Source organism: Nuphar pumila, chromosome 12 (assembly GCF_984573655.1).
Source record: "Nuphar pumila chromosome 12, dmNupPumi1.hap1.1, whole genome shotgun sequence".
NCBI lineage: Eukaryota > Viridiplantae > Streptophyta > Magnoliopsida > Nymphaeales > Nymphaeaceae > Nuphar > Nuphar pumila.
The window spans coordinates 98,708,183-98,780,271 of NC_143260.1; the positions used below are offsets into that span (position 1 = coordinate 98,708,183).

Consider the following 72,089-nt stretch of genomic DNA (forward strand, 5'->3'; position numbering starts at 1 on the left):
GGAGAGCTATGAAAAAGTGATCTTGAAGAAGTTCAAGATGGAGAATGCTATCTAGTTTCGACTCCATGCATTTCAGGTTTGAAGCTATCTAAAGAAGGTGAAGGAAAACTTGTCAATTTCACTATGTTCAGAAGTTTGGTTGGAAATCTAATGTATCTCACATCCACAAGGCCTGACATTATGTATGTTGTCAGTTTGGTGAGTAGATTTATGGAGAAGCCATATTCAAATCATTGAGAAGCTGCAAAAAAGAATTCTAAGATATGTGAAAGGAATTATCGATTATGGAATTCATTATGAAACTAATATTGCAGTCAACCTTATTGGTTATACTGATAGTGACTTAGCAGGGAGTGTTGATGATAGCAGAAGTACTTCAGGTTATGTATTTAATCTTGGAAGTGAAGCAATTTTGTGGAGCTCAAAGAAACAACAAATCGTTGTGCTTTGATGCATCTTTTGCGGGTTGTCAGTTAATCTGGTTGTTTAGACTTTTAGAGAGTTTGAAGCATAAGCAAAATAAGCCAACAGCTCTTTTCTGTGACAACAACTCAACTATCTCAGTTGTGAAAGATCCAGTTCTTCATGGAAGGATGAAACACATTCGGATTCAGTATCATTTTCTAAGGGAACTTGTGAATGAAGGTAATGTTCATGTGGAGTACTACAGAACGGAAGATCAGATGGCAGATATTTTCACGAAGTCACTAAGTGGACAAGTCTTTAAGAGAAATGCAGAAAGATTGAGCATAAGGAGCAAGTTTAATTTAAAAGAGGCATTGTTGGGAATAAATTAAACTTGAACAAATGTTTCTAGAATTATTGAGTATGTACAAGTTTCTAAGAGTCTTCTAGAATTATTGAGTATGTATAAGTTTCTAAAAGTTTTCTAGAATTATTGAGTATTTACAAGTTTCTAAGAGTCTTCTAGAATTATTAAATAGGTACAAGTTTCTAAGAATCTTTTGGAGTCTCAATACATCTAGAAAGGTCTTATTAGTGCTATAAAAGCCTAGTCTAAGAGTCATTGTAGGTATCAAAGTGTGAAGAGCCTTTTTGAGTAAAAGTATTAGAAGTCATTCTCCATCATCGTTCTCCACTTTTCGCTCCATTCTATATTTTATTCTCTTCACCTACCATCTCCTTTTATTGTTCTCAAGACCTCCATAATTTTAATTTCTTTGCTCTTTATTCCCATAATTCATTTTTTTTCTCTGTTTCAACTACAATCACACATTACATGGCAAATTAGAATTTCATGAGAATCAATTTAAACCCAATAAAATAATAGAATCAACCCATAACACAATATTTTAGTTTAAAGATTAAACACCAAATCAAACAATCCCTAAGGCTGATGAAACATACCAAGTCACAATATTGTATCATCAAAGGCTTGATTCAAGTTAACAATAGACATCATAGATTCTAAATAATGGCTACCCCATCCATGCTCAGTTCTCCAACACTCTCAAAGCTTCATTTTATAACAAACTATTAGTTAACAATAATGCACGATGAGTGAACAGTGACTTGGTAATATTGAAAAAAAAAATCAAGCAAATAGAGTAACCATTTCTATGAAAACCATTTTTGAGACAACTCTTTTGAAACTTTACATAAACTATATGCATGTCTACTAGTTATCTCATTTTGTTGAATATGCTTAATGGAATGGGGTGGATAGTGTAATCTTAAAGTTGTCATAGGCTTATGGTTGGTCGAAGATTTAGAACCTTGATCCGAACTCAAAAGCGACCAAAATTTATATTGAATTATTCAAGCTACAAAGTGAAAGAACTGAGACATCAATAACTATTTTCTATGCACACATCAACACAATCTTTCTAAAAAGAGAAAAAACCTGAAAGCTCGAAGTGAGCAGACCCCACAACTGGACTGAAATACATGTTGGATCATTCAAAATAAAAAATAAGATCAACAGATTAATCTTTAAAACAACAATTACCAACTTAATCACAATAAACAAATGTATTTTACATTTGGGCAATATACAATATAAAGAAAAATAAACAATATAAGAAAACCTCAACAAGATCGAGAGATAAGCACAAAGCCGACGCTTGGGCAATAGACACCATATTTTACGATTAAAATTTGAACAAAAAATAACCAAGTTGTCCCCCTTATAGAAATAAAGAAAACAGAGGAAAGAGGACAAGTCACACTAAAGCAAATAATATGAAAATTGATATTGTTAAAAATTATGAATCCCTTGCAAATGAAGCCCAAAACCCTAAATTGACAGGTGCACGTGATCATTCTTTTTTGGCTTCTATTCCTCGGGAGCTCTCTGGCTTGATGATGATTGGCATCAACTGCTTCTGTTATAGTCTCTTTCTGGCGGTCAAGGGCGTCAGAGTTTTGGTGCTCTCTCATCATGGTGATGAATGCAAATTAGGGTCAATCTTGGTGCACAAGGGTGAATGGATCAATCACTCCACCATCCAAATGAGGATGCAAGTGTTGCACAATACAAAAAGGAAAAAAGAAACCCCCTTAGGTTCAGTACCCATGTTGTTTCCTCCACAGTAAGAGAGAGAGAGAGAGAGAGAAAGAGCTTCGGCTGAAAAGTCACTAGATCACTGGAATCATATGGCGTTGAGAGAGAGGGGGGGAGGTTGATCGAGTTTCCTTTCTTCTTCTTTTTGTTGTTTTCTGAAATTCAAACCTAATGGTGTAACGCCGTTAGCGTTTTGAGTGGAAAACTTGATCTTTTTCAATGGTCAAGCCTCTCTTGGCTCCCCGTCTGCATGTCACAGAAAAGGAACGGGATCAGGTCATTTGACAAATGACCTCGTCTATCATCTGAAGACCTTGGCTGTTCATACTGCCACCGAGATTGCAACGCATGGCAGCCTCAACAGCCCGCCCAAACACTTAACGGTCTTAACTCCATTTCATTTTGAATTTTAATCATTAAAAAATATAAAAAAAGATAAAAGGCAAAAAGTCAGACCAACACATTTTTATCATGTGAGTATTCTGGCAAGACCAATGTTATCAGTATTGGTGATTATCGGTTTGTATCGGCAAATAAGCATCGTGCAGAATTTTGATACGTTGTAGGGTGGATTCGGCTAATTTTTAACAAATGTAAAAAAAAAAAAGATTTAATATTATTTTAATGGTTTTAACATGTAATAGTTTTTTATTATTTTTGGGCCAATACAGAATGATTCAAATGAGTATCAGTATCGACCCATATAGCTGAATCAGCAGCCCAACGATAGATACTCACAACATTGGGCAAGATAGCCCCCTAGATCTACCGTTACCCTTTTTTTTGTTTCTCCTCTCATTTTCCCTCTCTAATCATAACCTACGTCTTAGATGGGCGGGATTCCTGGATTTTCTTGCGAAGATATCAGTCGGTATGTTTGTCATCGGCTCAAATATCCCTCTAGTGATAAGGCTCGTATGATTCCCTTTTTATATTTCAAATTTCATGTATTTTTTGCAATTAATGAGTTTCACACCTTCAGGTAATGGAACAAGATCTCACACGTCATTGTCCTTCATAGATTCAATCTCTTCATGCATGACATCTATCCACTTTTGAGAGTCAGAACTCTATACAGCTTGACGAAAGTTAATTAGATCATCTTTCCTTAAGCCTATATCACCCTCATGTTCTTGTAGATAGACAATATAATCATTTGAAATTGCCCTTCTCATTTCTTTAGTGGATTTTCTTAATAGCACTTGTTCTTGAATTACTTAAGGTGTTTCTTTAGGTTGTTGAGTTTGTACTCTAGAAGTAAAAGCTTGATTTTGGATAAGGAGATCTAAAGTATTACCTTGTTATATATTTGTAGAAACAATATCAAGAAAAGAAATCTGATCATTGTCAACCACAAACTATAGGAAGAGAAATAGATTCTTCCTCAAAAGCAATGCCTTTTGCCTTATCACTCCTTTCAAACTCAGTACCCTCATAGAAACAAGCATTTTTCGTCTTAAAAAAATGATTTATTCATAGGGTCATAAAACTTATAGCCCCTTGATCTTTCAGAATAGCCAACAAAATAGCAGTTAATCGTTCTTGAATCCAGATTCTTTTTATGTGACCTGTAAGGCCTAGCCTCAGCTGGACATCTCCAAATATGAAAATGTTTCATACTACGCTTTTTGTCTGTCCATATTTTATATAGTGTCTTAGTTACTGCTTTAGATGGTACATTATTCAATACATAAGTTGCAGTCTTTAATGCATCTCCCCATAGGGACTCTGGTAAGGTAGAATGAGAAATCATACTCCTTACCATATCTTTTATGGTCCTATTTTGTCTCTCAGCAATATTATTCGTGCTAGAAGTGCCTGACATGGTATACTGAGGGATGATCCCACATTCTTATATGAATTTAGCAAAGAACCCTAGACGTTGTTCACCTGATCCATCATATCTACTATAGTACTCATCACAATGATCAGATCTAACGGCCTTAATCATTTTTGCCAAGTTGGTTTTCAACTTCAGTCTTAAATTATTTGAATACATCCAGGGACTGAGACTTTTTATGAATTAAATATAGGTACTCATAACGAGAATAGTCATCTATGAATATAATAAAATATTATTGACCATTCAAAGAACCCGTAGAGAATGGCCCACAAATATCTGTATAAATTAATTCTAAAATGTTTATTCTCCTTTTAGCACATAATTTTCTTATGTTGATTTGTTTCTCTTTTATATATTTAACACAAACCTGAAAGTCAGTGAAATCAAGATAATCAAGAATTTCACTCATCACAAGCCTTTCAATTCTTTGTTTAAAAATTTGACCTAAACATTTGTGTTATAATAAAATAGAATTCTCATTTGTTAATTTTCGTTTTGTATTACGAGAACTTAAATGCAAGGTTTCATTATATGAGACAACAATATTAAGCAAATATAGGTTATCAATCATAAATAAAGAACCTGTTTCAATAAGCTTTGAATTAAGAAACAATTTAAATTCACTATTTCCAAATAAACAAGAATAACTAGATTTGTCTAAAGTAGAAATAAAAACTAAATTTCGTCTAAAAGACGGTACAATATATGTTTCTTTCAAATCTAAATAATTTTGAGTCTTTAATAATAACCTAAAGGTCTTTATTACTTCAACTTAAATTGATTGGTTATTTCCCATATAAATGAATCTTTCACCATCAATTGGTATTCGGCAACTTAGGCAACCCTACATAGACATACTTATGTAAGTGGTAGCACCAGAATCCATCCACCAAGTGTGTTTCGGTACAGAAGTTAAATTAACCTCAGAACAAAATAAAGTAAGGAGTGTACATTTCTTTCATGCCAAGCGTAATATTTGGTACAGTTCTTTATCATGTGATCCTCCTCTTTGCAAAAAAAAACAACTGGACTTTAGATCTTGATGTCTCTTCTGTTTCTTCTGCGATTAAGGATCCACTATAACTTCTTTATTATTTTTTTCTTAAACTTGTTCTTAGAGGCTACTGCCAAGTGAACACTTTCTATCTTTTCTTGCTTTATCCTTTTCTCTTCTTGCACACAATATTAAATGAGTTCATTAAGAGTCCATTTGTCATTCTAGCAGTTATAACTGACCTTAAACTGGCTGTATTGTTTAAGAAGAGATATCAAAACTAAGTGCACAAGTAAGTCCTCAAACAACTCTAACTTTAGTGCCTTTAGTTTTGAAGCAAGATATGACATTTCCATAATGTACTCCTTAATGTTCTCTTTTTCTTTATACCTCATTGAAACAAGACTCGAAAGAAGAGTGCTTGTCTCAGCCTTTTCGTTTTTAGCAAAACGCTTTTCAAATTCTTTAAAGAACCCTTTGGCATTAACATCTTCGAATATAGTGTTCCTAAAAGATTCAGGAATTGCATGTTTCATGATCATAAGACTCATACGATTGGATCGATCCTACAGCTCAGAGTTCTTTTTATTCTCAGTGAAACTTCTATCCGTAAGAATAGGTGATTAATCCTCTCGAAGGGCAAGATCTAAATCCTTGCATCCCAAAACAATCATAACATTCTTTTTCCAATTTTTTAAATTAGAACCACTCAAAATAGGGATCGAATTTATATTTATAGATATCGTAGAAACGAAAATATTAACTAAATAAAAAACAAAACAAACTCACAATTAACATACATATTCACATGCATTAACATAAACAAATATATTTAAACTATGGTGAACCTCATTACAAGATACTCAGTACAACATTGACATTTAGTCGTTGGACAGAAATATCAACTTGTAAGTGGTACTCTCATTACAGTAATCAAACATAGACAATTAATCTTGTCAAACAACGAGTCTTTCTTTAGACTGACTCATTGTTCACATAAAAAACCATACAATTGTCCCATATTTATTACTAAAAAGAATATATTTGAGCTCGGCCAAATAGTAATCTTCTTTTGGGTCGATCACTATTCGTATGAGCCCCAAATATACAAATATCTTAATATTCAAAACTAGTCAATCTACGCAAGAAAAGTTACTTTGGTAGCATGTTTCAATTAACTCACTTCAGAATATTAGACCGTTATACTGAAAAGAATATAATACTTTAAATATGTCAATACATGCATATAAATAAAAAGAAAACATGATCACAATGCGTATAGGGACAAAAAAGTAACTGAAGTCAACCCTCTAAAGTGACCCAAAAAAATGGGTATTGAACGACCCTGAATTTAATAATAAAATTTCTTATAAAAAAATCTATTATAACCTTCAAGGCACATGCGATGGTCTGGCTTACAGAGTCGGGCTGAACCCAACTAGTAGGTCAAAACTGGCTTGACCCAACATGGTTCAGACCCAACTATACCGTAGTCGGGTACAGCTCTGAGACATCAGGTCAGAACTGAACAGGTCTGGCCCGTGCAGTGATACCACATGACTCGGTTTAGTCCCCAAAATCAAAGGCACACCAAACCGGGTCAGCTGCATCCTGATCTGAATAAAAAACTAAGTCGACCCGGCCTTTGCTGAAGGCCGAACCGGCCTGGAACCGATAGCTGAACCGCCTGGCCCGACTGAGTCGGCTAATGGGCGCTAAACCGGTCTGGAAACGACAATCGAACCTCCTGGCTTGACTGAGTCGGCTAATGGGCACTGAACCGGCTTGAAAAGTTGTATGGCTTGAAGGTCGACCTGTCCCAAGTCGAGGGCCGAATCGGTCGATCACTCCAGCAAACCAAATGAAGTGCCTTGGGTCGTCGGATCGGTTGTATGTCGAACCAACCCTGACAGTCAGTAGCCTGATACGAAGAGGCTACCAGCTGTCGACTGCCTGGATACGTCTGATGACAGTGACTGGGGCGAGTCAGACCCCTTTCCTGCACCATTGCCAGACACGATCGGCCCCGTATGGTCATCAACGGTGGGTTGGGGTGAGTCATATGCATCAGGCCACCGTCAGTTTCCAACTTTTGGCAAGGCACAGGCGGAGGAGGGTCGAATGGCCCTTATCACGCCGTTCGGTAGTGCCTGAATGCAAGAGAGGGTCGTTCGGCCCTCTCCTTAGACTTATCGAACAGCCGAGAGATCACAGAGTGTTTCTCCTCTTTCTGAATACTAGATCGCCGACAACAATTGTTGGATTTTGAATCCACCGAAAAAACTAAATAGATCGTTAATCTTGTTTACGCTAAATTGTTGAAAAAAAAATAAAAACCAAATCTTGATGTGAAAGTGTACCTAAATTTATTGGTAATCTGGTAGATCTGTGATGGGTATGATCTTCTAGAACCTTTATACGTAACATTGCCTTTCTCTAAACCTTATGAGAGACAAAAAAAATTTATGTTAGCGAGAAGACTCAAAAAATAGTCACTATATATGGTTTGAGGATCATAACCTAATTGTAACCACCTTATAATTTATTTCTAATTTAACCCATCATAAAATTGAAAGTTGACAGATAAAGGCACATAAGGTCTCTACGCATAATAAGATCATACCATATGAGTGACCCCCAACCGTATGAGATTACATAATAGGGGTCTTAACCTTAGACCTATAACGTGTAATTGAACATATATATATATATATATATATATATATATATATATATATATATATATATATATATATATACCCACATAATTTTTTCCAACAACTTCTCCTTAGCTAGATTGAAAAAAAAAATGGTTAAAAAAGAACTAAATGAAACGAAGTATGACATGACTATATTCGTTTTAATCTATACAAATAATCTATCATTAAGCAACCTATATATCTTCATTACAAAATCATCTTAGATTAACCTACATGCAACCTAATTATACATGGTCGGCAGAGGCGTAGCTAGGGGAGGGCAAGACTGGGCTGTAGCCCAGTCCTGCCTCCCGAAACAGTTAATTTTTTTTTTTTAAAGCCCAGTCCTAGCCCAGCCCTGATTCCATATGAAATAGATTTTTATCCATTTTTTAACCCAGTCCTGACTGTAGCAAATAGTTTGATTTGTCCATATGAAATAGATTTTTATTAATAATTGTAGCCATTTTTTATTTTATCTCAAACTATCACACATTTTTTTTTCTACACCCTTGTTTGCCCCCCCCCCCCCCCCCCCCCTCGCATGAATCCTAGCTACGCCCCTGATGGTCGGTGGTGTTGGACTGTTAGTTAAATCCGACAAGAGGTGTTGACAAAACTATTTATTGGACATGGGCGGTGTTTGTTTTCTGTCCCTTGGACAAAACTTGTTCAGGCTGCTTAACACGGTAATATGAAAACGACGGTATAGAAAAAAAAAACACGTATGCACCATCTATCATATTCTCCAACACCATAGTTACTTGTTCCTGGAAATAAGCATCAATATGGAGGCAGAAGAGGAGACGGTTCTTACAGAGCTGGAGCCCGAGTTATGTGTGAGTTGGAGTTTCTCCACCAAACCATGATGGTGGTGGCCCTTCTTTTCCTCCTCCACAGCCGTTACACTAACTTGGCTGAACTCCGAAACAAGGACCACCTGTGACTCAACAGCCGGGGCATCACCATGATGGTGATGATGATGCTCCCCTTCTTCCTTCTTTCCAAACACATCAAGCAACCCTCTCTCCGAGACAACATTCTCATCACCAGTATGGGGATGATCCTCAGCCATTTTGGTGATCAAAGAAACCGGTTCCTAAGATACCAAGCAGAGACTGCGATGCAGAAAGAGAAACAACAAACACTCGTAGATTAGTGAGAAAAAGATGGTGCACTCGTCCATGCTTTTATAGGGGAAAGATGAGTAAAGGGACGCGTTCCCGACGCGATGAAGGAGAAAAGAGACGCCAATCTTGATCGATCGTCCTGCTGTGCAGGTGACGGAGGCATGTCAAATTGGGCAGAGATCACTGGGGCCCACTCGTCGTTCAGCAAATAAGCGTATGACACGTTGTCCAACAGTGCGTGGGCGGGCCTAAAGCTTTAAAATCCAGGTGGCGTGGGAACCATGTCGTGTGGGCGACGTGGACTCTCTCTCTCTCTCTCTCTCTCTCCTATATATATATATATATATAATGAAGGATGACTCATATGATTGAGTTTTAACTCCCCATGCAATTAGGGGTGTCAACGGGTGGGATCTGGTTCGGTCCCAGGTAATTTCAATCCAAAATCTAATTTTATGATGCGGGTATGGGTCTGGACTCGGACTTAATAGGGTGTGTCACAAGAAAAACCATACCCAGGTCCAATAAGGATTACATGAACCAGACCCAGACCATACCTGGTAAAAATAATATATTTTTATTTTTTTTATTGAAAAATCATGAGTCTTAATCAAAACTGGGGTCAGATTCGGGTCTGGTATAAAATTTCACAAACCATACCCGTCCCCATATAATAATCGGACCCTTTGGGTCCGACCCGGTTTCTAATCAGACCTCTTTCTTCGTCACCAAATCCTCACCCTATAAGGTCCATTGACATCCCTACTAGCAGTGTCCTTGGAGCCCACATTTGGCTCGTGTACTACTCCAACCTAACAGCCTGTTTGGTACGTGAGAGGAAAAAATAGATTCCTCACCACATTCCACAGAAAAAGAAGAATCACAAGGTATTGCAAACATGAAAAAGTCCAGTCCTGTGAAAAATGAATCTCTTTGTGAACATTAAAGCCTTGTAAATTATGAAAGTTTTTTTATGACCCGTGTCCGCCTCCCTGTGAAGTAAAACTCAGAGTTGAGGACACGACCACCCAGCCTTATATGACCCAACCATGTTAAAGCAATGGCAGCAATCTCTTTGTGACCTTGTAATTTGTGAAAGTTGCTTATGGGTGTGACCCTATTACCAACTTTCACAAGCATTAGATGTTTGACATGATACATTCTCTCGCAACATAAAATTACAACCTAAAAGCAAAACATGAGAAACTCGTACTTCAAAATGTTGATCATGTGATACCACTGTCACGAGTGTTGTTCTCCAGATTTTTCTCAACGAGGAAACTCTCAAGAAATTTTAAAGTTTTTTTTTTTGGAGAATTATCTAGAAATCTCAGCAAATTTACCGATAAGAAATGAATTAAATTTTATAAAAAATAAAAGCTGCTTTAAAATTGAATTAAAGAGTGCTTGTATCTAGTTGGAAAACAAGGAAATAATGGCCATTTCTGTTGGCTCCACATGGGAGCGACCTTTCATGAGGAAAGTTGCTACCAACAAACACGAATGCTGATCTCCAAGCAGGCCGGGTGTTTGAACTTGCTTTTCGTAGAGAAAACTCCGTGGCAAAACCCACTTGATCGGATGGAAACACCCCTTAAAAGCCCCAGGAAATTGCAATACATTAAAAATATGATAAATTCAATTTAACTAAATTATTATATTTTATCGTGATTTTTACATTTTGCAAATTCGAATTGTCACTGATATCCATGACATGGTTTTGACAAATAACTCTGTCTGCGCTCTCCAATTCTTTTGGAACATGTATCACATGGTTAAGTTAATTTTCATAAATTGACTCTTTTTCCAGGGAATTGGTCACCACGAATCAAACATGCTTCGTGATAGTCTGCACACTACAAGAAAATACGTTGTTAGCGACGGACTTTAGCGACGAAATTAATCTGTCGCTAGTTAGCGACGGATTAACGAGCGACGAACATCCATCGCTATAATTAATGAAGCTTACGAAAATAGCGACTGAAAATAGTCCGTCGCCTAGTCCGTCGTTACTTAGCGACGGATTTTGCGACATACTGTTTTGTCGTTACGGCCGCACCATTTGCCGACGCAGTTTGCGACCGAACCTAGTCCGTCGCTAATTAGTGCCGGACTTGGTGACGGAATATAGTCTGTCGCTCGTTTCGTAAATTTGATTTACGTTGGCTTAGCGGCGGAATTAATCTGTCGCTAAGCCGTCGCTAATTTTTGAATTAACCCTAATCCCAGACAGCTTTTCTTTTTCTTTTTTCGCTGCTCCCGTCGTTCGCAGGTCTCACTCCCGCCGTTCGCCGGTCCCACCGCCCGGAGACACGTAAAGGACGCCCCCCCCCCCCCCCCTGCTGTTTTGGCAGGGGGTTAACCCCCTGCCGGAAAGGCAGGAGTTAAAACCCCCTGCCGGAACAGCAGGGGGTTAACCCCCTGCCTGTTCCGACACGGGATCGACCCCACCAGGGGGTTAACTCTCTGCCTGTTCCGGCAGGGGGTCGACCCTCTGCCTGATCAGGCAGGGGGCGACCCCCTGCTGTTCCGGCAGGGGGTCGACTCACTGGCAGAAAGGCTGGGGGTCGACCCCCTGCCCGAACAGGGGGTCAGTTAACCCCCTATGTTCCGTAAGGGGGTCGACCTCCTGCCGGAACAACAGGGGAGTCGACCCCTTGCCGGAACAACCTTTTTTTTCGTGGTGACTTCATTTTAAAACAGTGTTTTTTTGTGCAGATTTTTCAACGGAACCAGTTCGTGCTCAGCCACCTGTGGTAAGTAAGTGACAAAAATAATGCAAATCGGGTAAATACCTGTGGTAAGTAAGTGATGCAAGCGTATCACATGTTATTTAATTTATTAGATATAACACTTTATTGTTCACACACTCACTTAGTTGTTGATATTTAGGGTTGCTTTATTGAAGTTCGGAGATCATGCTGAGCATGATTTTAATGTATGAATATTGAAGTATTCTTATTTTTGGAGTACGGAGTCCATGTTAGGCATGGTAGTAGTTAGTGAGATATTGAAGTGTGTTTGTTGAAGGTACATGTTTGCCATTTGTTTGATATGAATGATTATGATGTATTGCAATACTTGAAGTGAATGATTTGAATTATTGTAATACTTGATGTGAATTATTTGAATGTATTGTATGACATATGTTATTTGTTAGAATATGGTTCATGGAGGTTACAGTGGTCGCTCATCCAGTAGTAGCCAAGCCCAGCCTTCATCTTCACGGGCTCTTGTGATAGGTATATCATTTAACTAATTGAATGCTTGATTAATTCAAATGCGTATTATGAGAAAGTCTAACGTATTTTTTTACAGATGATGTTTCGCCAGTACACGACCCACCTACACCAGTTGATCACACAAGTCATGAGCCACCACAGGAAGCAGGGTCTTCTCAGTCTGGCACAAGAAGACTTATTTGAATAGTGTATATCAATAATCGACTGTAAGTATTTCGTTTTCAATTATTGCATATCTTATAAATATTTTATATTGATATTTACTATGTACCAATTCATGTGCAGCACGAGGTTTGAGCCACAAGAAGTAGTATGGGAGATTAGGAATTCACTTCTTCAACATCTACCAGGACCGGTGGCTCAATGGAAAGATTACCCAAAGGAGGTGTTAGACAGATTGTGGTCCTCATTCATGGTATACAGTTGTTTCTCATAGTTAATGTGTTTCATAATTAATTTATTTAAGTAATGTCTACTAACTTTCTGAAAATATTTGTAGGCTTTGAATCGCTTCGCAACTACGGTGGAAGAAAATGATGCAAGGAAGGTGTGGCAGAAGGTGGCTGTCAATCGATTTGCAAACATACTGCACAATATGAAGACTGCAGCAAAAAAAGCATCTGGCGTAATAGATGATCCACTACAGTGGAAGGGCCATGGCCCTATTACTATCAGGAGAGATTATTGGGATGAAATGTGCGATAAGTGGGCGGGAGATGCATTTCGAAATCGCTCTGCGAAGGCTGCACAAAATCGAGCAAAAATGCCCGAAGCCCATCTACAAACAGGTGGATCTAAGACATTTGGGAGCCACTTGAAGAAAATGGTAACTCATCAATATATAATATTAATTTAATTGTTGCGAACTTGTGAACTAAATCTTTTGTCCTTTAACTTCGCAGGAAGCAGAAAAAGAAGGCAATGTACCATATAAGGATGTGTTTGTTGAAACACATAAACGGATGACCACGAGAGTCTTCGTATCAGAGAAGGCAAGAACGACAACGGTATGTATTTATTCTATTAATATTCATTGCAATATGCAAGTTATCATAATGTTATCATTAATTATTAATGCATACTTTAAACATTATTTTGTAGGAGGCATATGAGCAACAGATGGTAGAGCGATATGGCGATGACGCTACTCACCATCCATCATTTGATCCTGCATCATGGGTGACTGCAGCAGGTGAACCCAAAAAAGGTTGCGTGTTCGGGTTTTGGAGTAATCTGAACACTTCACCAGTTATTGCTTCTTCCAGTTACGGCTCACAGACTTCTTACGCCGACATAAGCTCCAAGCAACAGCCTATTCTTTCTGGTGATGATGTACGCCAGATTATTAAGGACACAATGAATGACTACTTCCATGACATCGTCGCCCCCTTTCTCCGAGATGAGATCAACAATCTTGTGTTGAACAGAGGATCTTCGATTGCAGGTCCATCTCAGGTATAATCACATATTCAGTTTTTTGTCTGCCTTAGAACACATATGAGCATAATCGAATCACATATATAACTTTTTGCATGCCTTAGAGCACTTATGAGCATGATAGAATCACATATAGAGTTTTTTGCCTACCTTAGAGCACATATGAGCATGCTATAATCACATATAAAGTTTTTTGCCTGCCTTAGAGCACATATGAGCATGATAGAATCACATATAAAGTTTATTTGACTGCCTTAGAACACATATGAGCAAGCTATAATCACATATTTAGTTTTTTGACTGCCTGAGAACACATATGAGCATGTTATAATCACATATTCAGTTTTTTGACTGCCTGAGAACACATATGAGCATGCCAAAATCACATATAGAATTTTTTTACTGCCTTAGAACATATATCATTCATGATATATTCACATATAAAGTTTTTTGCTTTGCCTGCCTTAGAGCACATATGAGCATGATATAATCACATATAGAGTTTTTTTGTCTGCCTTAGAACACATATGAGCATGCTATAATCACATATTCAATTTTTTGATTGCCTTAGCACACATATGAGCATGATTGAATCACATATATAGCTTTTTGCCTGCCTTAGAGTACATATAAGCATGATAGAATCACATATAAAGTTTTTTTATTGCCTTAGAACACATATGAGCACATGATAGAATCACATATAGTGTGTAATTTATTTCATTATATTTTGTTTATCAATATTGACTGTTATTTTCTTGTGTAGGCTGCTAGCAATAATCAGCGTAGCGGAGCTAAAGGGACAGATAAAGGTAATGAAGAAGAAGACGCACAAAATCTTGGCGATGATTAGAGAACTGTGTTGAAGAAGTTCTATTTTTTTTTTTGTTTCTTAAATGTAATTATTGAATTGTAGTTAATTGAACTTGTTAATTTTAAGGTGGAACGATTAATTGTTGTAGATTCCTTTTATATGAAATTTTTTGTGTGGTTTGTTTTTTATTTACAGGAAATATAAATTGTACAAGAAATATAAATTGTACCGTTCTCGGTATTTAATTTTCAAATAAATTTTTTTATTTTTTTTCGTGTTTGCGATGGATTAGCGATGGAAACATCTGTCGCTATGCATATAAATCTAGCGACGGCTTAACGACGGACATAAATCCGTCCCCAAGCCGTGGCCGCCGTTTAGTATCGGCAGATTGGCGACGGAATATATCGCTCGTTATTCCGTCGCAATTAGCGACGGACCTGGCGACGAATTTATTCTGTCGTCAGTTAGCGTCGAAAAATTCGCGATGTAAGCATACCATCGTCTCGTCGTCGCTAATCCTGTTAGCGACGGAATGTGGTCGTCGCTAATCCCCTGCTTTGTTGTGGTGGCACCAAGTTGGTTCTATCCATATATTTTACTTGACAAATGTGAGACACATGTCAAGGGACTTAAAGGATTAAGGAAGCCTAGTTGGTATGAACCAATGTTGTCAGTATCGGTGTGTATTGATCTGTATTTGTGTATCAGCCGATACATATCGATCTGCAGAAAATCGATACGCTTCACTCCTGGATAGGCTATTTTTTAATAAATATAAAAAAACTACTTAAAATTATTTTTTAATATTTTTTTAATGGATTTAACATGTGTTACGTTCTGATTGACAAGTAATATTTTTTTAATTATTTTTTGGCCGGAACGATTCACTGACCTGAATCGTTGGCCAAACGATACAGGGCCGATTCGGTTACTGACAACATTGATACGAACTCAGCCAGTTGAGGCTAGACTTGGCCAAATTGGTTCGTGCAACATCTAAGGCTGAGGAATTGTCCGGGTTTAGTGGGCTCGAATGCATGTACCTCTAAAATCTGACTGGGTCCGGATCAGTAATTGAGCAGCGTTGAAATCTGGCTCAGTGAAAGGGAAGGCTTTAAATATCGGAACCAAATAGTCAAAGCCCCTGATCAATCTGCGTGCGTAAGACGAACCCACAGGCAACGTGGATCTCCATCATTTAAATAGAAAATTATGTAAAGGGGTGCTTCTACACAATATTTTATTTTTAGCACAATGGAGATGATTGGTAACCATGTATTAATTTGATTTTTGTATTTTTTTTCTCTAAAAAATTTTATTTTTTATTTGGAGAAGAAAACTTAAACAATTGTTTCATGCATGACGTAGGTTATAAAGTAGCTGGATGGCATGTCAGTAGAGATATTCAACCAACCTACCGATGCGTACCATTAATTTCGGACCCTGAATAACCATGGGCTAGAGCCGTAGACTGTCGCAATATATATATATATAACCCGCTCTTGAATCATCCGATTTTAATGCATAAATGAGATTTTTTCAAAGCTTTAAAATCAATGGCTCATTATCTTTATAAATATTCAAGTATTCAAAAATCACATTTTTTCATGAAAATACACAATCCAATGGTTGATTCCTAACAAATTCAACATGCCGAGCACATCAACATGGTCAGATTTGCAAAAACAGTGTTGAAAATGCCCATATTTCTAGATTTCATATATATATATATATATATATTATCACTTTCGAACATGACGACAACAAACTCGTGTTGAGCATCCATCACGGTGCGATGGACGCCCAGTAACACCTTTAACGGCGACAAAAAGTCAGCGCTAAAGGTCCCATACCTCTAGCGTTTAACTGTTTGACGCCGCTAAAAGTATTTATGCGAAAATAATGGCAGTGAGCATCTCTCTCCCTATATATATATATATATATATATATATATATATATATATATATATATATATATATATATATATATATATATATATATAATGTTTGAAGCACATAGGGAAGAAGAGCTTAATCCTTAGCTTGTCATGGAGTAATTTGAAAAACACAAGAAATTCTACTCTCAAACAAAAAAAGAAAAACATAAAATTCAAAGCAAGAGAATATACTCCTAGACGTTCTGTACATTAAACAGCTTACTTCCATAATCAGCATTACAAGTCTAGCATTTTCTTGCTGTTTCGTTTCCTCTGTAAGGCTCTAAAACTAGCCCAAAAAACAATTAAGTCATTGAAGACCATTACAAACATTTGAATATCAGGAGCTACTGAAGCTTTCTCAAACAAAATTGCTAATCAGCAGCTAATATGGAATAAAAATATTAGGCAGGGCATTGAAGAGAATCTTATTCAGGCCTTGTTGAAGTGATGGTTTTTAGCTGCGACCCACATCAACAAATACAATATGTTTGAATGAGCACCTTTTGACTGTGAAAATGAGAGAACTTGCTAGCCCCACCACAACAAGCCAAGCAATTGAAAACATGCAGCTACTCTCTCACTTTGCTAGTATGCTTCTTTGCTTTGGTTGAATCCAGTGATGCTGACTTGTTTTCTTTTGTTTCTGCTGATTCTTTCAATTTCTCCAAAGCTGCTAACAGACAAAGATGAGAATAAGAAATTACAACTTCAAGGGATTTCAAAGACATACAGATCGCGTACCAGAGGAATAAACAGGCTGAAGACGTTCAATAGAAGCGGCTGGTAATTGATATTCACTGCATTTGTTGATACCAGCTTTTTGTAACATCATCTTGAAGCGTTTAACCTGAAGGGAGATAAAACCGTTGCATTCTTCCACATAGCACAACAGAATAGCCGTTGCAGAGAAAAAAGTATGTTCTAACTTCTATATCGACCATAGTAACCTTGCTACTTAAATAACAAACTTCAGAAATGTGATGCATGCAAATAACCATGTCAAGCTTTGATCTCTTTGAGAAAAAACTTTCAAGTGACATCCTTCGTGATAAAGATTATCCGTAACACTTTTTATGTCGATGAAATTATGTGATGATTGAGTGAAACTGAGGCGATTTTTGCTTTTCCAAGTTCGTGATAAAACAGGAGCAAAATGGCCCAAACAATGAGCTAAAACCAGTAATACTTATTTGTAGAGAATTCCCATCTCTTTAAATGAGAGAGCTCTTCCAAATTCTTATTGCTTTTTCTCCCGAAACCCAAGTACTTGAATCAATAGACCAACCAAACACAAGATATTATTCATGCATTGATGTTGCATACGCACATCTCAATGCAATGTTCATGAATAACTGAGTTAAAACAATGACAGATCATTTCTATATTATCACTTTCATGATCATTGTTCCTAGTTTTGGGCATGGTCCTAGGACAGGAAAAACTGTGTGATGTGTGTATATGTGAGTCCTAGGAAAGGGAAATATTTATTTTTCTTATGAGAAAAAATGAGTTCCACAGAAATACTCTTCCCCCTCCCATTGAGGACCAAACCGAACAGAAAATCATGGCAATAGACAATTTGTGGTACAGTTTGTAATGAAACGAAGAATACATGTGCAAACACACAAGTCCACTAAGGGACATACACATAAGCGATTAAGAGCTAGAGAGCAACACTAAGAGCACACACAAATATAGTCAGGTCCCCACACCTAGATTTTTTGGAATGGTTGTGTCGTACCCTCCTTACCTGTACATGCACCCGCACCTAGGTGACATAGCCCAATGGCTAGCAATAAAGACAAAAAAATTATCCTTGTAAAAGGAGCAAAATACAAAAATAAAAATAAACAAAAATGAAATTACATAATATCCTAAAATACATTCTAATATTTATAACTATAATCACTTGAATATATATGTATATATATAACACCACCACCCCCTCAAACTGACAATAAAATCACCAAAAGTTGGCCAAGGAAAAAGAAAAATAATGTGTCAGCAATGCTTTGGTGAAGAAGCCTGCAAGTTGGTATTTGCTTGTTACATAGGGAAGCTAAATAGTGCCGCTGAGAAACTCTTTGTGAATGTAGTGACAATCCATTTTTATGTGCTTTGTGCACTCATGAAAGGTGTGATTGCTGGCAATGTAGATGGCACTATTGTTGTTGCAATACATTTTCGATGAAGTAGAAATGATGACGCTCATGTCCTTCAAAAGATTTCTCAGCTAAACATCTCTCTAGTAGTAGTTGTCATTGCACGGTACTTGACTTCGATAGAAAAACACATTTTCGATGAAGTAGAAATGATGACGCTCATGTCCTTCAAAAGATTTCTCAGCCAAACATCTCTCTAGTAGTAGTTGTCATTGCATGGTACTTGACTTTGATAGAAAAGAACGACACATTTTTTTGTTTTTTGCACCTCCAAGAGATAAAAGAGTCATCAAAAAAAATATATAATAACAAGTTGTAGAAATGTGATCATTAGAATTGCCTCCCCAATTTGAATCAATGTAAGCAATTAAATTTAGATAATAATAAGAGAGAAATAATCCTTTAGTTAAAGTACCCTTGATGTATCGGATTATCCACATGACTGCACATATGAACTGAAGTGAGTGCATGATGAAACTAACTGGTGTTGTGTACTGCATGTGCTATGTCAGGTCGAGTAATAAACAAGGGATCCAATCGATTGTTCATACAGCATTAGATTGTCCAAAGGAATCCAAACGTTAACTCTTGGTTTAGCATTGATGACTTCAGGTGTGTCTACAATCTTTTCATCTGACAATTCTGACCTAGCAACAATTTCATTTGAGATCAAACATACCCACGAGGAAAATATGCAACTTTAATACCAAGGAAATACCTCAAAATACCAAGATCACACGTATCAAAATTATTTTCAAGAATAATTTTTATATCTTCAACTCATTTTCTATCACTACTAGTAATAATCATATCATCTACATATAATAGTAAAATAATGATGTTTGTCCCTGTAGTCTTGACAAAAAGAGCAGTGACAGTGTGACAAAAATAGCAGTGACAGTGTGACAAAAATAGCTTTAGGAGCCTGCTTGAAACCTTCTTCATTAAAGTCCTCATTAAGAAATGCACTCTTAACATCTAATTGATAAAGTGGTCATTTCTTAATTGAGGCTACTGCTATGAGAGTCATACCACTTGTCATTTTAGATACAGGTGCAAAGGTTTCCTCATAGTCAATTCAATATCCTTAAGTATACCTCTTAACCACTAACCTAGTTGTGTACCTTTATAACGTTTCATCACTCTTAGTTTTAACTTTGAACACCCATCAACATCTTATCATTTTCTTTCCTAAGAGAAGACTTACTATTTCTCAAGTTTTGGCCCTATGGAGAGCATCCAATTCAACTTTCATAGCCTCTACCCTGTAAAGATGATCCTTGGCCTCTTTGTATGTGAATGGTTCATAAAAGGCATGAACAGCTAATAGACAAACTTTATATTTAGGAGAGGACTCATAGGATGTGAATCTATTAGGAGATTTGGATATTTGATCAGACCCCCTAAGATATGACTCATCCATGGATTGATTTTGCATATACTTATCAAGTGCACATGGGTGTTCCTTATTGATTCTCCGAGAATCTTAAGCTCTTGAACATCATTGGTCTTGTTAACATTATCACCACTACCAACAATGTCCGCAGAGACAAAAATATAATTAAGATTATTATTAGAACTAACAAAAATATAATTAAAATCATCATTATTAGAACTAGGTTCATTAGAGATGCAATCAATATCAGTCTCATATACTTCATCAATGTTTGATGATTCATTTACTTAGGCAATGAATCAAATAAGAAAGAGTAATCATTATCTTAATCATTTCTTTCTCAAAACCATTCTCATCTTCAAGGAAAGTCACCTTTCTCGAAATATATAATTTCGCATTTTTTAAATCATAACATCTATAGCCTTTTTTATGTTTCCCATAACTAAGAAAGACACATTCAATGGCCTTAGGAAACAACTTGTCATTTCTTTCACAAAGCACAAAATATTTACAACCAAAACCTATAGTCTTTTAAAAATTGGTTCAATATCAAGGAGTTTTTCCAAGGGAGAGATGCTTTTCAAAGCGGAAGATGGCATTTTATTTATTAAATAGGCCGCGGTGAGAGCGGCATTGACCCAAAAGTTTTTAGGAACATTTTTTGAAATGAGTAAGGTTCTAGTGGTTTCTGTTATTTGCCTATGTTTTCATTCGTCAAGGCCATTTTGTTGATCAGTTCTTGGACAAAAAAATTTATGTGAAATTTTATTTTCTTTCAAATAGTACGTGAACTCATTTGATATAAATTCACCAGTTGAATCTGAGTGAAAGGTATGAATGTTGGATTGAAATTGATTTTTAACAAGGTTATGAAATTCCTTGAAGAGAGAAAGTTTTGGATTTTTGCCTAAGAAAATAAATCCAAGTATATCCAGTATAATCATCAATAAAAGTAACATAATAGGAGAATCCTCCTTTAGACATGACCGGAACGGGTCCAAATAAATTCAAATTCAAAAGGTCTTCAAGTCTCATGAGTTCTAGAAGGAAAAAGAAGAGTTTTCATTTCTTCAAGTATACAATCTTCACACGCAATATCTTTTTCATTAGAAAATTTTTCCAGAAAATGAAAAAGAGAGTTTAAATACGAATGACCTACTCTTTTATACCAAGTTTCAATATTTTTTTCTTGGCCATAGCTACAAAAAGACTTTTTTGGTATACATAAAAAATCCATATAATATAAATCTGTTTTTATGGTTTTTTTTTAGATGAGGAGATTTCATACTCATGATAAGATATTTAAGATACGGAAAGCAAATTTAAAGTTAGTTTGGGAATAACTGTTATTTTTTGAACAAAGAAATTTTTAGAATTATTTTTTAAATCCTTAATACTTGTAACAGTAGAAACACTAGAAAAAATTTCGTTGGTGTGACAATCGGATAATAGAGATGCATTAGGTGCCATGTGAAAAGAGACTCTCGAGTGAATAATTCATGGTGACATACCTAGAGGAGATCAAGATGATACGATGGCACCCGATGTAGAAGTAGAAGTAGAAGTCTTCAAATATTGTTCTAGAGTAGCAGCTAATAGTGCAATTAAAAGATCTTTAAACTCTCCTCCTTTGTTGACATCACTACTTGTTTTAGAGGAGTCTCCAACTAAGGCTAATTTCTTTAACTTAGGGCAAAGTCAACTTTATGTGCCTCAACTCGTTGAAAAAGTGGCAAATGATTTTTTTACCACCTCCATGGTTTTGTTTTCTAAAGTGTGGAGGCTTATATATTTTAGTAGTCACCTCGGTTTTAGAAGCGGTAAGAATAGTGTCACTAATTTTTTCTTCTTTTTGCTCATTTAGTCTTCCTTCTTTCATACTTAACTTCGGAAGAGTCTCATGAAGAGAAGGAATCTTGGATTTGTGGAGCAACATCATCCTTACCACTTCGAATTTGGGTCTTAGACCAAAGTTGCCCGTCGAAGAAGCAGGAGTGAGAAGCGATTCAAGAAGCAGAAGTGGGAAGTGAGGCACTTTAAAATTTTAGGGAGCGGGAAGCAACTTAGAAGCGAACCAAGAATCGTCTCAGAAGCGAGAAGATAAGCGAACCAAAAGCGAGTAGAAATTGAAAGGGAAGCGAAAATGTATATTTTTTAATTTATCAAAATATGAGATTTATATTATCATTGACAAAATAAAACATGACTAGATAACATTACTCAGCAAGAGTATTACTATATAACATACATATTAGAGAATGCTTGCAGAAAAATACAAAAAATCACATAAATAAGACTAAAAGTCCCCCAAGATATTTACTAATATTCCCTGTTCATACATGAGCTTTTGAGTTTTGACCATCATAACCCAAAGTCCAAACAAAGTGAGGAGCTCGCCATATATGCATTGTTGCAGACCCCACATTTAATTCTTATCAAAGTGAATCCCAGTCCCAGCCATTATATTTAGTTCATAACTTAATATAAATAAGATCACCCACGATATTTAGTTATTTATTATAATCCCAAATAGAAAACCGAAAAAGAAAACCAGATAACAGAACCTACAAGAAAAAAGTGTTCCAAATTGCTAATATGATTTGAAATTTTGAATTGTATGAAATATGAATCATGCTTTTTAATTGTTATAACTGCATATATCAAATAATCAAACTACTTTTATATAAGCTAACTGATTGACAAAGCATTATCAAAACTTTCAAATCATCAGATGTACACTTCAAAGTCTCATAGCATGATATTATCACAAGAAAAAAAATCCAAAAACAGGGAAAGAAACAAAAGTGGGAGAGACAGAGGGAGAGGAGAGTGAGAGACAGAGATAACCGAGAGAGGGAGAGGAGAGTGAGAGACCGAGGGAAAGAGAGTGAGGCAAAGAGACAAAGCGAGGGAGAGGAGACAGAGAGACGGAGAGAAGTGAGAGAGGGAAGGAGAGTGAGAGACGGAGAATGAGTGAGTGACAGAGGGAAATAGAATGAGACAAAGGGAGAGAGAGTGAGAGGCAGAGAGACAAAGAGCGAGGGAGAGGCAGAGAGACAAAGAGTGAGGGAGAGGCAAAGTCACAAGTGAGAGACAGAGAGAAGCAAGAGAGGGAGAGGGAGAGACAGAAAGGAGAGTGAAAGAGAGAGTCGAGGGTACCTGAAGATTACACCCATGGTCGCCCGAAGCTGGAGGAGGAGATCATCACTGAGAGAGAGAGAGAGAGGAAAGACTTGGGAAAGTCGAATAGGGCATTGACTTTCCCTTTTATATGCCCAAAAAAATTGTTATGCCCTTTAAAAAAAGAGTATTTCATTGTGTTTTTCTTTTTTCGGTAAAAACTAAAATCATAAGGGCTAAAAATGTCCTTTAATAGGAAGCTTACTTCCAATTAGGGGAAGCTTGATTCCTATTGAAGGGGAAGTGAGCTTCTTATTTAGGGGATGTGTGTTTGTTCTTAAAAAGGAAGCGTGCTTCCAAGCGTGTTTCTTCTTAAATAGGAAAAAGCACGCTTCACATTTCAAAAGGGTGTTTCCCCAGGCGTTTCGAAAACACGGCGTTTTGCACTTCTAAAGCACGTTTTGGGGAAGCGTGCTTCCCCGCCCGTACAGGCGCTTCCAGTAACCTTGACTTAAGACATTGAGGAACATAAAGAATTGTTCTTGTCTAAGGCACAAATCCCTAGTAGTTTTCCACTTAGGCTCTAAGACGGCAAATTTCCTCCATAGAAGGGTTATCTCGTTGTAGTGGTCACTAGGGATGCACACGAACCAAGCTCGGATGTTCAAGCTCGACTCGCCCAAGTAATGGGGTGTACACACTCGGCTTGAGCCTGAACCACTTGTGTTCGAGCTCAGCTCAGTTCTTTAAGCTCTGAGCTGGTCCGGACTCGGCTCGGTTCGTTAAGCTCAGTTTGTGCATCAAAAGGCAAATGCAACAAAGGAGATGAGAGAGCGAGAAAGGGGGAGAGTAAGGGGAAGACTGAAAGAGAGAGCGAGAAAGGAAGAGAGTAAGGGGAAGACTGAAAGAGAGAGCGAGAAAGGGGAGAAAAAGGGAAAGACTGAAAGAGAGAGTAGGGATGCATAACAAAGCTAACCTGAAGTCTTCCACCACCAACCCTCCTCACGTTTTCGGTGAGAGAGAGAGAGAGAGACCACAACCATAGTCTCCCTTTTCCTGGTGTGTGAGAGAGAGAGACCTCCACCGCTACAGCCTCCCCTACCGTTTCTCAGAGAGAGAGAGGGTGAGACGGGGCTCGAGAGAAAGAGAGAACGTCGAGAAGGGGTAAAGGGGCAGGTGGCTCGAGAAACCTCGAGAAAGGGTGGGGGTGGGTGGGGGGGGGGGTTAGTTCATTCAAGCTCGGCTTGATAGCTCATCCAAGCTTCAAGCTCAACTCAATTACAAAGTGGGCGAGCCCAAGCCGAGCACCGTGTGCACTGCGCGTCACGCAACGCATGCACGCGGCATCTCACGACACGCACGGGTGCAATGTGCACCTTGTACACGCAGAAATGTCTCGCACCACGCGCAGCACCATTGCTATGCGCGCCCAACGTGTGTGGAAATGGCCCACGCACACGCGTGCCACTGTTGTGCACGTCCATCCCCTGCACGCCTGCTGCAGCACACAGTAGGTCGTGCATGGCCTATGCACATGCAGGCAGGCCCAATTTGGGCCTGCTTGCTACGGGGTTTGCCCGGTTGTCCCATGCACATTGCGGCCAGCCAATCCATCACTCCTAGGAGCATTTCCACCGCACTTCGCACACGCCCAAGCATCCATTGCCACCATTGCACTACACCATGCCCATGCACATGACACACACTTTGCATAGCCTAGTGTCGAACACAAGCACAAGGCACACTTTGTGGCATGCACCCCTCTCTTTTGCACCGTGCACCGTGCCAAGTCCCATACCATGGCACGCTACAAGACTCTTCGAGACTTTGAGTGCAACAATCACAATGCTTTGTTTTAATTAAACAATCGAATTCCCTTTGATCGTACCAATTCTGAGTTGGTTATTCGATGCCCGGGGAAGGCCCAGTGAGGGATCGTTCCCTATTTGTCCACCGGCCTGGTAAGCGCACGGATGCCTTATCCTTGTGTGCCATGGAGCATATAGCGACCCCATGGGCACGGCCCCAACATAACCTCGCCCAAGCCAGCTCGGTTCGTTGTGCATCCCTAGTAGTCACGGATGGTTTTATCGCATTGTTTTAGTGACATCATTTTTTTATAGAGATTTCAATAATGAACCATGTCTTTCATAGTATACATCGCTCTTAGGAATTCTCATACTACCTAAATTGGGCCACACTATCAAAAGTGGAAGTGTCAACACTACTTACAATCCATGCAAGAATCTTTGCATTGTCCATACATCACTCCATATGTCTTCTTTCAAACTCAAGAGTGGCAACGATCTTTTTGTCTTCTTCGAGGAACTTCACATTTCCATCCACAATCTTTGTGGATGAGAGTTGAGGCTCCGAGCAATCTTCTTCAATGTACTTGATAAGACCTTTGGATAGAATGTGAGGCAAGAGAGACAGAGAAAGTTGACGAAGATTGAAAGCTTTGGCACATTCCCCAAGACAAAGCTCAATCACCGCGTAGGTCTTCAATAGAATCAAGAGCCTATTGACTCTGATACCATGTAATGAAACGAAGAATAGATGTCCACACACAAGTACACTAAGGGACATACACATAGGCCATTAAGGGCTAGAGAGAAACAATCAAGAGCACACACAAGATAAAAAATATAATTTTATTAAGTCTTAAAATGCTCAAGAGAAGCATAGTAGAAAGGAAGGGGTTTACCCATTATATATAAAAAAAAAGGATAAGAGAGAGAGAGCTAACCCCAACAGCTAGCTAGTTAGCCGTTGGGCTATTCCTAATGGCTAACTAGCTAGTTGTTGAGTCCCAACGGCTAGCAATAAAGACAAAAGTGACCTTATAAAAGGGGGGCAAATACAAAAACATGAAAATAAAAATAAACAAAATTGAAATTAGATAATATCCTAAAATAGATTCTAATATTTATATATATAAATATATTCACTTGAATATATATATATATATATATATATATATATATATATTTTACAGAGTTGCAAAGTTTCTTCTTGTATATAATCCTAGGACAGTCCTTTTCTTAAAATCCATGTAGTAAGAATGTTACAGTTTTCCTTTACATTTTCTTGTTCCAAACATGTACACACAGGTTTAGATTAACGAAGTCAAAGAATTTAAATTTTAAAGGACAAACTGCCTTTTCTGGACCGCCATGTTTTCACCTTTTTGTTCCTGATATATATACCTCTTTAGCACTCTCCTATATGGCCTTTTGGCTTAAGAAACCCATGTATCCGGCCCCTCCCCCCCCCCCCCCCTCTTTATGTACTTTGCTTACAAGTTGCTATAAAGAAGTTTTATGCACTGCCTCCACTCCTGCACGTGCGTTGTGAGTTTGCCTGTGCGCTTAAAAGGCCTGCTCTTGGTGTTTGTGACTACCCTAAGCTACGTCGCGGGGGCCTTCGCTTCTAAGCCCGTGATACTGCCATTGTCTGCACTGACCATGCAGCTCGAGTTTACCAGTAAATGAGAACTATGTTTGCAATGACCCAAAACAGTTTCAGTCTTCGTAACTTACTCTTAATTTTCATTAGTTTCAGCTACCACAATATCCTCCAAATTTTGCATCAGTTTCATTGCAAAGAACTTGTCAACTATAAAACAAAACAAGAGGTTGTGTTACCAAAAGCACAAAGTTCATGCAATTGGTAACCCAGTCCTTGGCGAGGGTCCCTCGTCAAAAAAAAAAACTACTTAGCCATCATAGCTTGATTTAGCCCATAGTAAGGAAAACCAATACATAACGAATGATTGGATGATATTGCATGAAGCCCCTTGGAGGCTCGCGATGCTTCGTTAATTAACAAATCAACTAGTCTAGGACACTCAAGAATACTCATACTTCTTTTCAAGCTGAATGGGCCTTCATGCTTATGCAATTGATCCCATCTTGTAGGAAGCAAAAAGAATAAAGATAAAAGACAGCTGAAAAAACATTATGAAACTCAAACATGAGGCATATGTTACAAAGAAGAAACACTACCTCATCCTTCCGCAATAATGAGAAACAACGTCCAGGCCGACCTGCCCGAGCAGTGCGACCGGCCCGGTGAATATATGTCTTGATATATGGAGGCATATCATAATTAATAACATTGTAAACCCCTTCAATATCCATACCACGAGTCATGGCATCTGAAGCAACAATCACCTGTATGTCACCTGCCCGGAAGGCATCAAGTGTTTTGCTGCATAATAAATTTGTTTACATATTAGCATTCCATTAGCCACTGATCAATTTACTATAAAACATTAAGGATACATTGCATGTGGAAATCAACACTTTAAATAGAAAGTTACCTTCGTATAGACTGATGCTGAAGACGTGAATATACACTAATTTTTGAAGGTAGTGCACCAAAGCAATTCAATAATGTACCCAGCCTGTGGGTTGATAGTACAGATGACGTAAAGATAATGCTTTTCTCTCCCTTCAATTCTTGAAGAAGCACAAATAAATACAAGGGTTTCATCTTCAAATCACAAATCTGAAATTAAAGAAAGAGCAAAGAATTAGTCAGGCTTTTCCAGAATAAGCCACTGTTAAATATTGAAATGAGATGGTGTGATAAAGCATTACCAAACCCATAACATCATTAACTTGGAGAATAACTTTTACCAGTTTGTAAGATTCTAGCTGGTCGGGGAGTTGATATCGTATTCCAGAAGCACCACTAGTCAAGAATAAAGGATGATGCAGATCAAGTTGAGAAAGCTTGCTAGGATCTCGTGTCAATGTTGCAGAAAGAGTCATCTTCCTGACTCTTGGATATCTCTTATTCCCAAACCCCCTCTCAGTGCCCCTACAATGAAATTATATGAAATGATGCTGCAGTGTAGGAAGAAATACAGACAAAACAGGGAAAAAAGAAACACAGCAAAGGCTGGGACTTACAATCTTCTTAAGGTTTTCAAGAACCCAAATTTTGGGAAAGATTTTTCACATCTAAGCATCTGTTGATCATTCATTTGAGTGAGCTGAAGAACAGTAGGTAACCAAGACTGATATGCCTCTCTCAGCAATCTGTCAGTTTCATCAACTACCTGTGAGCATCTATGTGTTAGATGTCCAATATATTTTGAAAACCATACACATTAATAAGTTTGGACAAGTATTAACAGAATAGTAATATCATTTTGTAATATCATTTTGCTAAAAACAAAGATAATGACTCAGCCATCACTCCAATTTTGTCTGCTGGAAAGAAAACAATGTCGTTAGAAAAATGTGATTCCTTTTTTTTTCCTTTTGGCCATTGATATGCATGACTGAGTTCATCTTGACTGCAATTTTTCTAATGACATGAGAAAGTACATAGAATCCCTTTATAAAATTTATCATCATCTTTCAAACAGACCCTTTTGGATAGAAGCGCTCCTAGAGATGATGGCATTAACCATAATGGTCACTTAGCTGACTGGTGACATCTTGTATCTTACATGAAACAGTGGCAACAAATAGTAACATGTGCACTTTGTGTAAATTAATATTTGTATGCATTGTTAGATGAATGTACTCTAATATAGCAAGAAAAGCAAGCACATTGAACATATAAGAGGATTGAATCCAGTTATACAGCAAACATAAACTGTGATCAGAATAGAGGACTTCATATTCATTTAAGCTACAATACATGCTACAATGCATAACAGATTTACATAATTTGAAATAATCACACATAGAAAGACGAGTGGAGGAGATCCCGATATTTAGTGATCATGTTTCTTTCTGGTAAGCTGACGGAGATTGACACAGTGGGATTTGAATCCAAAATTTGTTAACCAAGGTACTGATGACATATCAACCCAGCTATCATATTCAAGCATATAAGTATGATTTCAAATTTAAACAAGATCATAACAATATCCTTGATAGCTGTAAGTTTTCAACAACTATGACATGCTGGAGCACTTCGTACAATCCATTCCAGATTCATGGCAAGTGGAGCTTCACAAAATGGGTCACCACCAACTATCAGTAAGGCGGAGCATTTGATAGCACTGAAAGTTTCTCCCAAGGGAGAAACTTTCAGTTTTTGTGTGGGGCCCACACACCCTATCAAACAGGGAAGAAAAACCTCCCTACTTTTTGGGTTGGGGGAGGTTTTCCTTCCTGTTTTTGAGGAGAAAAAGTTGCCGGGGTACCCAGCCACTTTTTCCCCCAGATAAAGTTATCTTTATACTGCAGTCAAACAACCCCTAAAATAATTCTTCTCCTTGAGGAACGGAATACACGTGAAAACAGGGCATTTTGTTGGAAAAATATGATAAGAAAATATGAAAACAGGGCATTATTAACACAGGTAGGCTATTAAACACTCATTACGATGTATATGTGCTAGAAACTTACTAGATAGCAAAGATGCTCTAGTGTAAAACCTTTTGTGGTATTTATGTGGTCCATTAGTCGTCCTGGTGTGGCTACAAGTATGTCTACAGAGCTTTCTAATGACAAGCAAAGATCTGGATCATAAGAAATTCCCTGCGGAAACTTGGGCCTCTGAACCAGAACAGAAACTTCTTTAGATATTGAAGACTGTCCAACTGCAATCCCTACATGCAGGCCAACTGCAGTTGCGAGTGCACAGAATACATCCTTAACCTGGATAAGGGTAAGCAAAAGGACTCATCAAAAGAAGACGAAGCGAACTAAATATGGTTCACAAAAAAATGTTAGAAATAAACTAGACATAAATAAAATTCCTTTAGATACGAGGGCAGATCATTCATTTTAATATCGCCTTGATTCTGAACTTTCAACAAAAAAGAACAAAAAAAGCAGTAAAACAGAATATTTCCACATTTCTTCATGAAAACACCCAAGCAAATTATGAATGGTGGCTGTAACTCTGTAAGGATACTCTGGGTATTGTAGCAATAGAAGCAAATACATGAAACAGTAAGGTGTAATATCTCTTGTATATAGGATGTATCAGCAACTGAATCACATACCCAGATATATGCTATGAAATCAGAAACAAATATGCCCAAACCCAACACTGGGTGTGCACATGCAAAAGTGTGTGACTAATGTTTTCCTTCATATTATTATTTTCATCTTCTCACAAAACTATCATGCTTCAGATGATCTTAGAATACAAATATCTAACAGTGATTACGTTAGCTGTTAGATCTTGACTAAAATATTGACCACTTTCCAATTATCAGAATATATGGTGAGAGAGAGTAGAGTTAAGGTTTGTTACTTAGTGGGCTTTAACAAGTTTAACTTGTCCCTTCTTCGTGCCCTTAACGATTTCTGAAAAATCATTGTGATGTCTTATATTCTATGTCACATGGATACAGATGTGGGAGCAAGACACGATGTGGATACGCTTGGTATGATATGATAATTTTCAAAAATTATGGGGACACAGTTGTACACATATATAGATGTATGCATGTGTGTGTCTATAAAACAACAATTTTAAATCATTATAATTAGTAACATCAAACAATGACACTAAGTTGCAATTGAAATGTAATGTAATGTAATGTAATTGATGATAAATTTTAAAAGAAAAAGAACTCAAGTGAATACGAAATAAGGAAATAAGTTCATAAAAGAAAATAAACAAAGTTAATGACACTGTTAACTGTGTGGGAAACTGGTTTGACTGTGTCCATGAAGTGTCTGAGTGTCGTGCCATGTCGACATGTGATACTCATGCTAAGTGAAGTGTCCATGTGATATAGCTTACAATAACTGTCATCAAAAGGAATTTCTGAGATACCATTGTGACGCCGTACATTAATGACAAGGGTGCTTTAGTTGCAAAGTCATCTTCACTATTGCTAGAAATGTAAGAAACTCTTTTAGCAAAAATGGCATGCACCTTTGTAAATGTAGCAAAATTCCCTTGATGCTGTCAACTAATGCAAATGGATTCTGGTATATTTGGAGTTGTTAGTACAAACTACACAGCACAAAAGATAGGTTAAGATCAAACCAGATTGTTCAAGCTTGGCTCCCATGTCAGTGGAGATGAAAAAGAGGACATAGGATACACCACCCTTGTGTAGTTTTCCCTTAAGAATAATCAAAAGGGGTACACAAAATGGGGGGGTAAGTTGGAGTACCCGTGTGACATAGCTTGGCTCTATATAGCTTCTACCGAGCTCAGCTTGAAAAGAGACAGAAAACTAATCCAAATGTTTTCTCTAAAAAAAACTCAATATTTTGTAAAGAGGATAATAGTGACCAGTACTTGAACTAGATTAACTGTCACAAAAACCCAGCATGGGAACACTACACCAAACACACACACCGGTCTGTGGCTCAAGCAATTCGCCATAGATAGCAGACTGATGGATGGGTCAAAAAATTTGGGATGCAGATCACAGTTCATTGGTTGTGATCCTAAGATCTGAAGCAAACACTTTAGCTCTGGGTACACATTCTTAAAATAAGATCTGAATGAGTATTCATATAGGATTTCGATTTATGAAATAAATTTCAGATTTGGATCAGAGTTGAATCAGAGTTTTAAGTCAGATCTATGTTCAGATTTGGATATAATCCAACCAATTTGTACTTGTTACATGTGAAAACCTTTGTTTCAGTCTTTTTTTACCAGATTCAATATTACCGTACATATCTTAGATATGGATTCAGACTTACATCACCAAATATAAATGGGATCCAGATATACTGCACAAAATCCATATTATGATTTGGATCAAACATGATTTGACCCATAACCGATCCATTTACACCCATAGCCTAAGTCACATGGACTCGGCAAACCAAGTGCCGCACCCGCGTCGACGCGACGCAGGTGCGCGTGCGGGTGCGGCACCCGGTGCGGTCAACCCGACCTTGGGCGCAGTCAACGCACCCAGGGTCATTTTGGTCCAATTTTCGTACTTAAAAAAAATGCCCGATCAAAAGGGCTGCGAAGAGAGGAATAGGGCAAAAAAATTTTGCCCTAATCCTTCCTTCCTCTCCTCCCGACGCTGATCTCTCTGCCGGACTCCGACGCCGCCGATGACCTCCGACGGACCTCTCCTCTCCTCTCCTCTCCTCTCCCGCGCTCCTCTGCTCTCTCGCTCACCTCCTCTCCTCCCGACGTCTCTCAGGGGAGCCCGACGCCACCTCCTCCTCTCCCTCGTCGCAGACCTCCGACGATCGCCGGCGTCAACGCCACCCGCAACCCCGACGACGGCTGGAGCTCGCAAGTACGCTCCTCCTCTTCCTCCACTTCTCCCTCTGTCTTCTCCTTCCTCCCTCTCCCTGTGTTCGCCGGCAGGAGGCCGGTGGCCCCTGCCGCGCCTTCCTCCCTCTCTGATTGCGAGAGGGGGTCCGGCAAGTAGCCAGTAGCCCTGCCGCCCTCCCCCTCTCCTTTGGGCCTACCTGAGGGTCAGCAGGTGGCCGACAGCCCCTGCCGCCCCCTCCCTCCCACCTCTTTGTCGCCTGAGTCCTATCTGGCAGGGGCTTCACCCCTGTCGCTCGAAGTTTCGACAAGAAAGGCGAAAACCTGCCTCCCTCCATCTCCTCAGGCATCGACATTTTCCTGGTAGGGGGTTTTGCCCCTGCCGATTGTTTTTTCAGCAGGAGCAGGACTCCTATCTACGGGCTTTCTTTGGCAGGGGCTTTGCCCCTGTCGTCAGTCATTTCTCCAGCAGAGGCGAGGCCCTTGCCGGCAATCCTCTTTCGGCAGGGTACTTGCCCCTGCCGACCATCTTTCCTCCAACAGGGGCGAGGCTCCTGCCAGCAATCTTTTTGGCAGGGGGGCCTTGTTATTCTCCAGTAGGGGCAAAGCCCTGTCGAATGTCGATATTTTTTGACAGGGGCCTTGCCCTGCCGACTGTCGTTCCGGCTTTTGGATTACCGAAATCTTACCTGTATAGTTTTTTTTTCTCATAAAAACATATTTTTTCATTAAGAAATCATGATCCAACAATCGATTCTCACTAAATCAAGCATGCTAAACACATCTAATGGTTTGGATCTGTCATAACTGACAGATCCAAACCATTAGATGTGTTTAGCATGCTTGATTTAGTGAGAATCGACTCTTGGATCATGATTTCTTAATGAAAAATTAAGACACTTCAAAACTATAAAATTAGCGATATATCTTGTTGTTTTCGCGAGTGCTTAATTAATCCTATAAAATATATTTTTTATAATCCCATGCTTAAAAGTGTTCACTTTTGTATTAATGATCAATGTTTATATGTTTTTCTCGTACATTTCGGTATTTATTTATATGTACTACTACTATATTTTTTAAACTTATTGTATATGTTATTGCCTTTGCACTCAATATTATAAATCTTGATTGTGTGCATAATTGATTTTAATATAATTTTTTTGTATTTTCAGGACAAAAATGACAGATAAAGATAAAAGACTTTCGTCATCCTCATCCCCACATGTGAGTTTTGCTGCTAGTGTCGCTGATAGTTGTGGTGGGAGTGATGATGTGGGGCCACTATGGGTACATGTAGATAAGCTTGCAAAAACTGAAAAAGAAGGTGGTGGAAACAAGAGACTTCGATGCAAGCTCTGTGAAAGAGATTTTGTTAGGTCTTACACAGGAGTGAATGCTCATTTGTTGAAGATACCAAGACATAGCATTTCAGGATGCAAAAAAGTTGATGAGGCAATGCAAAAACAATACAAGAAAATACAAGAATAATATGAAAAGAGAAAGACAATGAATGATTCTTGTGCAATTAGTGTGTCATCTGTAAGCCACCAAGAAGATGCTGAAAAAAAAAAAAAAGTCAATATAGGAGGTAGAGGAACGATACAAGCAGCATTCAATACATATGGAAGGGAAGATATGAATAGAAAAGTAGGGAGGTATTTTTATTCTAGTTCACTCTCATTTAATGGGGCTAGAAATCTTTATTGGAAGGATTTAGTAACATCTTTGGCAAATTGTAATTTAAGTGGTTATGTGCCTCCAAGCTTAGAAAAACTACGAACCACACTTCTTGCAGAAGAGAGGGCAAATGTAGAGAGATTGCTGGAGATTAAAAAATATTCATGGGAGCAAAATAGAGTTTCTATTGTTTCTGATGGATGGACAAATATTCAAAGGCATCCACTAATCAATTTCATTGTTTCTTCTCTTAGTAGCCAAGTATTCTTGAAAGCAGTTGATGCATCTGGGAAATATAAAAATGCTGAGTATTTGAAAGGGTTATTTATAGAAGTCATAAAAGAAGTGGGTGATCAGAAAGTAGTACAAATCATAGACAACGCTCCAGTTTGTAAAAGTGCAGCGTTGAGTTTAGAGAGTGAGTACCCTCATATTTTTTGAACTCCCTGTGTAGCAGGGCTTAAAACTGGCCCTAAAGAGCATCTGCGACCCCAAAGAAGAAGAAAATTCACATGCATATGTTTTATGTTCATGGATTGAAGATTTAGAAAGAAATGTCAAAAGCATTAGGAATTTTGTTGTTAACCACCATCATGCTAACGTTATATTTAATAAACATTCTGACTTGAAATTGTTGAAGGTTGTTGAAACACGTTTTGCGTTCATCATTGTGATGGTGAAGAGGATTAAAAAAGTGAAAAATGCTTTGGTTAGCATAGTGACCGATGAAAATTGGATATTCTATCGTGTTGATGATGACGTCAAGGCTCAAGAAATTAAGAAATTCATTGTTAATGATGAGTTTTGGGACAGAGTGGTATACTTCCTTCAATTTACGGAACTTATTTGAGAAATGTTAAGAGAAGTTCATAAGGATGAGCCCATGCTTCACAGAGTTTATAAAATGTGGGATAATATGATTGAAAAAATATAAGTTGTAGTTTTCAGCATTGGATGATTCAGAATTTTTTAACGATATTCATTCAATTTTAGTCAGAAGATGGGATAAGAGCAATACTCCTTTGCATTGCATGACATATTCTCTTAATCCAAAATATTATGCAAAAAAGTGGCAGGCAGGTGGTATTGGTTGTATCCCTCCAAATTTAGACCCAGAGCTATCAAGACATAAAAATATGTGTATGACAAGACTTTTTCCAGAAGCATATCTTCTAAATCAAGTCACCCAAGAATTTGAAAAATTTTCATCTTCAAGATTGTATGGACAGGCATTACTCGCGAGAGAGTAGGATAATATAGATCCTATCACATTGTGGTCAACATTTGGATCAGAAACACCTTTTCTCCAACGTCTTGCATTAAAATTATTATGGCAGTCTGCTAGTTTATCTTGTTGTGAAAGAAATTGGAGCACATATTCTCAAATCCATAACATGAAAAGAAACAAACTCACCAGCAAGCGTGCAGAGGATTTAGTATATGTTTATTCAAATGTTCGACTACTTTTTTGAACCAATGATGAATACAAGTACTAATTTGCTATTTTAGTTATTTGATTATTTCTTAGTTTTTTATTTAAATATACTTGTATTGTATTTAACATTTTCAAATTCGGTTTGTAACACAGACAAGAAACATCTAAATTTTGGGATGTAAACCCAGAAGAGTGTGACTTTGAGAGAGAGCGTGATTTCAATATGACAAACATGGATTTATCTGAACTCAGTCTTCTTTCTTATGATGCATTTGATGATGAAGCAGAAAATTATTAAGATCCATTACTTCATCGTCATATACATTGTAGGATATACTTTTGGTATGTAATTTAGTTCTTTTCTGCTTTACTTATTTGATTGATATTTAGGTTAATTTGATTGCGGTATTAGTTTTTGTGATGTCAAATAAAATTGTAGAATTGTTAATTTGATATATTGCATGCATGATGAATGATATTATGACAATGTTAACTGCTAAAACTTAAAAATTATATATATATATATAATATAATATAATATAATATATAATTTTTTACAATTTTGCCCAGTCACACCCCCGCACCCAAGGTTTTCTAAAGTGTCGCATCCCTGCACCCGCACCCATGTGACATAGCCCATAGCAACAAGTCTTCAACCTTATGCAAAGGAGAGACAAATTTTTTGGTAAAAAAAAAACAGGATAACATGCCTATCAATCTTTAAGCTACGAATACCATGAAATTGTATCGCATGATGCCTTTGTCAAACCTGAGCATGTCTCAGCTGAAAGATTAGAGGTTCTTGAATATGAAGTTGTCAACAGTTAGATAGACATGTGTTGGGATCTTGTAACTTGCACAATTGTCCAAGTGATGCATACTGCATAGTCACATTTAGTCATAGAAAGAGTTTTGTAATGTTCTTTTCTGATTAGTGGTAGTTCTGAAAACAGGTCCAGAACCTTATTATAACTGTATAGTAAAACTTTATTACACTTCTTAACACTCCCCCTCAAACTTGAGATGATGCAAGTGGAATCATCCCAAGTTTGGAAAAGGAATGACTCAAGCAGAAGCAAGTGGACTCCTATGGAAGCCAATTGCAAATTAAAACACTCAGATGGTGAAGTTCTTGATGATCCTACTGCATACAGGCAGTTGGCAATAAGTTTGATTTACTTGATCATCTCCAAGCCCGGATATTACTTTTGTTGTGAATGTGGCGAGCCAGTTCATGAATGCCCATAGATCATCTCACTTGGCAGACTTGTGCTGAGGATTATTAGATATATTAAGAGCACAATGCATTATGTTTTACTCTTTTATGCATCATTTGCATTAGAGTTGATGGCATATTGTGATGTAGACTTTGGGCAAGTGTCACAAGATCAGCATTCAAGTATGGAATTTTGCATACTTTTGAGGGGCTCCTTAATATCGTGGAAGAGCAGAAAAGCAATTGAGTTGCTTTGTCCATAACAAAAGCCAAGTATCGTGATATAGCGCAAGTCATAGCGAAGATTACATGGTTAAGATCTATGTCACACGGACTCGGCTAGGGGGTCGACGCACCCGCGTCGACACGCCCCGACACGGGTGCGGACACAAGTGCGGCTTCGGACAAGGGGCGGACACGGTCAACCAGGTCTCGGTCAACGCACCGGGCGGAGTCCGTCCACATTTTGGACTCAATCAACTTTGATCGAGTCTATTTTTGTCCATTTTTTAGGGCAAAAAACTAAAAAAAATCGAATTATATATATATATATATATATATATTTTTTTTTTAATATATATACATATATATAGCCGAGTCCCCGTGTCCAAAATTTTTGAAATTGCACTGCACCTGTGTCGCACCCGCACCCATGTGACATAGGTTAAGATGGTTATTGCAGGATAATGGAGTTACTGTAGAAAAGGCTAAAAACTAAACAAAAGTGACAATTCTTAAATTTCATGGAAATTTTTAACAAAATCTAAAAATGATAACTGCCAATTTAGAGAAAGCACATGAAAGTGAGTCAGAAGCACGACAGGAAACACATAAAAAACATGAAAAATAGAGTGAGAAAACATATAAGAATAACAGATGAAGTGTGTGGAAAGCATACAAGAAGTGTGGGAGAATCGAGATTCACATCAAGTTTCCGAAGCGAGGAGTATCGCGCTTCCGAAGCAGGTTTCTGGGAAGCGGGCTTCCCACCTATCTAAAAAGCTTTCCATAACTCCAGTTTTTTCCTACCAATCACCAAACGACACTTGAATGCCCGCCATTTCTCTTGTTCAGTCTCATCCGATGCACCAACATGTTCGATGTTCGTGACTTGTGAAACAAGTGAAAAAGGAGAAATTCCAGTGATATGTAGCTAGATCCAATATTGAGGCCAAGTACACTCCATGGGCAGACTAAATCACAAGTACCATGAGTTCATTATTTACATCAAATCATAGACAGAACATCTACTCAAATGTTCAGATGTCAAAAGATGCCAAAAGCCTTTACCATCCATGACTAGAAACCTGTACTCAATTACTACAAATAGTTTCTAATTCCACAGAAAAATCAAACTTGTTTGGAAAAGTTCCATACCTCAACACAAGAAAGACTTTTCGGAACTCTTTAAACAAAGTCATGTAATATGTAGTATCCATAAATACTACTACATGTGTGAGTGTCACATAGTTAGATGTACATAGTACACTAACATATCTGCACACACACACACACAAAATAGCGTAAAATAATATCTTAGAAAAACAAAAAACTTTGTGAATGTTTTGACTGTATTCTCAACAAGCTGACGCAAATATTATGCTGAGTTTCTAGATGCAATTTAAGTAATTCAGTGATTGAGGATGAAGCCTTCTTAACTTTTTCCTTTGTTTTTCCTTCAGGATGTATGAAACATTGATCTTCACCAAAACTGTTATGCTCACTATTTATTAAGTGATCTATGAAAAATGTGGTTGGCAGATCGTGCAACAAAATATATCAGAACCTAAAGGAAAAAAGGCACTTCCATTAAGTAAAAAATTCTAAAAGTACAGAAAAGGAAAAAAAATAAAGAATAGACAATTAGATGGGCCAAGCATCTCACAAGCATGTACTTGATTCTTGGAACTCCAAACAAAGCCAAACCTCTTTTTTTTACTCAACGAACAAAACCGTCTATATAAATCATCCTAGTAAAATGTCTCACATACTATTGAGAGATAGATACTAGACTACCAACCTGCAATGCAAGATCACGAGTAGGAAGCACAACTAAAGCCCGCAAACATTTCAATTTACGGTTGGAGAGCATTTGGACAATGGGTAAAGCATAAGCCAAAGTTTTCCCACTTCCTGTTGGTGAGTTTATGCATAGATCACGCTCCCAGGCACCTGGTCCAATTGTCTCATGCCAAACTGCCACTTGAATTGGAAACAGTGAATTGACTCCCATTTTTTGCAACGGCACCACCAATCTGGACAAATCAAACAGAGACATATCCACCACTTATCCCAAACTGACATAATTGGCAACCACCAACTAAGCTTCAAAACTGCTGCCAGATGCAGTAACAGCATGTTTCTAACAGATACAAAATGCACCAACATCGATTTGCAGTTACAATACAGTTAATTTATGGTAGAGATATAGGTGGCATTGGTTAGCATTTCCTAGCACCTTTCTGTACCTACTTCATTTTTTTATTGATATAAATAACTGATGTGACTTTGTATGCTTGTTTCACATTTCAGATATCAAACAATTTCACCAATTAGCTCATATTAGTGTCAGGCTACATCCCAACTGCTGTCATCAATTTGGCAAAAAGAATGCCCTCTCAAATAATAAAAAAGGTCAGACTTGCATGAAAAACTGAGCTGGTTCCTAATCCAAGCATACATGACGTTTTACACAAGGTTGTCCGTATCGTACCATATTGTACGATACATGTCGTAACTGTGAAGGAAAATGATACGATACGCACTCATATCGCAATACAAGTGTGTATCATACCTGTATCATACTAGCTCCGCGCACTTAAAAAGGGCCGAAAAGTAATTTTTTCGTTTTTGGGTTTTAAAAACCTCTTGAGGGCCAACTCCCTCATTTGTATAGAGGTCATTAGAGAGGTATTCACGCATCCTAAGACTCGTGAGAGCAATTTGAGGGTCGATCCGTGCACAAGGGAGAGGGTTTTTGCAATTTCATCAAGAGTACATTTTCAACATTTTTTCACTCAAAGAAGTGGGTTAAGGTAAAAAAAAAACCTATTCTTTCCTTTTTATTGAGCTTTTTTGGAGTAGATGGCATCAAATGATCCGGCATGGCAATGATGAGTGAAAATTGGTTGAAAATCGAGTGCAACTATCGTCATACTATTATTTCGAGTAGTATCTCTCTCGGTTGAAGCATTATTTAGCTGGGATACATCTCAATGTTGCGGCCTGCACGTCAAGGAAATTGTCGGATGTCGTGAAATGGCAATGTCAGCAATTACTTACTGGATTGAGAAAAAAAACAAGAAAAAAAATATGCCTGAGGCAAAAATGGGGTATGCGGAGCCCTGGGAGGACAAAAATGCCCCTTGCATAGTAGCAGAAGTAGGAAGTTTTGCAGCAAAGGAAAAAGGTGTGGTTAGTGCTAGTAGTAATGTCACGGACACAAAAAGAAGAAGAGAAAGAGGGAGTTCTTCGAGAAGAGATAGAGCTAGAGGCTCTATTAGGAGCTTTTTCTCTCTTAAGACTGCCCTTGGGGCACAACCCGGCATTCGTATTACTATGAATCCTCAACATTTAATCGAACAGGCGAATGTCGCGGTTGGGAGATGGTTTTATAATGCTTATATTCCCTTCAATACAGCAAATTCATTTCATTTTCAGGCCATGATAGATAGCATAACCATTATTGAGTTTGGATACAAGATGCCTTCATATCAAGAGAAGGCTTATTGTGATAAGATGAGGCAGTCATAGAGAGAGAGACTGGGTGTAGCATCATGGCAGATGGGTGGACAGACAGAAAGTCAAGGACCTTGATAAATTTTTTTATCTATTGCACCAAAGGAACCATGTTTTTGAAATCAATTGATTTGTCAGATACACCCAAGACAACAAAAATATTGTTGAGGGTTTTTTACCAAGTTGTGGAAGAGATTCAGCCTCAAAATATTGTACAGTTTATTATTGATAATGCAGCAAATTATATGGCAGCAGGTAAAGAATTTGCAGAAGATTTTAGGTCGTTCTTTTGGATCTCGCGTGTTGCCTATTGCATAGACCTCGTGCTTGAGGACATTGGCATCATGGATGAGGTACATCAGACACTTGAATGCTACTAAGAAATTACTAAGATCCTACTAAGGTTGTAAGTATTGTATTGTGACCTGTATCAGTCAGGCCCAAATTAAGATCGTATCGTAAAATATCATAAAAAATTTACAATAAAATAAAAAAAATTAACAAAAATTCTAAAAAAAAATCATATCACATGAAACAATGATGAATTGCGTAAAATACAACCATAAAATCACATATAAAGCATTTATGTCTCTATGAGCTGCATAAGACATCATCTAACATCAACTATCTCACAAGAACATTGCAAAATATTAAATATCTTGCAATTAAGAACATGCCACAAGACTCATACTCTCATATTACATAAACAAAAATATTATGGCAATAGTTGCACTCGATTTTCAATCGGTTTTCACTTATTACTTGAGTGCCCCATAGACATGTCGGATCACCTTATGTCATCTTTGTTGGAGTGTAGAGCCTGATTTCTACCTTGATATAAATCTTTAATTTTCGCGGAGTAGGAGGTTGTAGGAGGGCAGCGCCTCTCGAGGCAGAAATTTTTTAGAAAGTAGCTTTGTAATTTTACTCATAATAAAGATTTTTTATCTTAACTTATTTTCTTGAGTGAAAAAAAATGGTAGAAATGCACCTTTTTTTACCTTAACCCACTTCGTTGGGTGAAAAATAGTGGAAATGCACTTCTAATGGCTTCTAGACAAAGGGAGAAGTCGACCCTCAAAAGGTATTTAAAACCCAAAATGAAAATAAGTAACTTTCAGCCTTTTAAAGTGTGGTGAAGGCAGTGTTGTAACTATTGTACTGTATCGTACGATACGTATCATTACTTTTGGGTTTTGCAATATGATACACCCCAATATCGTGTTGTATCGTATGATACACCTTCGGCGCACTTTAAAAAAGTTGAAAGTTACTTTTTCATTTTTTTATACCTTTTAAGGGTCAACTTCTCCATTTGTCTAGAGGCCATTAGAAGTGCATTTCCACCATTTTTTCACCAAAAAAATGGGTTAAGGTAAAAAAAAGTGCATTTTCACTATTTTTCTACTCAAGAAAATGGGTTAAGGTAAAAAATCTTTATTATGAGTAAAATTACAAAAGTACTCTCAAAAAAACATTTGCCTCAAGAAGGAGGGGTTGCCCCCTACAACCCCCCACCAACTTACCACGAAGTTGGATTTGCAAAAATTAAAGATTTACATCAAGGTAGAAATCAGGATCCACACTCCTCTAACAAAGATGGCATAAGATGATCTGACATGGCAATGACACACTCAAATAATGAATAGAAACCTATCACATGGGTACGAGTATGTTTATGGGTGCAAGTACGAGGGGTAAAATACGGCAAGTTCGAAAAATGTGGGAATGGGAACACGACTATATATATGTGTGTGTATAATATTTTTAAATAAAAAATTTTGTATTTTTAGAATTTTTTTAAAAGGGGTATTTTTAAATGAAATTTTGTGTGTGTTTGAAAATTGTTTAAAAGAAGGGGTAAAATGAAATTTAAAAAATATGTGTGTGTGTTTATTATAAAAGGGAAGGGGGTACTTTGTAACCCCCGTTCCCACAATCTTTCTCTCTCTATAGAGATACGAACGAGGAGGAGGAGGAGACATACCCAATGTCGCTCTCTCTCTTTGTATACGAATGAAGAAGGAGAATGAATGAGGTCTCTCTCTCTCTCTCTCTCTCTCTCTCTCTCTCTCTCTCTCTCTCTATGTGTGTGTGTTCGCAATCATTGAGAGACAGAGAGAAGGGGGGAAACGAGATAGAGGGGGGGGGGGGGAGGGGGGAATAAGAGAGAGAGAGAGAAAAAGAGGAAAGTCGAGAAATTTGAGTTTGGGTCGAGTCTAGGCTGGACCCGACCTGGACCAATGAGAGACCTGACCCAGGGCGTAACGTGCACCCGTGTCGTGAAGTGTTGACATGGGTACGACAACTAAACTGTCGTGTCTATGTTACATAAGTGGAAACCGATTGAAAATCGAGTGTAACTATTGCCATAATATTTTCGTTTATGTAATATGAAAGTATGAGTCTTGTTGCATGTTCTTGATTGCAAGATATTTAATATTTTGCATTGTTCTTGTGAGATATGCATGCAATATTATCTATAATTCTATATTAGTTGATGTTTGATGATGTCTTATACGGCTCATAGAGACAAATATTTCATATGTGATTTTATGATTGTATTTTGTACAATTCATCATTGTTTCATGTGATATGATTTTTTTAGAATTTTTGCTGATTTTAATTGATTTTTTGGATTTTTTGAAAAAAATTATTAAAAATTTATGATACGTTTACGATACATTTACAATCCGATACGGTGTTATTTTGGGCCCAACCAATATAATACTTACAACTTTTGCCGAAGGTGTATCGTACGATAAACCCTATATCGTACAATATGACACGATATAAGGGTGTATCGTACAATACACCCGATAAGGATATGCTACACACTAGTATCACAATACGAGTGTGTATCGTATCGCAAAACCCAAAAGTAACGATACTCACAACACTGGTCCTAACAGTGACCTGACGAAAGAGGGGCAGGTATGTATATATGTATATAGAGTAATCGGATGGTGTGCCCCAAGTTTTGGTGTATGTTCAATATTATGCAATTTCATGAATTTTGCAACATGTTATACTGAATCACACACTTTATTCATAGTTGCAATCATATGCTGGTTACTAAATTTAACTATTTATTGTAAAAATTTTGGTTTTCTTAAGGCCTCGACTAGTCCTTTTAAGGGTCTTCCGCTTGCTCCAACTAACGCTTTTGACAACTAAGCCCCTAACGCAGGGCTATAATATGATGACAGCCATTGGACACAGTATCACTACAAAAATGGCCTACAACGTGCAGTATGATGTTAAATCTTTCCTAGTCAAAAGTAATTTAGGGTTTTATGCAAAGGAAAAACACAAAATGTATCACAGGCAATGACTTCTGATAAGCTGGGTATTTAAATGACTGGACAGAAATGAAAACATGGCCGAACACCTAGTGTACAAAATGATAGTCAAACAAAGAGTGGTTGACATTTTTTCAAATACTAAATTTTGGCAAGAAAAATCATGCTCATGTGGTTTAAAAATACGGTGATCATGATAGAAATAGGTGCTCCAATGTCAATAAATAGCCAGTTTAGCCAGAATGATTATGTAACAATAAACTATCCAAAAATTCCTGTTTCAATGGTGGACTGGGTGATCCACCTATATTTGTTGATTTTCAGGAAGATGAGTGACACCTCAAAAAATGTATACAAGCAACCCTACGAACTGAATATAGTTGAAACAAAAGCAAATTTGAACCAATTGAGGAGCCTTGCTGAAGTAAACAACTAGCATTACTGCATACAAGCTAAGCAACAGATTATCTATTAAATAAGATGATAAACAAGCTGAAGAATTTAAGTGAACTCTAACAGTGGCCTCAGACAAGGATAGTATACGCTTTACACTAAGACTAGAGTTTGAGCCACTATCTTTACTGCTCCTACCAAGCAGGAAAACCTCTTAATGACATGACTCTCAAAACATAAAAATGATGACTAATTAGGTTTACTGTTCAACTTGCTAACTGATAAATTAAATCATTCAGGAATACATACTGAACACAAATATACTCCTAGCCAACTAGACATGACCAATGAACATTTAGTCATCAATTAAGCAATCAAGTTTCCAACAAGCATGACCAACTAAATTCAACTCTTACAATGGGATTATGATTTCAACAGTACTGTTACCAGAGAGAAACATACTCCAGCTTGATTTGCTCAATCTCTAGCTTGTTGGAAAACATCTTACTCACAATCAAATTGAGCCTTTCTCATCCTCGTTCATTTCAAGAAAAATACCCCAATTATTGCAAGTTCTGAACAACTCAACTTGATAAACTAAGCATTAAAAAAGTAGAAATACTAAAAGAAGATGAGAAAAAAATAGACCATTAAAATTCAAAAAGCAATTAACTACAAAAGAGAAAAAACAACTCCTAGTCGAGGACAGAGCTTAATTAACATCCACTTATGTTATAATACAGCATCATGGTTAGACATGGTCACCAAGGAAACACAATGTTACACAATTGATGAATCAAAAGCTTTTGTGGCACCTTCTCAGCAACAATAGATCCATTCAACAATTGAAATGAGACCAATATCATGAAATTGATATATTATTCATGATTTATCCTTTACCTTCATTTGCTTTTGAGAAAAATTACATAGGTAGCATTACCATTGAGAGAGAGAGAGAGAACCTGGGGTCTAAGCCAGGAATGAGTTGGAGAGGGCATTCTTCATAGGAGTTAACATCCACGGGATCCCTCATCCATGGCAAAAATGGCTCGCCTCTACTCTGATTCGATGACTCATCCATCTCCATGGAGCTCCGCTTGCCCATCCCACCACACCACACTGCCCTTTCAAGAGGCTTTCACCTTTTATGATGCAAGAATAGATTTCAAATAATCCTTAAGTTAAGGCCTAAACCATAGTGACAAAAGTTCAAAGCGGCAATTTCTCGACTACGAATTTTTTGTGAGATTTTCAAGAAAATTATTTTTCTCAAGTTTTTATCAGCAAAATCTTGTGAAAAATAAATAACTTCTCAAAAAACAAAAAAAATAAAATAAAATGAAAACAAATTAATTACACAATTAAATTTTACATGTAAAGAAAAAATAAAATATATTTTCAATTCCAATATCATATCTAAGAAGTATCAACCATCAAAATGACCGTGGGCAAAGATGAGAATATACTTGCAACATGCCAACAAAATGACAGTGGGTAAAGATGCTTCTTTGTAGGAGTTTCAATGTAATCACAGATAGGTGATAATCCGATCAACAAGCAGTACATCGTGGCATGAGGAAGTATCATTTTCAACAAGAAAAGAAAGGAAAAACGATGAAAAAAATGAACAAAATCTTAGAACAACCCACGAAAATTAGATGCAAAGTAAGAAACAACCATTTTGAAAGCCCCACTTACGCTAAAGAGAGAGAGAGAGATTAACATCGTGTCCCATTCATGCAAGTCTTCCACAAAACTTTTGCAAGTGGTTGAGTCTTTTCAAATTTCAAACCACGATTGCAACTACCATGGCAAGAGCCACCTATATTTACCCAAAACCTGTCATAACTGATCTTCATCTTATGTAAATTTTTACAACTCGTCTTGTTTCTGTGGACAAGTAGGTGCATAAAAAAAAACATTTTTCTGCATAATACTATCACCCAAATCATCCCATTTTTTTGGAAAAGAAAATGGCCTCTAACCATAGCAAGAAAATCACCAATGTTTTTGTTCCTATCATATCCTTCTAGGCAAAACTAAAACTGGTCATGACTGAAGATCTATAAAGGGCGAAGGCCCCGTCACTCTCGTACTAACCAACAACTTAAATAAGATAATGCTATGTTTCTGGTGGTTCTTCGCCAAATCAATGGCAGTAATAACAAAGAGAGAGAGAGAGAGAGAGAATTACCGGTCAGTTACCGCACCGCTTCCACCCTCCGACGCCTCACGCAGCCACGCTACACCGGAAAACCTCACCGCCAGCCACTAGGGTTCCGTCATTGAGAACCACAAGAAGGAAAGGTAAAGTCTGGCAGGTGGGGCAGGGTGTCTCGTTAAAAACCCAAAACAAAATAAACACATAGCAAAAAGCAAAAGTCACTTCGCGATAAGTAGTCGCAAAAGATAATTTCGCGAGAAATACAATTTCTCGTGAAAATAATTTTTATGGCTTCCTGAATTTCTCACGATTTTTTTGCGAGAAATTCATATTTCTCGCCATGTTTGTCACACTGGCCTAAACCGAGAAGTCCCCTCTTTTATCGCTAGGCTTAAATGAGTCTCCTTTATGTAAATAGTTTTACCTTGTCTTGATTAACCTTAATCAAGTTATCTTTTTGGGTTCATGGACAAAGTTAAGATTATGATTACATATATAGGGTTAAGATTATGATTACATATATAGGGTTAAGATTAGATTTTTTTGTTCCATCGTTTATAGTGGTATGAAACTACTAGAGGAATGTCATCATCATCATGATGCATTATCTCAACTACATGGGACCGGTTTTATGAGTCTTGCTTCTCCATTTTTTCCTTCCTTTTTTTAAGTCTGTTTGTTGTATCATGTCCACCTTCTTCCAGTGATGTGATAGGCCTCCGCATAACATATCTAGACCATCTTAAACAATATTTATAAACTTGTTACTAAGGCATGTCCACCTTCTTACCGTCTTCACTTTCTTTATGCTCAAAAGAAAATATGATTATTACCACCTTATGACTAAGGCATGCATTATTTCGAATATGTATTCACATGTCATTTATCAGAATATTTAAGAACTTTGCAATTCAAATATCAAAATAGAACAGGTTTATCTTGACCAGAGTTGTCAGTCGAGGAAGTGGGAGCGGGAAGCGATACAGTAAGCGAAAGCGAAAAGTGAGGCACTTTTAAAATTTTACGAAGCGGGAAGCGCGGGATGACTTAGGAGCGAACCGGAAAGCGTCTCGAAAGCGACCTAAGAAGCGTCTCTAAAGTGAGCTAAAAAGCGAACCGAAAATGACCTAAGAAGCGAAGAAGGAAGCGACATAGGATTCGAATGAAAAGCGAAAGGTAAGCGAATAAGAATCAAAAGGAAAGCATTCGTGGGCTTCGTAACAATGAGACCACACGCATAATCAACTTGACTTTTTTCCTTCACTTCATAGAAAACACAATGTATTAATCCAATTAATTGTGTACAGTAGCTCCTCCGCATATCTTCCTAACACCAAAATGCATGTCAACATCCAAAAGTAACTCATTAGGAAAAAAGACAAAACTCCTTATAATTTATGCATGTATATTTTGTTGACAAACCTCCACCCACATACTAGGATATTTTAGACTAAATGAATGGGGTAACGAAGACATTAACACAACCAACATGATCCAAATTCTCTAGGCTACATTATTTCCTAGTTAGACATGTCTCATGGTTAATTGATTAAAACCGGATTGCAAGTGACACTGCAGACCCAATAAGATAATGAAGAGTGAAAAAAAACATTGCACCTAAGCAAGCCCAATCTTAGCTCAACTGAGTACACACAATAGTGTGGGGTCGCCCAATTAACAAGTAACCCCCAAAATCCCCAATGCACTTCATATCTATTAACCATACTCGCAAAAATATCTCAGGATTTTTTAAGCCACGCTATTTTAGCACAAGATCTTCAGAAACAAATACAATCCCCCCACAAAAAATGAGACATTTTGAACATATCATGGTTTTTGTTGCAATATCATTAACATGATATTTACATTTTTATATTTTAATGTTTTTATTGTGTTTTCTCATACATTTTCAAGTTTTAAATGTACATAGATTCCCCCCCCCCCCAAAAAAAACACATTTCTTCAATTTATTGCAATATTTTCGTTCGTCATCGAGAAAATATCATTAACGAGATTTATGACTTTGCTATTAACCAAGCGTCGCAGCGAGCAAAGTGACTCCCTGTGAACTATCGATGCAGAAATCCTGCTTCGCCGATAAGAATCGATTGATGTCACCAAGACATCTTAAAAATTCACGTATCTAATGCACACTAACAACATCGCCAACGTGCCGGCTGAAAGCCAATCAAGCCCATCGGTTTCTTTCCATTCATTTCCAACCAAACATGCATCGAGCTCGATCGAGACTCAATAGCAAATCAAACAGCAACAATGGAGGGACGAAAAATGACAAAGGAGAGAGAATCGAGAAAAGAGAGTGTACCTGAACAAAGACATCGTCGAACGTTGGTGGAGGAGGTCATCGGTCGTCGGTGGAGGAGGTCGTCGGTTGTCGGAGGTGAATGGTGGAGGAGGTCGTCGATCGTCGAACGTCAATGGAGGAGGAGGTTGTCGGTGGCCAAAAATGAGAGAGAGAGAGAGAGTCGGATGAAAAAACAAAAACCCTAAGTTTCTTCTTTTTATCTTTACGAATTTTTAAAAATGTCCATTTTACCCTTATTCAAAAATGATTTTCTTTAAATTTTTTGTTTTCACGTGTTAATTCTTTTTTTAAAAAAAGGGCAAACTTGACATTTTAAAAAATGTGCCCCCCTTTAAAGGAGTATGCGTACCCTTTAAAGGGGGACACACTTCCCTTTAAAGAGGGACGCGTAGCCCTTTAAAGGGGGACATGTACACCTTTATAGGGGGGCGTGCTTCCTATAATTTTCATGTGCTTCCCCATGCATTTCGAAAGCGGCGCATTTCACGCTTCTGAAGCACGTTTTGGGGAAGCGTGTTTTACCTAGTACATGCACATTTTTGGTAACTCTGATCTTGACCCTTCCTGTGTGCCTCACACACATAAGCACCTCACGTGCATCAACCAAGCCTTTGGCTTGTAACAACAAGTCAAATCATATGACCAAGCATAAACATGTCTTTTTCATTCGCATGTGACGAAATTTATATACAATAATCATGCAAACTTAAAAATCTTTACATATTCACAATATATGAGTATGCATATGGAAGCAATTATCATAAAAATCTAATTAATTGTTTTGCTTGTTATTCAAACACATCTAGTATAAAAGAGGATATAGACATTCAGAAATAATCATAGGAGTATTCATTATTCTATGTATTTTTATCACCCTCCTATAGCTTAACTGGGTTTTTCTCGAGCGATTCAACCCTGCAGTGCAGCGGTTGGGAGAACGGACCCATGGTCTTAGGTCTTGGTCTACGTCAAACCAAAATCGTCGGCGACAAATCAAGCATGCATCCCTAACTTTGCAGAGCTATGGTACTGCCACCTAGGGTTCACTGGTAGACCTATCTCCTAACCTCCGTGGGACAGGGACAAGAGGCGCCTTCAACCCTCGATACACAACATGTCCCACGAGGCATATACCGTCATTCCCTCTCCCGGGAGGACACAAGATCGGAACGGATTCAGCCATCTTAGAGAGCCTAGCCTTGCCAGTACCTCAAATGGACCCACGATCCAGAGTTATCTTTATTATTAAGTCATAGGTCAGAGCCAAGCATTATATTCTCACAAGATAACCCTCTCATGCCCTCATGCATGAATTCAAAAGTCTATGCCACTGCATAACTTAAACTTACATGCTCTTATGCATGATATCAAAGTCTATGCCACCTACATAATTCAAATTTACATACTCGCATGCATGATGTCAAGATTTATGTCACTTGCATAATTCAAATTTACATGCTCTCATGCATGATATCAAAATCTATTCCACTTGCATAATTCAAATTTACATGTTCATGCATGATATCAAAAATCTATGCACTTTCATAATTCAAATTCACATGCTCTTTTGTATGATATCAAAATCTATGCCACTTGCATAATTCAAATTCACATGCTCATGCATGATATCAAAAATTCATAACACTTGCATAACTCAAATTCACATACTCATGCATGATATCAAAAATCTATGCCACTTGCATATTTCAAATTCACATGCTCTCATGAATGTTCATAACAAATTTGTATTCATTTTCATGCATGACCCTATTATGTCATGATTTACTAGACATGTTCACATGCATGATTCATTTTTTAACATGATTGCATGCATGGTTTAAGCTCAATCATGCTTAACATAAAATGCAATCGCATGAACTATTATGCATGCATTGATAACTCAACATTTTCATGTGTAAAACCATCACATCATATTTGCACACATCACAAAGATATTTAAAAAGATGAAATCACATTCACAAACACGATACATTCATTTTAAGCATGTGTTCATGATACAATTTCACATGAAAGGCATAATCAAATCGAAAATAACTTCATGCAAGCATGGATAGTAATGTCAAACATGGCAAAACATTTGATCATTCATACCACAACAATCTCAAACATGTACCTGCAGCAAACACACTCCAATATCTCGCTAACTACAACCATGACTAACATGGTCTCCGAACTACAAAAATAAGAGCACTTCTATTCTCATACATTCAAATCATACTCAGCATGATCTCTAAACTCCAGCAAAACAGTCTTACATGTCCACAACTAAGTGAGTGTGTGAGCAGAAAAGTGTTGCATCTAAGAAAATAAATAACATGTGGTGTGCTTACACCACTTACTTACCACGAGTATTTACCCGATTTGCATGTTTTTGCATTTACATTCTTTTTTTTTTTTTGCATGGCATTTTTAGCTGCATGAGATGCTTAGCATTAAGCATCATGCAGTTAGCTTAGCTACGCACCTGCAATGCACATTTATATAGGCAAAACAATACAATTCTAACATTTAGATTTCTATCATACAACATGAATAGCATTCTAAAACTTTAGTTTAGGAATCCTACCTTTTTGATGCAATGAAAAGTAAAACAAAGCTCAAAATCTTGAAAGTCCAATGTAAGTGCTACACGACGTAATCTACTCATCCCTCTCACAAGAAGAAAGCGCTACAATCGCACACACAATGACCAACTTATCTAAATACGATCTGAGCGATATAAACAAAAATGAACTTCGGTAACCCGATTTGCGAAAACCTCAAAGTGATACCCTAACAAGTCCAAAACAGATTGAACAACCGCGTGGTGCAGCTCCATGGGCTGCACGCTACCCCGTGCATCACCTCAATGATGACACAACCATCGAGATAATCAATTTCAACTAAATATATAATCATTGGAACCAAAACCAAACCAAAGGAACAAAACAAGAACTGACAACGCAAAGGATACCCCCTGATGTTCCACAACAACAACCCTGTATGATTCCCAATGCTGGGAATCGACACACAAACGCCCAAAACACAGAAGCAAAAACAAACTCAAAAGAGGTTTAAAGCAGCCAAACAGTAAATAATAATTCAAAACTAGCGTATATATGCAGTTCAACTCGAAAAGAAAATGATCCTGATCTATTAGGGACTCGGGTTTTCTAAGCGGGTAACATGCAAACATTCGAGAAAACCCTGATTAGAGTCATGCGGCTAAGGCCAGAAGGACAATCTAAATGACATTTTATGAAGCAATAAAACCCCTGGTTGGGGCCATTCTTCTGGTAAAAACAAAGGTCAAGCCACCTACGGTGGCTCGGGTTCTACCCAGGTCAGTAAAATCTCCCCCAGAAACAAAAATTACGATTAACTGGTCTGCTTACGATCACGGATGGAATGAACAACAAGATGGATTCTGTAAGTTGCTTATAGAGAACCACCCTGGTTCTCAGAAATCGAAAGGAAAAAGGGGCTCAGTATCCCCAATGTGTGAACCCTACCAGAAGTTTAAGGAACTCCATCTGCAATGCATAGAGAGAGGATGAGTTACCTGACAAAAGTTGGGACTCCCGATGGTGAGGCACTGATGTTCGACAAGCAGAGGAACTGATGGAGAGGGTGGTCAGCGGTGACACAGAACCGTCGCCACGCACCAGAAGCAGGGAAGGCAATGAGGGTTGCGGCGGTGGAGCAGAGAGAAATGAGGGAAGAGGGAAAGTCGGTGACGGCCCACAATGATGGTGCCCTTCGGCTAGCAGGGGTGTCGGCGATGACGTTGCTCCGGCGAGGCCGCAGACAAGGAAAGGTAAAAGAGAAGAGGGAGGAGGAAGTTACGGCGGTGACAGTCTTATTGGGTCTTCGACGGATGCCCTAACAGGGAGGAATACGACCATTATTGACCGAATGGGTGGCTGCTGGTGGTTCTCGAACCCCAGAACACCTCGAAGGGAGAGAGGCTCTACTGGTGGCTTTCAGCTGAGACGACACCTCAAGAAAACCGAGGAGAAAGAGAAAGGAGAGCAGAGGGGAGAAGGCGATTGATCCCCGACATACCAGAGGAGGACGACGGCCTCGCTGGGTCTCCGGTGGCTGCGCGAGTAGGCAACAGAGGTGGAGTGATCAGGGTTCACGGCAGCGACACAAGGTCAGCCGCAGACCGACACCCAGACGGAGAAGAGAAGAAGGCGAGGAGAGGGGTCGGCGACAGCACTGCTCCGATCGGACCCCATACGGAGGAGGTAAAGGGGGGAAAAATCGGATTGCGTGAGAGGGAAGATGAACAAAAATGGGGAAAGGGGGTTTGTGTAGGGGTTTATCGGGGTTAACGAGTGAGGGTGGTTATCGAGTCCGGATCGGACCCGGTTCGAGTTTGGTTCGGCCCAATCCGAGGAGCTAAAAGAGAAATACAATAAAAAATATTAATAAAAATAATAATAATAACATTAAACTAAAAAGAATCTATATAAAAAAATAAAGCAAATATAAATGAAAATTAAATTAAATTAAATTAAAATTAAGTCTATTAGTGAATAACAATCTTATTTTAGACAGAAGTTTGGTTCTAAACAATATTTTATTTAATTAAAGCATTCTTTATAGTTTGTTTTATGACTAAAATACCTTTTTTTATAAAATTATTCTAAAAATCATTAAAATGTGTCTTGTTAAGTTTGAAACACCTCAAACATGCCTAAATGAGTTGATGATTTATTAAAATAATAAAATTAAATATTTTAATAGTATCTTATTTATGTAAATTATTAAAATGACCATTTTACCTTTTTTGTCAAAAAGATAAAACTAAGCATATAAAATACATTAGATTTATAATAAAAGATAAAAATACATTTTTAACTTGAATTAAAGTAATTTCTTTATTTATTTTCTCTTAAAAATTTACAGGTTTTACAAGAAGCCATGATGAGAGGCAACAATGGATCTATTGAAGTAAAAAGGGTGATTCTTGAGGTGCATAGATCCTAAAAAATAGTGCCTAATGCATGCCTGCGCATCAATTCTCAGGCTGCCCATCCTTTTTTCCTTTCCTTCTTTTTTCTTTTCTTTCTTTTTCTTTCTTCCATTTTCTTTCCTTTTGTTTTCTCTTCTTTCCTCCTTACTTCACGACAAAGGGGCAAGGGTGTAGACCCCTTTACTGCAGAGGTATAGAGGGTGTCGACCCCCTGTCTTACGGTGATCCTCCAACCACCTTCGAAAAAAAGGAGGCAGGTCAGTTGGCCTCCAACCAGCCACTGAACAGAGGGAGCGAGAAGAAGGAGCGACGGGGATTCCTGCCCGCCTCTTTTGCCTAGTTGGAAACATAAAAGAGTGAAGAAGAGAGCAGAAGGAGGGGAAGAAGGTTTGAAACCACCGGTGGTGGTTTCCAGCGACCACCGAGAGAGAGAGAGAGAGAGGCAGTCGACTCTTCCAGCTCTGTCGAAAAACAGAGGGGCACCAGGTGACAAGGGAGGAAAGTGAGAGGGTCACCCAGCGGAGGTGGGTGGCGCTTTGGTTGGGGGGCAGGGGGCGGTCCTATCAAGGTTGCCTCCAGCTAAGAGAGAAGAGGCGACAAGGGGGCGAGCTCTGTTGGATCAACTATGTTACCGAATCAGACGACGAGGAAGGAGGAGGCTCAACTGAGCCATCACCAGAGAGGAGAAAGGAGGCACAAGAGGGGGTGCAGTAGGGGATTTCTTGGAGGGGAATGGGAGAAACCACCACTAGTGGTTTTTCGCTAACCACTAAGAGAGAGAGAGAGAGAGAGAGACGAGAGAACCAGAGAGTGAGAGAAAAAGTCCATGAGGGATATGGTTTTGAATGAAAAGTCATGGGGGCTGAGGTGTTTAAATAGAGATCGTGGGGGTGGTGGGGGTGAACATGGTTTTGGGTTCAGCAACACCCAAACCCAAACCACTTTAAAAAGTGTTGGCGGTTGGGCTGTTTGATTGGGTTGGGTTCATTTGGACCCAACTCAATCCAATTCTCATTCAATATATATATTCATATATCAAAAAGTGGTAGTAGACTGGCCACCTTTGTGCCTGACCAAAACAAACATGCCACCAAAAATCCCTTTGAAACATCTTTAGCGGCGACAAAAAAGTGGCAGCTAATGGTGTTAGACTTTTAGCAATGACTTTTATCGTTGCTAAAGGTGTCAGACCTTTAGTGACAACTTTTTTGTTGTCGTTAAAGGTGTTTTAGCATGATTTTTTTGCTGAGCATCGCGCATTCATTTTGTTTCTGTCTAAAAATGGCCAGGAAACTACCACTCGCTCTCTATATTATATATATATATATATATATATATATTAAATACAGAGGACTTTGTTTTAGATTGGATTGGGTCCATTTGAATCCAACTCAATCCATTATATATTATCTATACATATATTGTATGGTTTTGATTTTGTTTTGGATTGGGTTGGGTCCATTTGGATTCGTTTCAATATATTATATACTATATATATTGTGTGTTTTAGATTTGGACTTTACATCTAAATCCAATCCAAACCTTGTCCTTTATAGGTAGGTTGGCTAGATGGTCAGCTATTTCTTACCCCTTGATTCACTTATGAGACATGTACTTTAGATCAAATTTCATAAGTAGAACTTGCCATCTTGCAATCCTTCCAGTCAAGGTTGGCTTCTCCAAAACATACATGATTGTATCAAGTCTAGACAAAACTCTAACCTCACATGATAGCATATTTGTCTTAATTTTTGAGTTGCCTAACCTAGAGCTAAGCATGTTTTCTCCAACCTATTGTATTTCTTCTTATAATCCATAAAGGTTTTATTTATATAATAGATGACATATTCTGCCTTCCCATCATCTTCATATTGGGCAAGTAGACATCCTAGAGCTACTTCATTGACAAATATGTATAAGTGCAGAAGCTTTTTTGTGGTTGGGGTTTCAACACATATGGGTTAAGGAGGTATTGCTTGAGTACGTCCAAACTCTTTTGACATTATTTATCAAAACAAATTCAGCACCCTTCCTTGGAAGCCTCACCTAGTGGCTAGGTTATAGAAGAATTTCTTAATAGCCTAGATTTTTTCTTGAAGGCCCCTTAATTGCTTGAGATTAGTGGGTGGAAGCATGCCCATGATAGCCTTAATCTTGACAGAATCCATCTCAATGCCACATTTGCTAACAATGAAGCCAAGAAGTTTACCCAACTCAACACCAAAGATGCACTTTTGGGGGTTCATCCTAACTTTATATTTTCTAAGGCATTCAAAAACTCTTCTCAGTGACTCTATATGGGGGTTCATCCTAGTTATAAACTTGACTAGAATATCATCCACATAGACCTCTATACAGTCATGAATATGGTCATGAAAGATAACAATGGTGGCCCTTTGATAGGTTGCACCAACGTTCTTAAGACCAAAAGGCATGACAATATAACAAAAGATGCCATAAGATGTGGTGAACACAATTTGGGTCGGTTAGTCACGACTACCTTGATCAGATTGTATCCTAAGAAACCATCCATGAATGAAAATATTTCATGTCCAACGATGCTATCTACGATTAGATCAATATTAGGTAAAAGAAAGTCATATTTAGGTGTAACCTTATTGGTGTCCCTAAAATCTATGCAGACTCTTACTTTACCATTTGGTTTAAAGACAACAACAATGTTAGTCAACCATTTGGAATAGTCTATTGGTCTAGTGAATCCTACTTTCATCATATCCTCTAGGGTAACTTTTACCTACAATTCTACCCTCTAATCAATCTTCCTAAGCTTTCATTTGTTAAGTTTTGAGTTAGGGTTCATGATAAGGTAGTGTTCGACAAGTTCTATATCTAGACCCAACATGTCTTGGTATGACCATAAGGACACATTCTTATACTGAGTTAGGAACTCAACTAAGGTTTTGCTCTCTTTTGAACTCAATAAGGCTCCTACCCTAACAACCTAAAGGTTTTCTAGAGTGCCTAGGTTGACCTCTATACTCTCTTCTCTAACCATGGGAGAAGGAGTTTTCTGCCTTTTAAAAATTCTTTTAAACTGAAAAAGTTATGTGATATCTTGTCCAGGCTCTCCCTCGTCCATGAAGTGCTCATGCCTTAAGCTATCTTCATGCTTATTATCAGAATGCTTTTCTGAAGTGATAGTGTCAAGTTTTTCATGTTTCTGTTTTTTGTATTTTTTAAATATCCATATTTTTTTGAATTTTTGAACAAGACACAAACATTGATAAAAATGGGAGGTTTGGCACAAACTTCTTGATTTCCATCCTAAGACATGAGAGAGTTCTAGAATAGGGAGGAAGTGCTACCATCTCCAAACAAGAAAGAAGAACTATTTTTGGGTTTTTCAAAATTTTTATTTATTTTTAGTTTTTAAATGATATGGTAAAAAAACTAGGATCATAATCACATACTTGAGGTTTTGGTATTGCTACCTAATTTTTTATTTGAATCATGGTTATTTTCTTTAGTGGGAGGTTGCTCTTCATCTATAAAAGGAGAACCTACATTAATAGATATGCCAGAGAATAAAATATCCAATTCTAAGGTTTTAAAACTTGAGTCCATAGCTATATTTTCTCCTCGGATTTTGGGACTGTACCATGGGGTTGTGATTCATCCTATAAGAGGATTCAGGTGGAGTGGTGATGGATCATGTTATTCAAGAAAATCTATGGAATCTCTTTGGGGGGACGCGGATTAGATCCATATCAATTTGGAAGAGGCCTTATAATCTGAAGTCAAATCACTTTGAATCAAAGTGTCCGGGTTGGTTCCTTTATCGCCTCTTGTAGGAATTTGGGTAGACAAATATGCCAAACAATGGTTCTTCAAAGGGTGTGTATTAGTATGATAGTATCTCATTAAACTCAATGCATTCTTTCCAGTGTCATTCAGTTATTGTTATTAGCCTTTAGAGTTCTTCTTCTGGGTTTAGGCTCATCTTAAGCATATTCCACCAATACCATACTCAAGTTTTCAAGTATACAAGATATAGATCTTTGGGTTTCAGAGGCCTCCACTTTAACTAGGAATCATGTGGGTGAGGATAAGGAATATGAATATTTTTGTTTTCCTTTTGTATGTGGTCCAATTAACTCTAGATATGATCTAAAGTTTTTTCTTTTATAGAAAATTGTGTCATATGCTCTTTGACTCATTTTTCATATTCAACCTCTATCTTAATTGCCTTATCTAGGTAACGGGTCATCCCATAAGTCTGGTATTTGTTTATGCCCAAACACTGGCCTCCTTATAGAGGGGACGAAGTTCAAAGGAGTGTTCTAGGAGTTCTTCCTCTGACTCTTCATCTAAGGAGTCTTCTCTAGATTCCTCTATCTTTCTTAGGACAACATTATTCCAAAGATATTGATTTTTTGAAGAGGATTCAGGACTCATATAAAGGTGGGAGTCTTTCTGGCAAGATCCTACCCACCTTTTCTGCCTATATAGTTCATGTTGGAAGAGTTTAAACATTTCATACCACTGCCATTTATAATAGAGCTCATCAAGAGCTCGATTTAGGAAGTGCCTCTAATTTCCTATCACGGGACTTTGGGACCAGTGTGGCCTTTCTTGGCTTTCCCATTCATTATAGTCTCGGTTGACTGTCTTCTTGCTCAAGGTCACTTTCTTAGTGAGTTTAGTTGAGGTGGTTTATAAAGATTCTGACATCTGTCCTGACACTTGGCCCTATCATATCTAATCCTTTAACGTCTATTGATGTAAATTGCTCTGGTTCTTTCCATTCTAACCCTAGAATCTGATATTTTGAGTACATCAAGGCATTTCCATCTTTTTCTTATTGGATTGCAGGTGTAGAGTTTCTGGACAGCTCATATTCCAAATCCTCTTTTGACTTCAGGCTATTGAGTGAATTGCATAGAAATGACTTCCATTCTATGGCACTGAGATCATCCTTAAATTGTGCTTGACTTTTTCTTTTCATTGGTCATAGTCTGATTTGATCAAGGCTTGCCATCCTGAGTAACCAATCTAATGGGTGTAGCATGTCTTATTCTAGGCCTTTCTTCTCATAAACTTTTCCGTCCCTCTACTCCACGGGCCAACTAATTTGGATATCTTTAGAGGTATTCTTACAAGGTCCTTTTCAAGAGATCATATTGCAAATCAACTTGGACTTTCTTGACCTATTTATGAAACCTTGTTTTCACCTCGCATTCCAAGTCATATTGCTGTATCCAATCATAATAACCAAAATTATTCTCAAAGCAAATTTTATACAAAGTTGGTGGTGCAAAGTAGTCAGTTCTATCAAATTGTTCTCAATAATATGGCTCTGAATTTAAATCAACAGGTGCTTCTTGTTTATAGACTGTATTACCCCCGAATAGTGCCAACATGGCTATAACATAACCCCCCTCTTTGCCCGGAGATGATGATTGAACAACTGGAGATTGGGAGTCGGTGGTTGGATCTTTAGTTTTGAATTTCATTTTATAGATGGCTTTCCATAAGCAGTATTCCCAATAACAAATAGTGGACTCAGATAAGTATTGTTCTTTCAAATGACTTTGCCAATACTAACATTCAAACTCCATCAAGTGCTTTTTATTCGGATCTTCTAACCACTTGGGACACCCTCGCTAATGGGCATATATTTCAATTGCCACTTTTGGGTACTATCCATTTATGTGTGACAGTTCTACTATGTCTTGAAATTTTTTTAGGGTGAACAACTGTAACCTCCTTTGATAATAGTGTTCCCATGACTCTTGAGAAGATGCATTTCCTTCAAAGTCATTTTGAACGAAGGTGACCCATTGATGAAAAGCTAACTAGATTGCTACACTGAGCTTTGAAATCTATCCCTAGGCACCATATCCGTCCCTTTTTGTAAAGAGGATATCTTCTTGATGTATTGGTAATGGGCTTTGTTCTTCTGATTCGAGGCGTTCTTTGTGTGGATCTAGGCTTATTTGAGTAATATTTTCTTATGGTTCACTCACATTTTCTCAATTCAAGGTGGCTATTGTATTTTCCTGTAAGCTAACATCTTTAAACAACATAGTCAAACCTTTAAGGCCAAGCTCTTCTAGGGACTTCAATAGTTCTTGGATAACATCTTCATTCTCTATCTTTTCCTCTTCTTTAAGAATAGGCTCTAAGACAACTTTGGGGTGAATAGTTTCTCTTTAAACAAACCTAGGAGGTGGTTTTAAAATATGTTTGGTTGTTACCTTCTATTTACCCTTTCTATCATATCCCATGCCTTCTCCTAAATTAGTCTTCCAAGCCTCGACTAGATTCTGGATGCCTTGATTCACTTTTCCCAAGCCTTTGAAGGGCATATTCTCTTAATAAACATTGCAAATTCATGATATCTTTCACATTTTTTGAATGTGGAGTCATCAATTCTGCCAAAGAGCTCGAGGAACTTGGACCTTTTTTAGCAATCAATAGAGACCACCTTAGGCAACTTGCTTGGAACAAACTCTATGGTCAAAAATGAAGTCTCACATTTTCCCCAAATATAGGGGATATCTGTTAATCGGTCCAACCTAGGGAACATAGGTTAAGGAACCTTGATAGTTGGATCATCTGCAAATACAACAATAATCTCCCCCCCCCCTAAAATTTTGGCACACTGATGATGATAAGTGGATGAGACCGCTTTTAAGTCATTGATCCAAGGTCATTCCAAGAGTAAATTATAGAAGGCTGGGACGTCGACCACATAAAATAAGGTTTTGTAAGAAATTAGACTAATTTTCACATCCAATATTATGGTCCCTACAATCATAGTGACATTACCATTATAACCGCTTATTTAGATATGGTAATCTCTAAATTCTGATTTAGTGATTTCAATATTCTAATGATTATATAAGGACAAGATCCCCCCACCATCCACTAAACAGTTAGGAATAGATAATCCCTTGATTTGAATAATGATATATAGGGCCTTGGTGTGAGGGAACACATGATTAGGTGAGTCATCTTTTAAAAATGTAATGGGCATCTAGGTCATGACTTGAGACACCAGTGCCACCAAACTGTCTGGTTCTATAACCTGAAGGACTTCGACTTTGTTCAGGATCTCTTCAAGTGCTTTTCAATGAGTTTGGATAGGTGACCCTTGATGTCATAATGTACTTTTTTTTTGAAAAATCTACCCCAATAGAGGCAGCTAGGACTTTCGCTTCAAGTGTGGATTATGCACGAGATCCCATTTGGTGAGGAAGGAAAAGAGCACCCTTTCATAGGTGCTCTGGTTGGTAGACTCTCCTAGATCGTGTGATGTGGTCAACCCCTCTGGTTGGAGCCCTATTTGGAGAAATGGTCATACACGGTTGTGCCTTTGACTCCTTTTGTTGTGTATTACCTTACTTGGATGGCTTGAATTTTTTTTCTGTGGACTGATTCAGGTACATAACATTTACCTCTTATTGGTTTTCTTGTTCTTTCTGCATAGTCTGTTACACCCTAACAATTAACATGGTGGTCCATTTTTGAGTAATCTGAAATTGGTTTTTGTCCTCTTGGCTGACATTAATCCAAAGAATTATCATGATATTAGTCTGCCTGCGATGTGAAGACTGATATGGATGCTACATATGATCTAGAGATTTAACTACCTCTAAGCTCTTTGTCTGCTCATGACAAGGGATTGGGTTGGTCTAGATACCTAGATTCTTGTTCTCTACCAACTACTCTTTATCTTCTGTGAGCTTGAGGTCTCCCTTATTCAAGATATTGGATAATATGTTAGAGAGTGATATACCTTTCGGTGTCATGCCCTACGGTCTGATAAAATTTACAAAACTTGGTATGGTCCTCTCACTTGACTGGGGGAGGATTATGAACCTCTGGTAACTTGATCATTTGATTCTACAATTATAATTCCATGACCTCTGTCAGAGACTGTTTGAACCAGGTGAACCTACGATCCTGTGTACAATTAGGATTCCAGTTAGAACTTGGGAGTCCCTACTTGTGATCTCCCTACAATCTATATTGTCCCTAAAGCTTCTGCTGATTCTAGTTATAGGAAGGCCCAGATTGTCCTTTTCCTTTTTCAGGGTTAACAATGCTTACTTGGTTCTTGAGATCTGACCTCTTGACTCTTGAATCATTGTTGTTCTTGACCTTAACCAATAGACCATCATGCATCCCTCATTTATGATCTGACTCTATCCAACCCGTATCTATGAGTTTCATAAATGTTTTATATTTTTGGGTAGCCAGGAGTCCTTTTAGTGGATGCTTAAAATTGTTCATAATAAGGATAATATTAGGATTCACGAATAGAGTCCTTCATGCGATGATACACTAATCAGTTAATAAAATCCAATATCCTCATTTTTCTACCAAAAATCATAAAGTTGGCTGATTGTTGGTAGAGCGTCTACCTTGAACAAGAATCACTCAATAAACAAGTTCATGAGAGTTGGAACTATATAATCTAATGAACATCCAAGGTAGAGAACCATGACAAAGCCTTCCTCTCAAGACTACTTGGGAACCACTGAATTAGGGCACAAACATTCTTCAAGCAATCCGAATGGGTATCCAAGAACATAGTGTGAACACCCCAAATTTTTTAAAATTTTGTAAAAATTTTCATTTTTACCCTTGGCCCCCATTTCTGAATAATTGAGTCAATTTTAATCAAATTCCAGTTTATTTCTCGAATTTTACTGAAATCAAATCCATTTTCTATATCTGACTCAATTTCAGATCTGAATCCAGTATCAAAATCCAATTCTGAGCCCTGTTATCCAATTTTCAAAATGAAATTATAAAAATACAAAAATAATCTTTGAATGGCTCAGATAGTTCATCTGGTATCCATTTGGATCCACTGTTCTATATTCTTTGATTCGAGATCCAAAACTTGAATATTTTCTCAAAAACTCTGGATCCAAACATGTTTTTTGAAGAAATTTGCAAAGAATAGCCCTGAACTCTCAAGAAAACCCCTCTTTTGTAAATATTTTTAAATTTTACAAAAATAGTTTAAGATCCCTCACTTTTTCCATAGTTTTAGAGTTTTTATTTCCAAAAACACAAAAAAATATATAAAATACTAGAAGAAAGAACAAAAAAAAATAGAAAATAGAAAATTGAAAAAGAAAAACACAAAAATAGTTTAGAAACCTCCTATTTGAAAGTATTGCTTTGTTAAAAGCACTTTTTAGAAAAACCTTTTGAAATGAGCCACCTTTTTGAAAGTTTTCAAAAACATTTTGGACCCGATTTAAAAAATTCCTAACGGTCTCTTGTTATAAAGAGAGACCGCAGGGGAAGCGGTCGATCATCCATCTTCGACCCCTCCATTGCGTATAATCATCTTCTTCTCCAGACTCAATTCCATTTTCGATTTCCATTTCTTGAATCCATTCCTATTTTCAAATTTTCATTTAGATTTCTTAAATCTAATTCTATTTTCAAATTCTATCTGGATTTCTTAAATCCAATTATATTTTTAAATTTCATATAGATTTCTCAAATCCAATTCCATCTTCTAAATCCCATCTGGATTTCTCATATCCGATCTATCTTCAAATCCTATCGGTATTTCCAAGATCAATTTTTTTAAAAATTCCATCTGGATTCCTCAAATTCAATTCCATCTTCTAATTCCATCCAAATTTCTCAGATCCAATTCCATTTTCAGATTCCATTTGGATTTTTCAAATCTAATTCCATCTCCAAATCTCACATTGATCTTCAATTCCAAATCCAAATCCCAACCCTATTTTTGAAATTCACTTTTCAAAATCTATTTCCCAAGTCTAAATTCAACTTTTAAATTCAATTCCTGGTTCAGGTTCTGAATTCAAAATTAAAGAACCATTTTCAAAATTGATTTTTGAGAATCAAAATTCAAAGTTCATTTTGACTTTAAACTTTTGTTTTTTCTTCAAATTCTATCTCAGTTCTAATTCTCTTTTTCTCTTCCTTTATTCAATTCAAAGATTTATTTTTTAAATCTCTGATTATTCCAAGACTTAGAATTTAAAGTCTTTTTCTTCCAGATCTATTCAAAGTTCTAAGTTAGAGTCAAAATCTAACTTTTTCAAATCAATTTTCAAAATATTTTCAAAATTATTTCAAAATCACTTGAATAATCCCAAAAGTTCTAAAATTATTCTTCTAAAAAACATACATCTTTTCATTTGCATTGCACAAGCATAATTTTTTATGCATTTTAGACTTTTAATAAATTCTTAGATATTATTTAGGCAAAGCAAAAGGTATAAGTTCGATTCTTGGTTCGATTATCCCTGGTAAAGGCGTCAGGAACGGTCGAACCACGTATCGTTGAGCGAATCTCGTCTCTCTATTTTCTCGCAAATTTTAAAAAATGGAGGAGAGTAATTTCAAAATATTTTCAAAATTAAGGTCAAGTGAGACCTTTGCAAAAGTGTTCCTCTCTTCTTCTTTTTCTTTTCTCTTCTCTCTTCTTTTCTATCTTTTATTCCCCTTTAAAAAGGGAATAGAGGCTAGAAAGGAAAAGACAAGGAAAAGAAGGAAAAAAAGGACGAGAGGAAAAAATTTGCAATGATCACAGGAGTGGCGACCGTGATGGGACCCGTCTTCGTCAGGTCGGATTTTTTCCTTTTGCTTTGCTTTGATATTTTCTAAGTCTTTATTCTACAAGTGTCAGCTTCATTTCCATAAAAACCTTAGGAGCCTAGACTCTGCCCTAGCTGACATAATGCATATAGGATTTAAGTATGGTTTGGTAGGACCATATTGAGAAGATTATTGCATACTCACTTAGACTTAGGTCTGAAATACAACTCTCCTCAATTCTAGGGATTGAATGCAAACAATGTATACAAGTGTATACTTTTTTTGATTTTCAAAATTCTATCTCTTTAGGACTCTGCATTATAAACATCTGATTTCTTACATGTTGATTTTCAAAATTCTCCTCTCTTTTTGGGGCAAAAGAGAGGAGAATTTTGTCACAGATGTGTCAATTCGATGTATTATTGCACACTCACTTAGACTTAGGTCTGAAATACAACTCTCCTCAATTCTAGGGATTGAATGCAAACAATGTATACAAGTGTATACTTTTTTTGATTTTCAAAATTCTATCTCTTTAGGACTCTGCATTATAAACATCTGATTTCTTACATGTTGATTTTCAAAATTCTCCTCTCTTTTTGGGGCAAAAGAGAGGAGAATTTTGTCACAGATGTGTCAATTCGATGTTAAGCAATTCCTTTCATTAAAGATTTCTAGAACATTTTGCCAATTTGTCACAAAAGCAACTGTTGACCTCAAAATTTTATTGCACAAAAAATTACCTTAAACTACTTTCAGTATTGTTTCTAAAAAAACAAGACTTTTGCGAAGAAAGAACAAAATTCAAGCTTTTTCTGTTGGTCGACCAAGAGGATGAAGAAAAATCTTTGATATGACCGGTGAAGGAAAAATTCAATGATGTTGAAAAGTCATAAGTAAACCGATATTGATCATAGCTATGGCACATTCTTAAAGGCCATTCTTCTGGCAGTAAGGCAATGAAAATATCCAGAGTGATAAAAAGAATTCACTCAATCCATATCTCCTCAGCCATTTAAGCTGCAATCAAATATCTGCAAAAGGGATCTCTCAATCATCGTCAAGTTGAAGACTGGTGGATGAGTTAGATCCCTGGGGCCAAAAAAGATTTGGATCATCTTCGAGATGAAGGAGTTTATAACAGGTCCTTCTAGGGAAAGTCCAAATCACCACCAAGTTGAAGACGGATGCGATGAACCTCTTGACAAACCCTAAAAGATATTTGATTTCTGCTATCATCAAGAGATTCTCAACATAAGAAACAATATCATCAGTATAATTCATGAGACAAAGAAGGATCAAAGCATCACTAAGTTGAAGGAGTTTGTGACGTACCCTTCCCGAAAAAAAAGAAAAGTCAGGACATCTCTAAAATGAAGGATGATATAATAAACTTTTTACCAAAACCAAAGAAAGCTCGATATCTCAAAAAGAGTGTCAAAAAGATCATCGTGAATAAAACTCAAATATCAAACTGCCAAGAATCTTCTTTATTTATGTGAAATTCTTCTATCAATATCTTTTCACTCAATTGCTTTTATGAAACTAAGAATATTTTCTCTTTTTTCATATCAAGAAAATTGATAGATTCCTTAAAGAAACTCAACAATAACAAATTTGAATTTGATTCTTGATTCTACGGAGTTAGCCCAATTAGAGGTAATAATCTAGGTAGAAAGAGGTGATATTTTTCGCACTAAACATGCATATTTTAATCATTTTGAATCAACCATAATTTTTGCATTTTATTGACAATATTTTCTAGCTATCTTAACATGAAGCAAGAACTTGATGTCCATTTTGATATATCCTGGCGTTGTCCCTCATTAGGACTGGAAAGTTCTTTCCTTTTGTTTTTATCTGAGTGCCTGGGATCTCGGATCTTCACACTTCCCTGTGTTTCCCACTGTCCCGCCATAGACAGTACCCGCTCAGGATAAGGGTTAAACCTAAATTTTTCTGCAAAAGGTCATTTGTTTTAAAAGTTGATTTAGTCTCAGCAATGAAATGCCCAAGAACAATCCCTTTTCAAGCTTTAGGGACCCCCATTTTTCTCCTTTTACAAATCCTTCTCGGATTTGTTGTGCAAAATCCGAAGACTCCACCATGGTTTCTTCTTTCGAAGATTCCATACCCGTTCAAGTCAAGGGTTAAGCCTGAACCTCGCTCCTCAAGGTACCACCCACTTAGGTTAAGGGTCAAACCTGAACTTTCTGCGAAAGTTCATCTGTTTTAAAAGTTGATTTAGTCTCAACAATGAGGCACCCAAGATCATCCATTTTCCAAGCTTTAGGGAACCCCCTTTCTTCCTTTCGCAAACCCCTCTCGGATTTGTTCATCCAAACTCCGAAGGTCCCATCATGGTTTCTTCGTTCAAGGATTTTGTATGGTCATCCCTTTTAGGTTAAGGGTTAAGCCTGAACCTCGCTTCTCGAAATATTGTCCCTTTCAGGTTAAGGGTCAAGCCTGAACCTCATTTTTTCATGAGGTATCGTCCCTTTCAGGTTAAGGGTTAAGCCTGAACCTCGTTTTTCCATGAGATATCCTCCGTTCAGGTTTGGGTTAAACCTGAGCCTCATTTCGATGAGGTTCCTCATTTCGACGAGGTAGTTCTCCCAGTCCCATCATGAAATCCATGCCCTTCATATCCATCCAAAGAAGGATCATACTTGAGCTTCATTTCACGAGGCATTTTTCTCAAAAATGTCCCATCAAGGACTTCATGTATTCCTTTCTCATTCAGGTAAAGGTAGAACCTGGAATTTATCTTGAGATATCTTCGTCCCATCCAGGTTAAGGGCTAAACCTGATTCATTCCAAAAAGCTTATCTTGTCTCACCCATGAGACATGATCAAAATTCCTATATTTATCATTTCAGGATCTTTGTCTCAAAGTCCCATCACGATTTCCTTATTTTATGTTATCTAGTTATATCTTTTACAAGGATTTTGTCTCCCCAAAGCCATTCAGAATAAGGTGTTAAGTCTGAGAATAATGTGTTTGCCATAATTCTTTCACACCCAGTTTAAGTTTTCTGACGGGCATTTTTCAAAATTTGGAGTGTTTTCTTTACCACTAAGTTCGGCTTTCAACCGGCTTAGTAGTAAAGAGGGGCATCTATAAACACCCCATTTTTTTCAAAATTTTGTAAAAAATTTTATTGTTACCCTTGGCCCCCATTTCTGAGTAATTGAGTCAGTTTTAATCAAAATTCCAGTTTATTTCTTGAATTTTACTGGAATCAAATCCATTTTCTATATCTGACCCAATTTCAAATTTGGATCCAGTATCAAAATCCAATTCTGAGCCCTGTTATCCAATTTTCAAAATGAAATTATAAAAATACAAAAATAATCTTTGAATGGCTTAGACAGTTCATCCGGTATCTATTTGGATCCACTGTTCTATATTCTTCGATTCGAGATCCAAAACTCAAATATTTTCTCAAAAGCTCCGGATCCAAACCTGTTTTCTAAAGAAATTTCTAAAAAATAGCACTGAATTCTCAAGAAAACCCCTCTTTTGTAAATATTTTTAAATTTTACAAAAATAGTTTAAGATCCCTCACTTTTTCCATAGTTTTAGAGTTTTTATTTCCAAAAACATAAAAAATATATAAAATACTAAGAGAAAGAACAAAAAAAAACAGAAAAAGAAAAACACAAAAATAGTTTAGAAACCCCCTTTTTGAAAGTATTGCTTTGCTAAAACCACCTTTTAGAAAAACCTTTTGAAAGGAGTCACCTTTTTGAATGTTTTCAAAAACATTTTGGACCCGATTTAAAAAATTCTTAACGGTCTCTCGTTATAAAGAGAGACTGCAGAGGAAGGGGTCGATCATCCATCTTCGACCCCTCCATTGTGTATAATCATCTTCCTCTCCAAACTCAATTCCATTTTCGATTTCCATTTCTTAAACCCATCCCTATTTTCAAATTCCGATTTGAATTTCTTAAATCCAATTCTATTTTCAAATTCCATTTGGATTTCTTAAATCCAATTCTATTTTCAAATTTCATCTGGATTTCTCAAATCCAATTCCATATTCTAAATCCCATCTAGATTTATCAGATTCGATCTATCTTCAAATCCTATCGAGATTTCCAAGATCTATTTTTTTAAAAATTTCATCTGGATTCCTCAAATCCAATTCCATCTTCTAATTCTATCCGGCTTTCTCCGATCCAATTTCATTTTCAGATTCCATTTGGATTTCTCAAATCTATTTTCATCTCCAAATCTCACCTTGATCTTCAATTCCAAATTCAAATCCCAACCCTATTTTTGAAATTCACTTTTCAAAATCTATTTCCCAAGTCTAAATTCAACTTTCAAATTCAATTCCTGTTTCAGGTTCTGAATTCAAAATCAAAGATCCCTTTTCAAAATTAATTTTTGAGAATCAAAATTCAAAGTTCATTTTGACTTTGAAGTTTTATTTTTTCTTCGAATTCTATCTCAGTTCCAATTCTCCTTTTCTCTTCTTTTCTTCAATTCAAAGATCTATTTTTCAAATCTCTGATTATTCCAAGACTTAGAATTTTAAGTCTTTTTCTTCCAGATCTATTCCAAGTTCTAAGTTAGAGTCAAAATCTAACTTTTCCAAATCAATTTTTAAAATCATTTCTTCAAAATATTTTCAAACTTATTTCAAAATCACTTGGATAATCCCAAAAGTTCTAAAATTATTCTTCTCAAACGCATACATCTTTTCATTTGCATTCCATAAGCATGATTCTTTGTGCATTTTAGACTTATAATAAATTCTTAGATATTATTTAGGCAAAGCAAAAGGCATAAGTTCGATTACCCCTGATAAAAGCGCCAAGAACGATCGAACCTCATACCGACGAGCGAATCCCGTCTCTCCATTTTCCCACAAATTTTCAAAAACAGAGGCGAGCAATTTCAAAATATTTTCAAAATTAAGGTCAAGTGAGACCTTTGCAAAATAGTTCCTCTCTTTTTTCTTTTCTTTTCTTTTCTCTCTTCTTTTCTATCTTTTATTCCCCTTCAAAAAAGGAATAGAGGCTAGAAAGAAAAAGAGAAGGAAAAGAAGGAAAAAGAGGACGAGAGGAAAATTTTTGCAATGATCACATATAGTTACATATATCTCGAAATTTTCTATCTTGTTGAACTTGACAAACTTTCAATGGCTATACAATCAAAGTCCTAAGAAATGAAGATAAATCAAGAGAGGACAAAGGTGGTATAAGCAAAGTCTCACACAAAATATGAACTTAACTTGTTGAAGGTTATTAATTTTTTACTAGGAAATTTATGTCTCAAGATACTCTACAAGTGTGTCTAGTTATATCCCCTAAACTAAAGCAAATAAGCAAACACCAAACTCTACTTAGGGTTTCTACTTATAAAACATAAAATAACCACCCCCAAATAATTTTTTTTCAAAGTTTTAAGAAACTAGAAAAAAAATTGATTTTCATGAGATATTATCTTTCTAATGGGATCCAGAATCAGATCCAAAGAAAACCTTTATCTAAAGATTTTCTTGGGTTCAAACACATCACACTAACAACCAAATGACATACAAGTTTAGGATAACGAAATCACAAAATTCTGGTACCCAAAAACTAAATCCAATTGATCTATATCAGATTTTTTACACTAATTTTAGACTTTGAAAACAACAGATTCTAAAAAAACTCAAAAAAGGACAAAGAAATTAGACTCAAAGATCTTTTCAATGACACCTTATTTGTTAGAAATCGATTAAAGAATGCTAAGATACATCCTTGACAACATACCTAAAACAAGAGAAAAAAGGCATGAGGGCACCTATTTCGACTGTTCTAAGCTATTTTTTGGTCACTAGAATAAAAAATCAAAAAAAGCACCAGAAATAGATTGGGAGGTAAACTTTCCAACACCACCAGGGTCACCTTTAATCGATGAGCAATCAGAGAGATATGGCTTAGAGGATTTTTCTGTTCTGACTTAAAATTGAGGACTTTTATATCTATATTTCAAATTTCCAATAGATGTAAAAATGTTGATTTTTGATATTGGAGCACTGAGATATAATCTAAGAAATAGGAACTGGTAGGTAGAAAACAATAAAAAACTGAATGTTTTCTCGAATTCTGCACATTTTTAGAGGCCTTAGCGGCAGAACGAAATCTATACCAAAAATAAGAATCATAGAGCTAGTTGTAAATTTTTCAATGAATCTTAGAATGCATTGATACAATTTACTAATAGGGATATATGGTCCTACCAACATGGCAAGGTTAGACAGAAAATAAAATAGACTTGGATTTTGGATTCAGAGTAGACCCTATATATGAAGATAATATAAAAAAAAGTACTAGCCTCACAACGCTGAAAATTTCAGAGATATCGATTTTGAAATCTAGATAAGTGGTCCCACCATGATCGACATTTTATGGATCCTCAAATTTTGAAAACCAAAAAGAGGTTTTATCCGAAAAAGAATTTGTTTTTTAATAAAAAAACAAGATCCGAACTTGAGACTAGAGAAAGTTGTGGGGTCTACTCTTCAGGTTGCATGCCTTTTCTCCTCTATTGAGCAGGGATTAGTGGCACGAGGAGCTCAAAATCTTCAACATGGGATTCAACTTGCAAGTTGTCATACCTCATCCGCAAATCTTAAAAAGAAAAAGCGAGTTTGATGGTGTAGAAAACCACCAAGACTAAAAAAAAGCAAGAAATATGAACTATATACGAAGGTTAGAAAAATCCACACTTATAAAATAGATGAAATAAAAAAAAGCCAAATCTCATATCGGGCTTAGGTAGCCATTTTCTACGAAGATAACGAGCGCAATGGAACTCAGGCAACACTTCAGCTAGGCGCAAGCTCTAAAAGTGGGTAAGAAAAAGGATCTGAGTCCTAGGCTAGGCTAAGTAGGCTTAACTGAGCTAAAGTGCTAGGTCTAGATGAGTCAAAAATTTGGCAGGGTATGCGTACTTCTAGATCTTGAATTTCAGGTGCTAAAATGATGAGGCTGCGCCCCTATTTATAGATTTTTTGATGGATTTTGTCATGGTTCCTATATATCCAGGATCTAGGTATCTAGATCTATCTAAAGTTGAATTGACGGTATCCGATTGGCTGAAGTCCAAAAGGTCTTTTTTTATTGGTCAAATGTTTCCTAGCCTAGGATCTAGGGAAGGGATAAGTTAGAGGGCATTTTAGGTTTGTGATAATAGTGTTAGATGCATTTAATCATATCTCACATCTTTGTGAGATAAGGATAAAAGATTCCAAAGGCTTATCTCCAAATGATGCACGTTTCTAGACCAAATGAGCCACTAATAACACATGATGCTAATGGCCCATCCTGCTAATGATAATCAAGATCTTAAAACGATAATGCATGTCATTAAGAAGTGTTGATGATACATCAAGAATTTGGCTAGCTATTTATGACAATCCATGTATCGTTAGTAAAGTATTTATGATACATCATGGTTCAGGTCAGCTGTTGGCAATAATTCACGTGATTTGCTAACTACATTCTATGTGTCATTAGGAGTTGTCATCTTCTTTTTGCCATAACTTTTGATTTGGTATCATATTGACCTAATTTTTGGCTTGTTTAAAAGATGAGATTCTCTAGTTTAATTTTTCTTTCTGATAGTCCTTAAGTTATTTTGAAGGTAGAAAATGAGATTGAAATTAATCTTACTTTAGAATAAGCTAAAAAGAATGGGATATTGGTATATGAAATGACTCAATCAATATTGGGGTGTCTACATATGCCAAGATAGGTGGGCTGATGGAAGGCCAAATCGCCAACAGGAGGGACTGGCCTGCTTTCTACTGGA

At 37.2% G+C, this 72,089-nt stretch overlaps 1 protein-coding gene across 3 annotated transcripts; it reads right to left on the reverse strand.

Annotated features, from left to right (window-relative positions):
* Positions 1–16,795: 16,795 nt before the first annotated feature.
* On the reverse strand, positions 16,796–46,564 carry RH1 (RNA helicase 1). Of its 3 annotated transcripts, none has more exons than XM_089983116.1 (10): positions 46,440–46,564; positions 45,208–45,387; positions 38,833–39,067; positions 29,679–29,930; positions 28,224–28,372; positions 27,948–28,131; positions 27,629–27,816; positions 27,312–27,516; positions 17,368–17,473; positions 16,796–17,296 (listed from the first exon to the last, which is right to left on the reverse strand). In XM_089983116.1, the coding sequence occupies exons 2-10, from the start codon at positions 45,348–45,350 to the stop codon at positions 17,196–17,198; spliced, it is 1,563 nt and encodes a 520-aa protein (XP_089839242.1). In that variant the 5' UTR covers positions 45,351–45,387; positions 46,440–46,564; the 3' UTR covers positions 16,796–17,195. The 3 variants fall into 3 exon arrangements, with proteins under 3 accessions (XP_089839242.1, XP_089839241.1, XP_089839243.1); XM_089983115.1 differs by having other exon boundaries at positions 27,909–28,131; XM_089983117.1 differs by lacking the exons at positions 45,208–45,387; positions 46,440–46,564 and adding an exon at positions 44,693–44,751 and having other exon boundaries at positions 27,909–28,131.
* Between the last annotated feature and the right edge of the window lie 25,525 nt (positions 46,565–72,089).

Excerpts from the sequence above, each read along its gene's own strand:
- RH1 (XM_089983115.1), bottom strand. The coding sequence starts at position 45,350 with ATGGGCAAGCGGAGCTCCATGGAGATGGATGAGTCATCGAATCAGAGT. Across the intron at positions 29,931-38,832 it reads CTCGTGATCTTGCATTGCAG|GTTAAGGATGTATTCTGTGC; the intron begins GTTGGTAGTCTA and ends ACCCTTATCCAG. Across the intron at positions 28,373-29,678 it reads TAGAGCATCTTTGCTATCTA|GTAGTTGATGAAACTGACAG; the intron begins GTAAGTTTCTAG and ends AGATGCTCACAG.